Source organism: Malania oleifera, chromosome 7 (assembly GCF_029873635.1).
Source record: "Malania oleifera isolate guangnan ecotype guangnan chromosome 7, ASM2987363v1, whole genome shotgun sequence".
Classification (NCBI taxonomy): Eukaryota; Viridiplantae; Streptophyta; class Magnoliopsida; order Santalales; family Ximeniaceae; genus Malania; species Malania oleifera.
Window position 1 is genome coordinate 53,960,657 of NC_080423.1, and position 72,089 is coordinate 54,032,745.

A 72,089-nucleotide genomic window follows, 5' to 3' on the forward strand; every position below is an offset into this window, starting at 1 on the left:
AAGGTGAGTGCCCTGGTATCAGTAATGGTACTAGAGTAGAGGGAAGCTACTTGTATAAGCGGGTAATCTTCCTTATCTCGGCTAATTGGGTGTGTGAGTGTAAATTAAGAATGTTTTCATAAATGGGTTTATCTATTTAGTGAACCGGTTATTTTCTATACACTAAATGCATGCTGGCCACATACTGACATTAACTTAGTTTTTCCTTTACTGAGTTGTGCCTCACCCCTACTTTACAAACTATCTTTTCAGGGAATCATAGAGATCGGGTCTAGTGGGCTAGAGGAGCCAAGTTAGAGGTGTGAATTTTATGTAGGTAGTGTGTAGATAGAGATTTTATTTTATTTATTTTTAGGGGATGTAATTATGTGAAAATGGATATATTTGTGTATAATAGTTAGAACTCTGGTAATGTAATTTAAGGATTTTATATTTTATTTCCGCTGCATACGTGTGTTTTATATTTGATGAATAAGGTATCAAGTACACTGACGTCACTAAAGTAGCACTCCGGGCCCATGTGGCAGGTCGGGTTTGTTACATAAACAGTAAAATACATGTATATACCAGAGTAATATATATATAGTATCAGACCCTGATGGACCATTACATATTAGATTGTAGAGCACGATAGCGTAGCTATACAGGGGAGAGAGTGCAACCACACATCTCAGTTAGAGTGTGGCATTTTATGGTCGATTGTGGCGTTGGAGAGATTGCAGACTACTTGGTAATCTGATCCAAGTGGAGAGGAGCGATTGCAGTGCTCCCTAGATAGACCCGAGTTGAGGGGCTAATCGTACCTTAGTGGAGTTAACTACTTACCCTAGAGGGCCGACTAAGATTAAGTCCTACCTTTGGGCCGCACAACCCTATCATGAGGGGATTTGAATCATGACATACAGTTATCCATCCAAGGAAATTTTCAGAGTTATTATATATGTATAGGAAACAACAGGATTACTTATAGCTATTAAACGTATATTCAAATTGAAAGTTCAGTAACATATGTATTTTAAGAAACACAGGCGTGAGTTACACTGTATATTATTATTACATGTTATCTTAGATTCAGTTAATTACAATATATGTATATAGTTTGTAGAAACTCATATGCCACACACTAGTAATAGCATATTTTGTCTTACTGAGCATTGTCTCATCCTAGTAATTTAATATTTTCAGGTGATCCAACTAGACGGGCAGATTAGGCTCGTAGATAGAGGAAATATCAGTTCTGCCCTGTTTATAGGGTAAGTAGTTTTTGGGAGAGATGTATTTTTGTATAGATACTAGGGGATCTAGACTTTTAAACTAGAGTGATGTACATAAGTGGTGGAAATTCTGGTATTGTGTTTCTGGTTGTACACTTTATGTTTTCCGCTGCCTGGGTATGAATATGTTTTTGGGTATCAGAGAACAAGATATATATTTACCAGTCAATATTATGTTTATTATTATTATTATTATTATTAAAAATGCCATGAATAATCAGGTCGTTACAAACACATCCAGCATGCAAACACAACATGTAAGCATTTACCATAAATATGCATTCAACATGAATATAACATGAACAACTTATATCAACACTCATGCATTTTCTTTACTTCTCTAATCATGAACTATCATTCATGAAAAACTCATATCAACACTCATGCATTTACTTTACTTCTCCAATCATGAACTATCATATTGCCACACACTTCTTTAGCAAGCATAACATGACTTATCATTTTGCCACATACTTCTCCCCCTTTTGACATCAACAAGAAGGATTAATTGAGAAAAATAACATGCAAATCAACTTAGGACCAAAAATCAGCAATCATCTCTCAAATACATGGTCCAAATTCAGCATGATATTCTCAAGAAAGATCCAGCAAGATGTCCAATAGGATATCCAACAATCAACATGCAAAGTGTATGCAATACAACGATAATCAACATAGATTACCACATATCCAAAATAAAGCAGTAAGATAAAGTAGCAAAAGATAGAAGAGAATTGTCATAAGCTGTAGCAAACACAAATATTATAACCCAACTTTGTTTAGTGAAATAAAAACTAAGCTTCATCACCACCATTAGTGTCAATACCCTCCTCCTCCTCATCATCAGCCTCATCTTCATCACTTATCAAGCTTGTCTCCATAGGAGCCTTCCCTCGTGAAGAAGAAGAGCTGTCCATATTGATTCAATACACCCAAGCCTCTGATCAAAGGAAGTGAAGCTGGACTGGAGTGCACTAAAATTAGTATTCATTTCTCCATGAAATGCACTCAGGTGCGAATCCATATGCTATTGATAATTTACAAAACATGAGGGAGCATCAGTTGCTAGTGATGCATCTTATTGGGGGGTTTTGGAGCTTGTTGTCGATCGGCTTGGAGTCCTGCATTAGCTCTACATGCCCTACCACCCTTAGGCAACCATCCATGTTCCTAATACTTTTTATAACCCATTTGCTTAATGGTAGTGGATGAAATGTAATCATAATGTGTTCATTTGATAAACAGGGTGGATGGGGTGGTGACGCCTAAGTGTTCAAGGATGAGGGTTAAAATTCCTCCATAAGGAAGAATTACCCTTATTGCTTCTTCTCTTAAAATCAACCATTTCAAAATTAGGCTAGGCAAGTCAAGACACTTTCCCTTATATAAACAACACATTATGAAACAATCTAAGTAGTATATATGGTCATGGGACCCTACCCTAGGTACGATATTGTAGGTAATGAGGTTATGCAATATTCAGGCTTCCAGATTGAGTTGTCGGTAAAATGGAGGGTGACTAAAATAAAAGGGTTCTTCGGTAATTATCATCGATAAAAATTCCTCGGGAGTGAAGTCTTGAGCCATAATCCAAGATTGTCCAAGTTGTGGACATTCGAACTATCCTTCTTGGATTCTAAGCCTAATGGCTAGAGTTTGAGGAGTTACAGCAAATGATTTATTCATGACCGTAGTGGAATACAAATTTTCACCCTTTGTCATGTTGGCGTAGAATAGCCTAACTAAGTTGGGTTAACACCTTTAGCTCGATAAGTGATAAATCTTTCCCAACCCAAAGTATTAAACATACGCAAAATATTGACAAAATCTTCTCATAGAAAAGAAACATCTAAAACCTTACTGAGAATGGGCTCAGTAGATCTGATGTGTTTTCGATACATTCTATTTGCTTGGGGAGTAACCAACCACCTTTCGATATCTTGGGTATCATCCTTTCTTGATGTGGAGCTTTTTTTTGAACTTTTCTTGGTCCTTGGCATGGTGCTTGAAGAAAATATTCAGTGGAATCCTCTAAAATGAGAGTAGGATGAAAGATGGAGAGGTATTTTGAAGATTAATAAGAGAAATCTTCATGGTAGATCACTTGGAGGTGAAGGAGAGTGAAATTAGGAATAGCTTCCCAAGAGAGGGGGTGAATTGGCTTTTAAAATTTCTTTTAATTCCTTTTTTGAATTCTTAAACTTATTTTATTTCTTTTAATCAATTCGTAACTGATTTGTTTAATTTGTTAAGCACTCAAGAACTTAGTTTCTTTACTTAATTTTTAACCATACAAACATCCAATCATTCAACCAAACCAATCAACTAAAATTATAAAGTAAACAAACAAGCCAATACACAACACTTATGTAATATAACAACTCAAGATAGTTGTTTGTTTATATTTGCCAAATTTGAACCAAGCCTTGTAGTGAATGAGAATTTATGCTTGTTGATGTAAAGCCCTATATAGCTGAATCAAGTCACTCTTTCCAAATATTTAGAACTCAAATAAACTCTTGGTAAATTTATCTTTGGGATGTTAACCAAGTAACGTACTCTTGTAAGGTTTCTGCAAGATATGGTGTAACTAATGTACTCATTTTCGGTTTCCGCAACCCAAATCAAAATTAAACCTTAAGTTTGTTTGATTTCCAAATATTACGTAGTATATATGATTATCAAATAAACCATCCACGCAATTTAAATATGCTGAAAATAAAAAGTAAGGGAAAGAGAGAATGAGATGGAGATTTTTACTAGGTTCAGCTTATACCCAACCTACATCCTTGCCCTTGGCAATCCACCAAAGGATTCACTAAACCTGTTTCTTTGACGGTTGGAACAAACCTTTACAACGTGCTTGGTTAAGGCTAGAGCCCGCCTTCTCCAAACGATATTCCCTCATTCGGTCACTCCTTTAGGCTAGTGCCCGCCTCTCTAAGCAATATCCCCTTGCTTAGCCGACGATCCAAACAATCCTTGGAATGTCAAAGAACTACAAGAAATACAAGATAAGATCTACGTACAAGTATACTCCTTTAAAAAGCAAGTTAGTACAATTTCAGCACTATATACTTGAATGTAAAATACCAATATGAAATACAATGAAGCTCAAGTGTAGAATTCACTAATATCCTTCTTAGATGAGGATTAGCAGTAGAAATTCAGAGGAGGAAGGATTAGCACTTCAGAATATCTCAGCAAAATAGTTTTTCAATGAGTGAACAAGAGAGCTTTGGAAGAACAAGAGTGTTTTCAGCTTTACAAGCAGATTTTTCAATTCTTGGATGAGTTTTGATTTGCAAAACCATGTATTTATAGGCTTTCAAACTTGTTTCCATGTTGCAAAAGTTTCCTTATAGAGTTTCCCAATTTTTTAGAAAGTTTGGAGTTCAAACGGTTATATTTTAAAATATTAGAATTTAAAAAATTTGCCCGTTGAATAGTGTTCAGACATTTGACAGCAGTGACCCCGCTTCAGTGTTTTGGCCATAACTTTTACTGTATAACTCCAAATTAGGTGTTACTGGTGTCAAAAGAAATCTAAGAGAAATTCCTAGAACTTTAATGTTGACTACTTTTTAAAATAATGAGTTTTGGATAGAGAACAATTTACCTCAATGTGGCTGTATAAAAACTAACAGCATTTGGGAAAACTCTTTTTGGTGCTTTTTATTCCAAAAATGATTCTAACCTTTTTAAAATAATTTTTGACCTTATAAAAATATTTTTTAGGTATTTTAAAAGGTATCTAGGTCTAATAAATTAACCTAAGAGCTTCAAAAGATTTCAAACGATATTTTAAACATTAAAGTACTTACATGAGATTTCTAAGATATTAACATTCTAAGTTCTTGAGTCTTCATGCTTTGTCCTTGGATTGAGTCCATCTTTTCTTCAAGCTTCCATACTCTTTGAGCTTTCTCACTTTGCCTTTCTTTGGCTCTTTTGACTTTAATATGCCTTGGCTTTCGACAACTTATTCATGTCCTCGTATTCTTCAAGGTTTCATATATCATCTTTAAATCCGTACTTTGACTCTTTTAAGCTTCATTTGATCCTTGTGAGCACTTTAACCTTGCTTTCTCATATATGAGCCCTGAAATATCATTACTTACACAATATATTAAATTTCACTTGTTTGTTAGCATCAAAACAAGATAACAAGATTTTAAGCCTTGTAAGGCCAACAATCTCCCCTTTTTTGATGATGACAAACAAGGAGTAAAAATTTGAGTAAGCCTTAAAAAAAGCTCCCCCTTTCAATAAGCTTCATCTTAATAAAATTAATATTAATTTCATCAATCATGCTCATCACTTTCTTTTAGTTTTACAAGCTTTTTTCCAATCAATATCAAATACTTAAATACTTCTTTTGAATAGATATAATGTTCATGTTCAATTATGCTCAATTTTTGCTTCACAACTTCTCCCCCTTTTGACATCAATCAAAAAGAAAAGAAATGATTTAAATTCAAATACAAATCATTTTAAGCATATCAATAACCATGTATTCCAAACATATGTACACACTCAAGTTATTGTTTTTCAATATAGCATGTGTAGTGTGTAGCTCACCACATTTATTCAAGATACCAATTGATATTAATTTGAAGGTTTTTATGATACCAATTTAAAATTTTAAAAAATTAATTCATGATATCAATTGATTAATGATTCATGACACTCCCCTTGAATTCAATACATTCAGTTTTATTATTAATTTTGCTTATATCATCCCATGTAAAATATTGAATCATATCATATATCAAATATCAATATCATGCTAAGATCATCAATGTCACATCATGCTCATAGACATAATCATGCTCATAAATAATTTGACTTTGTAATACCAAGTGAGCTTTTAGATTTGATATCTATTGAAATTTTTAACATGTGAAACCAAAAATACATTATAGATACCAAAGCTTAATATCACATAATGTATAGTTCATGGATACCAATATAACTACTATATCTTTCATAGCTCATAGATAAAAAGCGGTATGTTTATCCATGTGATTCATTTAAAATTATGCATGTTCGAGAATTATCCTTATATAAAAAATTTATGCTTAAGCTCAATAATCTCATTCTCAATTTTCAACATAGTGAGCCATACTTTTCAATATAAATCAAGTGAAGTTAATTAATACACATGTAGCATATCAATACATCACATGTAGGCAAGTAAGCATGTAGCATGTAACATCAAGGCACTTATATAATAAGCTTAGATTTGATATTTTCTTTATATTTTCTTAAGTTAAGCCTTGTAAAGAGTAATCCTATGATTTTGGCCAACAATGCCATTTTCTATTTTATATATGTGTGAAGTCATTATTTCATTTTTGGTACCCATATTTTCTTGGGTCCAGAGGATTTTTCAAGGGAGGTTTCTTTTATTTTCCATACTTGTTTGGTTTTAACATCTTTCCTCTTAAACGGACATTCAAACTTTATATGCCCCTTTTTCTTGCATTGATAGCATATGATGTTTGTGTAAGCATTAGAAGATGTGCAAGTATAGTCTTTGGATTCTTTCAAGAAATATCCCATGTAAGAATTCTTTTTCTTTTTATTTCCAATTCCATTGAAACCAATGCCTTCTTTATTTAAAGACATTCTTTGTAAGTCAATCATCTTATCAAGATTTTCTTCTCCTTTAGTGAAGTTATGAATGATCTTATCTTTATCTTCAATCTGACTCTTGAGATTTTCTATCTCTTTCTTGTTATCAACCTTCTTTTGTGATTTCTCTAACTCTAGAGATAATTTTCTTATTCTATCCTTTAATTCAGAAATATACATATCTTTCTCATATACGGTAGAGGATAGAGATTGAAGGTCTTCTATCATTTGTTCATTCTTGATTTCTAGTTTCTCAATTTTCAAGTTGTTTTCTTTTTCAGTAAGATTTTTGGATTCTATTTCTTTCTTTACTGATTCATACTTATGTTCTAATTGCTTGAGTTTTGAGTCTTTATCTCTTTCAACATTCTTTAGGAATTCTAACTCTTTCATTAAACTTTCATTCTTATTATTCAATGAGGTGTTTTGTTTATTTGCTTTCATCAGCATCTTATGTACTTTAAATAGATCATTTTGAAGTTCATCATAAGATGGCATACCCTCATCACTTGATTCATTACTACAAGAGTTATTTAAAGATTTAGTTGAGGAGTTTTCCTCGTTATCCCATGCCATAAAGCACGTGTAAGCAATCTCTTGATCACTTATTTCATTCTCCGAACTACTTGTACTATCCCAAGTAGTGGCTTTCATAGCCTTCTTGTTTTTCTTTTTAGACCCTTTCTTTAATAGTGGACATTCCGGTTTTAAATGTCCAGGTTTATTGCAGTTATAGCATTTAGGAGTTTTATTCTTTGATTTCTTGGTAACTTCTTCTTCCGATTCATCTGATTCAGATTTTTGATTTCTTCTCTTGAATTTGTTTCTCCTTCTTAGTATCCTTGCTAGCTTTTTAGATATGAAGGCTTCTTTATCTTCATCTATTTCACTACTTGAGTTTTCTTTTAAGGCTTTAAAGGCTATTTTTTCTTGGGCTTTGGTTTTCCCACTCTTTTCATTCATTACCATTTCGTATGTGAGGAGAGAACCTATAAGCTCATCTAAGGATGTATTTTTCAGATTTCTACCTTCCGTGATAGTAGTAGCCTTTGGTTCCCACATGGAGGGAAGACCTCTTAGAATTTTTCTTATCATCTCATAAGTAGTGTACGTTTTTCCTAATGCATTTAGAGAATTGATTATGCGAGTGAACCTAGTAAACATATTTGTAATTGATTCATCCGGGTTCATCTTAAAGGCTTCATACTCGCTTGTGAGCATATCAACCTTATTATCCCTAACATCCGTTGTTCCTTCATATGTAACTTCTAGCCTATCTCATATCTCCTTAACTGATTTACAAGCCATTACTCGATTAAATTCGTTAGCATCCAAGGCACAATATAAAGCATTCATGGCACTAGAGTTTATTTGCAACATTTTATAATCTCTTTCAGTCATGTCTTTCTTTTCCTTTGGTAATTGTTTTCCATCTACTAGTGTGGTAGGAATTAGATTACCATATGTGACAACCTCCCAAGCTTTCCAATCCATGGTTTGAATGTATATTTGAATTCTCTTTTTCCAAAATGTATAGTTTTGTCCACAAAAGATTGGTGGCCTAATTGAAGATTGTCCCTCTCCAAAGGGAGCTACGCCTATGTGAGCCATTACGATCCTTTTATAGCTTCTAGTTAAGAGTTGCTATAACCTCGCTCTGATACCAATTGAAATTAGGAATAGGTTCCCAAGAGGGGGGGTGAATTGACTTTTAAAATTTCTTTTAATTCTTTTTTAGAATTCTTAAACTTATTTTATTTCTTTTAACCAATTCGTGACTGATTTATTTAATTTGTTAAGCACTCAAGAACTTAGTTTCTTTACTTAATTTTTAACCACACAAACATCCAATCATTTAACCAAACCAATCAACTAAAATTATAAAGTAAACAAACAAGCCAATACACAACACTTATGTAATATAACAACTCAAGATGGTTGTTTGTTTATATTTGCCAAATTTGAATCAAGCCCTATAGTGAATGAGAATTTATGCTTGTTGATGTAAGGCCCTGTATAGATGAATCAAGTCACTCTTTCCAAATATTTAGAACTTAAATAAACTCTTGGTAAATTTATCTTTGGGATGTTAACCAAATAACGTACTCCCGTAAGGTTTCCGCAAGATATGGTGTAACCAACGTACTCCCTTTCGGTTTCCGCAACCCAAATCAAAATTAAACCTTAAGTTTGTTTGATTTCCAAATATTACGTAGTATATATGATTATCAAATAAACCATCCACGCAATTTAAATATGCTAAAAATAAAGAGTAAGGGAAAGAGAAAATGAGATGGAGATTTTTACGAGGTTCAGCTTATACCCAGCCTACGTCCTCGCCCTTGGAAATCCACCAAAGGATTCACTAAACCTGTTTCTTTGACAGGTGGAACAAACCTTTACCACCTCCTTGGTTAAGGCTAGAGCCTGCCTTCTCCAAACGATATTCCCTCATTCGGTCACTCCTTTAGGCTAGTGCCCGCCTCTCTAAACAATATTCCCTTACTTAGCCAACGATCTAAACAATCCTTGGAATGTCAAAGAACTACAAGAAATACAAGATAAGATCTGCGAACAAGTATACTTTCTTAAAGAGCAAGTTAGTACAATTTCAGCACTATATACTTGAATGTAAAATATCAATATGAAATACAATAAAGTTCAAGTGTAGAATTCACCAATATCCTTCTTAGATGAGAATTAGCAGTAGAAATTCAGAGGAGGAAGGATTAGCACTTCAGAATATCTCAGCAAAATAGTTTTGCAATGAGTGAACAAGAGAGCTTTGGAGGAACAAGATTGCTTTCAGCTTTACAAGGAGATTTTTCAATTCTTGGATGAGTTTGGATTTGCAAAACCATATATTGATAGGCTTTCAAACTTGTTTCCATGTTGCAAAAGTTTCCTTATAGAGTTTCCCAATTTTTTAGAAAGTTTGGAGCTCAAACGACTATATTTTAAAATATTAGAATTTAAAAAATTTGCCCGTTGAACAGTGTTCAGACATCTGACAACAGTAACCTCGCTTCAGTGTTTTAACCATAAATTTTTCTATATAACTCCAAATTAGGTGTTCTTGGTGTCAAAAGAAATCTAAGAGAAAGTTCTACAATTTAATGTTGACGATGTTTTAAAATAATGAGTTTTTGATAGAGAAAAATTTACCTCAATGCGGTTGTATAACTAACAGCATTTGGGAAAACTCTTTTTGGTGCTTTTTATTCCAAAAATGATTCTAACCATTTTAAAATAATTTTTGACCTTATAAAATTATTTTTTAGGTATTTTAAAAGGTATCTAGGTCTAAGAAATTAACCTAAGAGTTTTAAAATATTTCAAACGATATTTTAAACATTGAAGTACTTACATGAGACTTCTAAGATATTAACATTCTAAGTTCTTGAGTCTTCATGTTTTGTCCTTGGATTGAGTCCATCTTTTCTTCAAGCTTCCAAATTCTTTGAGCTTTCTCACTTTGCCTTTCTTTGGCTCTTTTGACTTTAATATGCCTTGGCTTTCAACAACTTATTCATGTCCTCATATTCTTCAAGGTTTCATATATCATCTTTAAATCCATGCTTTGACTCTTTTAAGCTTCATTTGATCCTTGTGAGCACTTTAACCTTACTTTCTCATATATGAGCCCTGAAATATAATTACTCACACAAATATATTAAATTTCACTTGTTTGTTGGCATTAAAACAAGATAACAAGATTTTAAGCCTTGTAAGGCCAACAGAGAGGACTTCGATAGAGTGGAGAATGAGAGTCAGTAGATTGATGTTTGCTAAAAGTTAGGGTTTTTACAAACATAAAATATATATACCTTCGTAGGTTAGTCGACTGACTTGATACTGTCAGTCGCCTGACCTGTGTATTTGTTAAAATTTCACAAGTCAGTAGCGAGTCAGCTAATTGATCTTGAAGAGTCAGTCGCCTGATGTGCTTGAACTTGAGATATTCGTAAGCCAATGTAAGTTCAGTCGACTAATGGTAAAGAGTTAGTTGTCTGTCCTTCAGAATTTTTGACCTACATGTTCATTTAACTCAACCACTCATTCTTATTGACTTCTCATTCTCAAATCACCTCTCTACAATGCAATAAACCTAATTTTGATCGTATAGAGATGAACCTATCCTCTGAAAGAGGTTTTGTGAAAATATCTGCCCATTGTTCATCTGTGTTTACGAATTCAAGAATAATATCTTCCTTTTGCACATGATATCGAAGAAAATGATGTCTAATGTCAATGTGCTTAGTTCTAGAGTGAGATATAGGGTTTTTGGAAATATTAATGGCATTGGTATTATCATAATAGGTACATCTGAATATTCCAAATTGAAATCCTTGAGCTATTGTTTCATGTACAATGTTTGTGCACAATAACTATCGACTGCTACATATTCAGCCTCAACAGTAGATAATGCCATGGAATTCTGTTTCTTGGAAGACCAAGATACTAGAGATCATCCCAAGAAGTGCCAAGTAACACTTGCACTTTTTCGGTCTATTTTACATCTGACATAATTTGCATCTGAATAGCTAATCATCTCAAAGGTTGTATCTTTAGGATACCATAAACCTAAGTTTATAGTACCTATCAAATACCTCAAGATCCTCTTGACTGCTATTTGGTTAGATTCTTTAGGTGCCGCTTGAAATCGAGCACACATGCAGACACTGAACATAATGTCAGGTCTACTAGCCATCAAATAAAGCAAACTACCTATCATGCTACGATAGTATTTGACATCTACAAGTTTTGCTTGCTCATCTTTATCAAGACTAATAGAAGTGCTCATTGGTGTATCCAATGGCTTACCTCCTTCTATGTCAAACTTCTTAAGTAGGTCCTTTATGTACTTTGATTGATTGATACACATTCCATTTTTTTCTTGCTTGATTTGAAGACCAAGGAAATATGTCAACTCACCCATCCTGCTCATTTCAAACTCATCTTGCATGCATTTAGCGAAGTCTTTGTATAATTCCTCATTTGTAGCACCAAGGATAATGTCATCAACATAGATTTGTATGATGAGCATATCATTGTTTTTAGACTTTATAAATAGGGTGCTATCCATTTTTCCTCTAGAGAAGCCATTTTCTAACAAGAAGCCACTTAATAATTTGTACCAAGCTTTAGGAGCTTGTTTTAATCCATATAGGGCTTTTGTTAGTTTAAACACATGATCAGGAAAATGAAAGTCCTCAAACCTAGGGAATTGTGCTATATATATATATATATATATATATATTTCTTCATTTATGTATCCATTAAAAATGCTCTCTTCACATCCATTTGGTAGAGTTTGAAATTATTGTGAGATGCATAGGCTAGTAGCATTTTAATTGCTTCTATTCTAGCTATGAGAGCAAATGTCTCATCACAGTCTATACCTTCTTCTTGATTGTAACCTTGAGCTACCAGCCTAACCTTATTATAGACTACAATATTGTTCTCGTCCTTCTTATTCCTAAAAACCCATTTGGTGACGATTACCGAATGATTAGAGGTCTAGGAACTAACTTCAAAACCTTATTTCTTTCAACTTGATCTAGTTCCTCTTGCATGACTACTATCCATGAGTCATCATTAATTGCTTCATTTATGTTCTTGGGTTCCTCTTGAGATAGGAACGCACAATGATTGCACAGATTCTTCAATGATGATCTAGTGGACACCCCTCATGACGGTTCACCTATAATTTGGACCTAAGGGTGATTCCTTACAAACTTCCATTCCTTAGGCAATTCAGATTGATCTAGAGAGTTATCATTCGAAGGCGTGCTGGTTTCATTACTCTCATCCTTTATTTCTTGAATTGGTAGGTCTTATAAACTTTTTCTGATTTCTACTTCATCAATGTCAGTAGGTTTAAAAGAAAATGGATTAGCCTCATCAAATGCTACATGAATGGATTCTACAATTGAAAGAGTCCTTTTGTTGTAGACTCTAAAGACTTTGCTATTCACAACATATCCTAGGAAAATTCCTTCATTTAATTTAGCATCAAATTTACCTAGGTCCCATTTATCATTCAAGACAAAGAACTTACATCCAAATACATGGAAGTAAGAGATATTTGGTATTCTACCCTTTCAAAGTTCATATGGGGTCTTATCTAGGCTGCTCCTAAGGGAAACTCTATTCATCATATAACAAGCGGTGTTCATCGCTTCAACCCAAAAATATTTAGGCAAGTGATGCTCATTAAGCATAGTCTTAGCCATTTCTTGAAGCGACCTATTCTTCCTTTTAACAACTCCATTTTGTTGAGGTGTGCGTGGTGCTGAAAAGTTGTGAGAGATTCCATGTTCGTCACAAAAGTGTTCAACATCCTTATTTTTAAATTCTCCACCTTTATCACTCATAATGGGCAAAACACCATACCCTTTTTTTCATTTTGAAGCTTCTTAAAAAGGGTGGTCAACATCTTACACCCTTCATCCTTGGAGGATAAGAATAACACCCAGGTAAACCTAGAGTAGTCAGCAACAATGACAAAAACATATTGCTTCCTTCATAGGCTTTGAGTTTTAGTGGGGCCGAACAAGTCTAAGTGAATTAGTTCTAGTGGCCTGCTAGTGGAGATGTGTTTCTTCTTCTTAAAACTTGTCTTCATTTGCTTCTCAAGTTGGCAAGCGTCACACACCTTGTCCTTTACAAACTTTGTGGTAGGTAGACCCTTGACTATGTTCTTTTTAGCTAATTTGGAGAACAGGTCCATACTAGCATGTCCTAGTCTCCTATGCCATAGCCAACTAGCTTCACGAGTGAAGTTAACTAAATAAGGAATACATGTTAACAAGTAGTACCGAAAAGGAGGAGATGAAGCAAATCCGAGCATCTTGTAGCAACTGTAGTAAGTGTAGCTGAGGAAAGCACCTAGCATGGGACTTAGGGAGATGCTTCCATTGAAGATGTTCACAAGAGTTATGGTTGTGATGCTTTTCATGTTGATGACAATAGTCAGATATACCAGCAGGTTGGATGGTCTTCTTAGACATTTTATTATTCTTTTACATATATGGAATGTTTTTGTTCATTGCAAAATAAAAATTTAATGTACAAAATGAAGATGCTTGTGATAGGTAGCTTGCAATTGTAGTCTCCTCTGGAGAAGATATAGTGGAACCAAAGGGACAATGCTCTTTTTCCCCATTGTAGGATAATCCTGAATTTTGAAACTTAAATAAGAATTACATTGGTCTCATTGTATGTTAGACCGGTCAACTGCTTATAACGTCCAGTCGACCATTTTTAGCCGTTAAAGACAAGAAGAAGACCATTGCAAGAAAAGCTACCAAATCGGTTAATTGCCTTCAAGGGCCGATTGATCGCCTCTGGTCTCTACTTGGAGGTCAACCGCCCTTTAAGGCCATTCAACTGCCTCTGATACAATGTCGGAGTTCAGTCTACTATTTGATCCCATTTTTCCAGCTTTGGTCCTTTAGTGTTATGCCTTATGTTTTCTCATAATTTTACAAACTGAAGTAGAATACAATAGAGAGGAAAAAAATACAAATGAATCAAATTTAGGTCTTCATTATCTTCTCTCAATTCTTCATCTTTTCCTTAACTTCAATGGCTTAAATCCTGTATAGCACATCTTAAGCACAAAGCCATTATTAGTCCAAAATAGTTTGCTATCATCAAAACATGGTTAATAAAAACTTGGGGGTAACATCTTTGTTAGGGCATGGTGTGGTAATAGTCAAAGCTGCTTGCCCCTTTTTCGAGTAGGGGCACCTTGAAGTGATGTGGTAACAATATGACCACGAGTCCTTAGGTTCGTCATCAACTTCTTAGTTGTTACCATATATGTAAAGGATGGTTCTCTAACCTTGGCCACCTATGATGTATTAAATTCAATTGTTTTCATTCTCAATACGCTATTAATATGTATTTATCATTTAAGAAATAATTAATGAAGTTATTTTTTTTAATTTACTAAAATACGTTTTGCTAGAGTGTAATATAGCGAAGATCAAATATTTTCTTGTCCTTTATGAGTGAGGGCTCATTGCCAAAGTGTGATCATGTCCTTTGTAAGTAGTGATTCCTTATCAGAGTGCGACATGGTAGGGATCAAATGTAAGGACATGAGGTTCATAAGTGGTAGTTCAAACATTACAATTGAAGAAAAAGCCCTAATCGCTTGAAAAGATAAAGAAAAAATTCGAAGGGCCAAGATTCAAGACTAAGATAAAAATTCACCATAAGTATGCAATTCAAATTAATTAAGGCATCTAAACCCTCTCAAAATTTCCAAGTGGTCCTAGATTGAGGGACCTAACTGGTAAAAGCCTCAATTGCTAATGGATCAAGCAAAAAATTCATACAACCAACTAGTCCATAATGGGAAAATCAGCATGAATATTCCAATAAAAGTCCCAACCACAATTTGAGAAAAGCTCCTATGGGCATAAGCTCGATGTGGCCATGAGCCCGTTATGACTCTAGCTTGGTATATGGGTATAAATACAATATACTATAAGCCTAGTATATGGGAATGAGCCTGCTATGGCATTGGCTCAATATATGGGTATGGGTCTAGTATGGCATGAACATGGTATGTAAGTAGAAGCCTAGTATATGATGTCAATTATGTGGCATAGCTGTGTATTGGCATAGCCATGTATGGACATAAGCCTAGTGTGGGCATGAATTTGGTATGAGCATGAGCTTGGAATGATAGAAAGACTCTTTAAATTAGGAGTAAGGGACTATTGATAAAGAAGAAAATAATCAAGGATGCCTTTATTGGTGGAAGGGATTAGAGTACGATGAGAGTCAAATTTTACATCAACAAATGATATTACTCCTTTTGGTATGTATAGCCTTGTTTTCAATTAAAATCCTATCCATTTTCCCCCTCCATTGGGTACCTCATGATCAAAATTGGTAGTAATTTAAGGTCAGGGTGGGTACTCGAGCCGAGAGATCAATAAAAATCAATACGTAAAAAGTTAAAGAAATGCAATCAATACCCTATGCACCGTAATGAAGAACCTAATCCATCTTAATTTGATAATTGATTGAAATTTTGGGTAATGATAAAGTATATAAGCTAGCTAGCTAATATGGTGAGTAGATGATGTAAGAGAGAATTGATATACAGTAGAGAGAGAGAAAGAGAGAGGTTGACATATCTAGATATAGTATAATTATCATAATATCATATGGGGAGAAGGAGGAGGGTGTTAATTTGCAAAGGAAGAAAAGTCAAGAGGGGAGGGCTATAAAATTTCTAATCATATATTAATTAATCATATCTAGCTTTCCTTCATGCCCCACAAGTAATTTGGCTTGCAAGAGTCCACTGGGTGATGAAGGATAGTCATCCTTATTTGTGTTGATAATTATTGATGGAAGGAATTGAATTATTTGGGCATGAATGTGGAACTTTTGGGGAGCAAATACAAATGGGCCCCACCAAGCCTAAATTTCAATAAGGGGTAGGATGCCCAACAAAATATTTTTTCTGTTTTTCTCTCCGCCATTAATTTCTTGTCAATGCCTGCACAACGTTACTATTCCCAACGACAACTGTGCATCATGATCTTTGCAAGGGGAAAAATAATAGTCTTATAGTTAGTGTTTTATAAATTTTAAAAAGGTTTAAACTTGTATGACTTTGAATAAAAAATATTACATAAAATTATATTGACTTTTTTTTAAAAAAAAATTTACTTAAATTCAAATGTTAAGTACAAAAAATTCATATACTCAAATATTATCTAACAATTTATTTAGAATGTGAAATTAAATTTATATAATTTTGTATGAAATTTTATATAATTTTGTGCAGTATTTTGTGAATCCACAAAAATTAATCTAAAATAAAAAATAAAAAAAATCTGAACTTCAACGTATTAGGGAGCATGAATTTTAAGCATTGAATTTGAATTTTGATAGATTTAAACAAATTTTAATATAATTTTATACATTATCTTATCTAAAATCCAATACAACTCTAAATCCAAGACTTCTCTAAATATGTGGTAAGCAAGATTAAGTTTGGTTTATATAATGTCTATTATTAAAAATATAATGGAATAAGATGTAAATGTAATACAAATTATATACGATATCATAATTTAGAGAAAAAAAAGGTGATTCATGCAAGAACTCATATCATTCCATTCAACAGGAATAGAATATGAAATAAACATTCTCAAGATAAAATTTTAAAATACTTTAACCCTATATTTGCATAGATCTTGGGTTTGGAAATGTATTGAATTTGGATAATATGTTATATAAAATTGTACTGAAATTTGTTCAAATTCCCCAAATCAAAATCCAAGATTCGAAATCCATGCTCCGAGATGTAACATAACATTATTCCATTTGTTCTCTACTCTGTATTATAGATTAATAAAATTTTTTGATATCAGCTTATTTGTTTAATTAGTAAGTTACTAAATTCATATATTATCACTATTTTTTTTTAGAAATAAATATTTTATAAACTAAACGTAATCTAACAAAATAAAATAGCGAAAAAGAGAAAGTGAAAAAAATATATGCGTCCAAACTCTAATTTTTTTGACATATATAAATATTTATATGATTTATTACTTAAAAGATGTTTACAAAATTAGCGGTTGACCTACGTATCAAGCCTCACACTCCTAAATTTATCATTAAAAAGATATGTTAGAAATTTAAAATTCAAAGTAGCTTAAGATTATCAATGTTTTCAAAATGTCATTATTCAATGATAATTTTTTAATATTAGAGTCTTTATCTATTTTGGTTTCCTAAAATATTGAAAAAAATTATGGTGAAAAATTCTCTCTTTCCCCCCCTTAATTTGGAAAGGTATTTACAAGCGGTTTTCGGAAAGTAATTGAGCATTGAGAAGTATTTAATTGTAGCACTCATAAAAGCTTGAATGGTATATAATTACAATTATAATCTAATATAATACAATGAAAATATAATAATTATTATAATATTGCATTTTTATATTTAAAAATATTATATTATATATTTTACCATTTAATATAATATTTATAACATAATTGAATAAATATTTGTATTGTTAATTATTTTTTTCAAATGATGGTGTTCAAGATCCTTTGAATATTTAACTAATTCACTGGGATAATGGTTCCGCTCCTCTAAATTTCTGCACTTAAATATCAAGATATTATTTCAAATAGAAAATCGTAATCTCCCTAAAACTCGAATCCTAATTATTTAACCAAGAGAATCTTGAATTTACTACTGAACATATGGGCAATTGATAATTTATTATAATATTAAAAATGAAACTTAATATTATTTATTATAATAGTATAATATTATCTTACTAAAATATGTCAGTGATTGTTATAAAAAATATATATGTATATATAAAATTATATTATTATAATATTAAAATAAATATAACAAGATATTATTATATAATCTATTTGGAAAAACATAATAAATGTATTATTATAATTATGCATGAGTATATATTTTAATTATTTAAGTGATAAATAATCTTATATTACAAAATATTAGTATATTAATAAATGTATAAACACCATCATCATCATCATCATAAATTCTTGTAATAGTATTACTAGACAAATCACTACTTATTTTAAAGTTATTAAATGCTATAGTATTTCTAAATAAAAACATTTATAATCATGAGTGATATATTTCTTTTTATTTAATTTATTTTATATATATTTTAAAAAACTATTTAATTTAATTTTATATATAGCCTACATGATTATAAAAAAATTGTTATTAAATAATATTTTAGTGACTAAATTTTGAGACTTTTATATTATAATTCTTAAGTTTAAAAATATTAAAAGACAAATGAGAGCTTTGTGATATATACTTATATAAATAAGTCATAAATTTATTGTATTCTAAGGAAAAATACGAGAGATACGAAAGAATACAAAGGAAATTGTGAAGAGATTTTAGATATTTAAAATTTAAATTATTTTATAAATTACTTATATTTATAAATTTTGATAATTAAATGACAATTGTAAAATTTGCAATTAAATGATAGCTAGTAACTTGGAGGTTTTTTTTTTTTCAGAAAAAAATGAGGGAAAATATTTTTGAAAAATAAATAAACAATTATTTCTAAAGTTTTCAAAAACAAGATAATATTTTTTTAATGTTTTTAAAACAAGAAAAACGAAAAATAAAAACTACTTTATCACAGCCAAACAAATATTTGTGGTTTTCCATGAAGAGTGGTTCTGTGTTTTTGGTGGTAGATTATTTTCCACTGCCTGATGATCTGATCTGACAGGGCGGTGTGGTGAAAAATCAAGGGCTGGGCAGGGCTGGGCATGAACGTATGCTAGTGAGGAGTGGTTCATGAATCCTCCGTCGAGGCGTGTGCTGCTCCACCTCCTTCACTGCTGTTGAATGAATTGGCTTTTCAAGATCCCACTTTCCCTTCATCTGGGTTTTGCTTGTTCCATGAGCTGAACACTTCCTGCTTTCTGGGTTCGCTTTCTTTTTCTCTGCTTTTTCAGATTTTCTTTTGTTCTCCACAACCCAACAACCCAATTCCATAATAATTTGGGTCTCTCTCTCTCTCTCTCTCTCTCTCTTCAGTCACCTCCTTTTACTGAATTTCCTGCTCTGGGTTTAGTTTCCATAACCATAAGTTTCAATTTCCTCCATCCTTTAGCTGCTAATTCAAAAATTTTCTGTTGTATTTGAGCTTTGAAGCAGATGCAGAATGCCAATTTGTTATTCCTTTTTGTTTCATGCTTGGGGATTCCAGTAATTCCTGCTCTGTAAATTAAAATGATTGGGAAATTAGTCAATATTCCGAGCTTGCGTTTTTCACTGACCTCTTATACTAGTATTATAATACGCCTGTGTTTCTCCGTTTGTAAAGGGGCTAAAAAAGGCACCATACTTTTCCATTCCACTGAATTGCTATTATTCTTGATCCTTATTTTCTGTTGCTTTTCGATTTTGATATAGTCTTTTATGGAGTATTCGCTGATGGAGATGGTATGGTTCTCCACTTTTATTTAAAAAAAATAATTTTTCTTCCTTTAAAAAAAATTATTTTTTAATGCTGGACAGTTGTTTATGTACCATATTTCATCATTTATTCTTTTGTGGGTGGGGGGTTGTTCTAGTTCTGACCTCATTTCGCTGCTCTAGTTTATTTGTTCTTTTGATTTTGTTTTTCTCAAAATGTAAATTTGATGTAAAAAATTCTGTTTAATGGGCTCGCTTCACATTTCTTCTTTTATTTTTAGTTTTTGTTTTCATTTTATTATATTCATCGTATCCTTACTGACGATTATAATTTCTGGTGCAATGATTGAAAAATGAGAAAAGAGTTCTCGGTTCTCAATTTATGTCAAGAGCCTCTACCAACGATTGTTATTTCTGGTTGCAAATTGCAATGATTGAAAATGAAAAAAAAAAAAAAAAGTTTCTTGACATATATTTGGAGCATAGCTTGGATATTTTAAATGATTTAGATTAACCTCTTCTAGGGGAGATGAAATATGGAAAGGAACGGATTGGATTTACCATTTCAGTACTCTGGATCCACACAATCAGATGAATCAGCTTTGGATTTGGAAAGGAACTACTGTAATTATGGTAATTTGCCATCATCAAGTCCGTCACCACTGCAAGCGTTTGCCTCAGGCGGTCAGCTTTCTGAGAGCAACGCCGCCTACTTCTCATGGCCTACCTCGAGTCGATTAAATGACTCAGCTGAAGTTAGGGCAAATTACTTCGGGAACCTTCAGAAAGGGGTATTGCCAGAAACGCTTGGACGATTGCCATCGGGGCAGCAAGCAACCACCTTGCTCGAGCTGATGACAATTAGGGCATTTCATAGCAAGATTTTGCGTCGGGTTAGCCTTGGCACAGCAATTGGGTTTCGGATTCGACGGGGTGTGTTAACAGACATACCAGCTATTCTTGTCTTTGTTGCTCGAAAAGTTCATAGGCAATGGCTTAGCCACATCCAGTGTCTTCCGGCTGCTCTTGAGGTGAGGAAAGGTTGTCATTGATTCATCTTTCTTCTGGTTTTTATATGATTATCATTATCAGTACTATCATTTTCAAAATTTTCCCTTTTATTTTCTTTCTAATCCTGGGTGGGGAGGACATATCTTCTGGGATATTTATGTTATGTCTGCAACACTCTCTTAATGAACTTGAATTCTCGACTTTAATTTGAAAATGTGGAAACTTTTTTGAACCTTTGTAAAAATTCAAAATTTTGGAAGAGAATGGTGAAGGGTTTCCAATTTTCTTCAACTCATAACAAAGTGTGGAAATTTTCAAAATCTTGTTCAACATTCTTTTGATATTTTATCAGACACACGTTCTACCTGGGTAGTTGAAATGCCTCTTAAGTCTTTAAATATATTGAGCAGGGACCAGGAGGTGTATGGTGTGATGTGGATGTTGTGGAATTCTCATATTATGGTGCACCTGCACCAACTCCTAAAGAACAATTATACACTGAGCTTGTCGATGGCTTGCGTGGCAGTGATCCTTGCATTGGTTCAGGTTCTCAGGTATATTGGTCCTCTTTAACAGCACTGAGTTAATTTTATCTATGAGGGATCATTTTGGTGTAATTTAAATTGGGAATAAATGTTAAGTAGGGATAAATGTGGATTGTTTCTGCAACATGTTGGGAGGCAGTCATTTTGTTAAGGTGAAGCAGAGTCACTGGAACAACCCAACCTTGGGCTTGACCAAGTAGGCCATGTTGCATATGTGGACTAATCTGGTTATTGGTGCTAGTTATTTGGTATTCTTCTGGAATTCCTACATAGACAGTAAATTCCTTCATTCAGTTAACTTGAATATAAATTAAATGCTGAGCATTTTTTTCAATTTTGGCTATGCTTTTTCTTTAGTAGCAGCCATAGTTTTCAAAGGCTCACGAGGACTATCCATAGAGGCTTGCCTCCTAGAAGGAAAGCGCATTGAAGGACCTTGGTTTAGGCAAAGCTCCAGTGAGGTTTATGCCTTTAGATATGCAGATCCAATTGGGTGCAAGCATAGTTATGTTGGTGCATAGGGGCTGTATTGGCCATTACAAAACCATCTTGGTGGCTTTTGAGACTGTCAGCAAGATCTTGGACTTTCCCCTATTCGCAATTGTATTGACTGGGATGGCCAAATATGGTACTTAGCAGCCATTACAGACTGCTACAGACCACTATCGAGAAGATCACTACGACATTAAACTATACTAAAATGGCTGTGAATACAAAAAATAGGGTTTTTATCCCTTTTTTTGCATTTTTTTTGGCTCCTTTTTTCTATGATAAAATTTAGGAATTCTATTTTAAATAGGTTTATATTAATTAGTAATTTTCTAACAAATCATTTTTAGGTTTATTTATTGTAATATAGATAGATTTATGTTCTTATTTGAAATATGAATTATTTATTTATTTTTATATTTCATTATATTTATGATTTTCTCAGTTTAAGTTGCATTTATAATTAATGAAGCAGTGGAAAGTAGCAAATACATGCTTCTTCTTGCCAATAGCGATTAAAGAAACCAAAATAACTACCTGTAGCATGTAATATATATTGATTAAAATTTACTAAAAATAATTTGAAGTACTTGTATGTTGGGTCATTTAATCATGTTTTATTGGTTACCATGTTCGCTAATGCAAAAAATGAATTCATGGATGTGATGTCCATTCCTCATTGCATAACATCTGTGATGGCTGAGAGTGTTACACTAGGACCATTACCGTTATGCTATCTGCCATCTGTTTTTAGAACCATGAGGCATGGCATACACCTTGGTGATTGCCTTAGCCCAAACACAAGCTTTACACATTGACAAAGTGTAGAGTTTCATTATATTGGTCAAAGTGCTTTTTATTTTTACATTCACCAAATGCTTTCTATTTAGTGTTATAGTTTATTATGCAAAAAATCATTTTTCTTTAAGAAGTTTAGATCTTAGGAATATGAGATTTATTCGCAGGATTAGGGTCATTGAAGTTAAGATGGCTTGAAAAATTTGAAAAGTAGGAAATGCATAGTGTGAGTCATAGGCGTAATCCCAAGAGGGGGGGTGAATTGGATATTTAAAAATTCTAGGTCACTTTTTCCGTAAGTTTAAAACACAACCACTCTGAAGTTTATATGCTTAATCAAATAACCATAAAACTATAAATATTTAAGCATATACACTATTTCTATCTCAGGGTTTCTCAACCAATCACAACAATATATCTCAAGCATACACAATGATTACCACATAATAAATGTAAACATACAAGTGCGGAAATGTAAATGAGAGAAGGAAAAGAGAATGCAAACACGAGATTTTTACGAGGTTCAGCTATTCTTGTCTATGTCCTCGTCTCAAAACAATCCGCTTGAGGATTCCACTGTTAACACTCCTTAACAAGGCGGAGCAACCTTATACACACTCCTTCACTCAGGCGGAGCCTCCCATTATGCCACTCCTTCTAGGCGGAGCAACCTCTCCAAGCGATACCCCACGCTCGGCACGTGGTTTTATACCCGAACCGCAAATATACAAATGAGATAAAAATATTTTGGTGTACAAGAAAATGCTTCTTCAATAAGTTAGTTTGTGCAATGAAAATCTAATACACTCTCACAAGATAAGATTGAATCTCAATGGAGTTTAAGTGTTTCTCTCAAAGATATTTTTGAAATAAATGAGTGTTAATGAGAGTAGTTGATCTTTGGTGTAAAAAATAAATGCACAATAAATGCTTCAAAGATCTATGACCACCAAATGATTTCTCTAAAAATGATTTTCAAAAATTGAGTGTAAGAAGCCAGGGTTTTGCTCTCAAAATAATTTTTGCAATGAAGTGATTAAATGAGCTCTTGAATCTTGCAATAGAAATGCTCAAAGATTCACTAGTAACAAATGGTTTCTCCAAAAATATTTTCCTAGAAAAGTAGGAGAAGCTAGAGATTTGCTCTCACGAAGATTTTTGCAATAAGGAGAGTGAGAGTAAAAATGCTTCTTTGATTTGAGAAGATGAGAAAAATGCCCAACAATGTAATAATATGATATGAGATTAGCAAGTCATTTAAAAGGTTTTAGGCTTAGTATTTATAGGCAAAGACCCCAAGTAGCTGTTATATGACCGTTTGACTTATTTAAAAATGATTTCATTTGAAAACTAGCCGTTTTCTAGCCATTTGCGTCAGTTTTGCGATACGAATTGTCGACGAGTGGCACTTAATCGTCGACGAGTCACCCTGTTTCGTCGACAAGTCACCTGGGCTGAAAACTCGATTAAGCTACTGGAAAAATCTATCGACGACCCAAAGACTATTCGTCGACGAGTCAGCCTCATTCGTCGATGAGTCTATCCCATTCGTCTATGATTGACCTGGGCAAATTTTCATTAAGGCTACTGGATTGATTAGTCGATGAATCCCCTGTTTTTCAGCCTAGTAAGCCTTCAATTTACTTCAAAATCACTTTAAACCTTTCGTGTAAGTTATAACTTTTTAAGCCAAAGGTTTTCCATGAAGAATTGATTTCCTAAGGTCAATCTATGGTCATTATTGAGCTTTCCAATCAGATCATGTAAGACATGCATTCAAACTAAATACAATACAACTGAAAAATGAAAGTCTTCAATCTTTTGCTCTTCAATTTGCCATGTAAAAAGGTGAGTGATGTGAGCTTTAAGATCCTCATGGCTTCTATATTACAATGACCATTTGTGCTTTCTGAATTAGTAAATATGTTCAAAGACTAAACGCACAAATGAGATTCTTACGATTTGTCATTATTAAAACAAGGATCGGACTCAAAAAGTTAACAATCTCTCCCTTTTTGATGATGACAAATACGAGAGCAAAGTAAGGTAAGCCTGACAAGGCTCCCCTTTACAAAATGCATAATTTAAAAATTTACAGTATAGTTCAGACATATCTAAGAAAGAAGACATTGCAATTCAATATGCACTTAGTTTTGACAATGTAACTCAGACATATATTTTTGATACCAATTGTGAGTAACAAAAGGCAGGAGGCTACTACGAAGACCGCTGTTATTTTCTTATTTTATATTGATGCAATGAGTACCCATAGTGTCTACGCAGCCTCTCATTAATTTCAAAAACTACTGCCGCTGCTACCTGTTCTGTGCCCTTATGATTACTTTTTGTTTTGCCTTCTCAAGATCAAGACAGGAGGATACAAGCTATAGATAAGTTAAAATAATTTTGCTCCAAAAACCTTCTCCCTTTTTTGTCATAAGCAAAAGGGCTAAGCTAAGCATGAAGGAATGCCTTTGCTTAAGAAGAAAGGCTCCCCCTTTTTGACAAAAATGGGCATAGATAGCAGTCTTATTGCTGTTTTAAAAAAAAATTGGCAAATTTGTACACAAAACAGTATAAGTGGCCATTTAAGATGAAAACAATGTGTTGAATATAGTCATTACTTTGATACTACATAAGACCTGTTAGAAAATTTTGAATTTAAAGAAGTCTTATGTAATCAGAATTTCAGTCAACTAGTTAGCATGTAAGTCTGTATTTGATCATTCAATTTAACATGGAATACCCTAGTCAACTATCAGTATGCGTTCACAAGGTCTGCATCAGCCATGTAGATGGCGTTCAATTCAAAGTAGCATGCAAGTATCCTAAATTTTTCTACAACATGCATTTTGCATCAACCATGCAGATGGTATCCAATCAGTTTAGTATTGCCAATAACAGTGCATGCTATAATCAAGATATATTAACCATCCATCAATTTAAATTTAAATATTCAGTACAATATGGATAGTAAGCTGCAGTGTTGTTCTCACAAAAACATATAAGCATAAAGCAGATAAGATTGGAGTGAATTTAATTTACACATCCATGAAATTACAAAGGGAGTTGCTTCCCCTCAGTTATGCACTCTACTCATTACCACGGGATAGACCTAATTCCTTCAATGATTATTCAAGTAATTCTAGGCAACTTCCATAGCGTGCAATAAGCCTAATTCAAGTCTAATTTGGATAAATTTGTTCTCTTGAAGTGGTTTCGTGAATATATCGACCTATTGTTCATCAGTGCACACAAACTCAAGTACCACGTCCCCTTTTAGCACGTGATCACAAATGAAATTGGTGTCTTCGTGAGTGTGAAATGGGGTTCCTAGATATGTTTATTGCACTAGTGTTATCACATTTTATGGGAACAGTGTCATGTTGCAATTTGTAGTCCATAAGTTGTTGTTTCATGTAAAGAGTTTGAGCACAACAACTTCTAGCGGCTATACACTCTGCCTCGGTTGTGGATAGTGCAATTGAGTTCTATTTCTTAGAGAACCATGAAGCTAGAGATTGTCCTAAGAAATGACACGTACCACTCGTGCTCTTCCGATCAACTTTGCTACTGGCAAAGTCTGCATAGGAGTAGCTGACAATCTCAAATGAGGTATACTTAGAGTACCATAATCCTAAATCAATGGTCCTGATGAGGTATATAAGTATCCTCTTAATTGCTAGTAGGTGTGACTCTTTTGGTGCAGCTTGAAATCTAGCACACATACATACACTAAACATGATGTCTGGTCTGCTAACAGTCTGGTATAGCTGACTACCAATCATACCTCGGCAGAATTTAACATCTACCAGTATACCTTGCTCATATTTATCTAATTTAGTGGAAGTACTCATAGGTGTCCCTAGAATTTTGCTGTCTTCCATATTGAAATTCTTGAGCAGGTCTTTTACGTATTTTGATTGGCAGATAAATGTTCCATGTTTAGCTTGTTTTATCTAAAATCCTAGAAAGAATGTGAGTTCTCTCCTCATGCTCATTTCAAATTCGTTTTGCATGCATTTGGCAAACTCATTGCACATCTCTTCGTTAGTTGCTCCAAAGACGATATCATCTACATATATTTGAACTAAGAGCATGTTTTCATTTGTAGTTTTTACGAAGAGAGTTGTGTCAATTTTTCCTCTAGTGAATCCCTGATTAAGGAGAAAACCATTATGCCTTTCATACCAAGCTCTAGGAGCTTGCTTTAGACCATATAAGGTTTTTGAAAGTTTAAACACATAATTTGGAGATTTGTGGTTTTCAAAGCTTGGAGGTTGCTCGACATACATTTCCTCATTTATATAGCCATTTAGGAATGCACTTTTAACATCCATTTGATATAATTTAAAGTCCTTAAAAGATACATAAGCTAATAACATGCGAATGACTTCCATTCTAGCCACAGGAGCATGTGTTTCCTCAAGTCTATTCTTTCCTCCTAGTTGTACCCTTGGGCTACTAATCTAGCTTTGTTTCTAACTACAATCCCATTTTCATCTTTTTTGTTCCTATAGACCCATTTGGTTCCAATGATAGTATGATCATTTGGTTTGGGAACCAAGGTCGTCCAGACTTTGTTTCTTTCAAACTGGTTTAGCTCTTCTTGCATAGACATCACCCATGATTCATCCTCTATTGCCTCATTTATATTTTTAGGCTCTTCCTGAGATAAGAATGCCATGTGACCACACATGTTTCTCAATGATGAACGAGTGGCTACTTCATGTGAGGGTTCACCTATGATTTGATCCTTAGGACGATTTCTCACAAATTTCCTATCCTTAGGCAATTCTCGAACCTCACTTTCTATCTGATTATCCTCAATAGATGTTTCTTTAATTTCAGTGCTCTTTTCAGCATTATTTTCAATGGACATGTTTTCTAACCCCTTTCTTATCTTTAGATCATCTTCATCAGCCTTTTTGGAAAAGGGATTGGACTCATTAAATACTACATGGAATGATTCTGCAACAGTTAAGGTTCTTCTGTTAAATACTCTATAGGCTTTACTATCCAAGACATATCCTAGAAATATTCCTTCATTCGATTTTTCATCAAATTTCCCTAGGTTATCCATATCTCTTAGAACAAAATATTTACAGCCAAAGACATGGAAGTAGGAAATATTTGGCCTATGACCATTCCACAATTCATATGGGGTTTTGTTGAGAGTGGGCCTAACTAATACTCTATTCATGACATAGCAAGCTATACTCACAGCTTCGACCCAGAAGTATTTGGGAAGGTTGTGTTCATTTAGCATAGACCTACCCATTTCCTTTAAGGATCCATGCTCTCTCAACTACTCCATTTTGTTGTGGAACCCTAGGTGCAGAAAAGTTGTGAGATATACCATGCAAATCACAAAAGTTCTCCATATCCTTATTTTTAAACTCTCTACCTCTATCTGGAGTGGCCTACTAGTGGAGACGACTTTCTTCTTTTTAAAGCTTGATTTGGTTTGTTTACCGAGTTGACATGCATCACAAATTTTATCTCTTACAGATCATGTCTTAGGTAAGCCTTTAACTAATTCTCCTTTTACTAGTTTTGAAAGCAAGTCCATATTAGCATGTCCTAATCTCCTATGCCAAAGCAAACTAGCCTCATTAATTGTAGAAAAACGTTTTACGTCTTGTGAGGCTAAGTTGTCAAAGTTAATTGTGTAAACATTTTCATGACGATCAGCAGTAAAAAGTATTTTATGATCTGATGAATTTTCAACAATGCATTAATCATTTTCAAAAGAAACCCTATACCCTTTATCACATAATTGACTGATACTTAACAAATTATGCTTTAGACCTTCCACAAGCAAAACATTATCAATGATGAGAGAAGGTTCCTTACCGACCTTCCTGACTCCTATGATTTTTCCTTTGGCATTATCTTCAAAGGTGACGTATTTTTCCATCTTTTGGCGTAATGGATGCAAACTTAGCTTTATCACCCGTCATGTGCATCGAGCATCCACTGTCCATGTACCATTTATCCTCAGAGGAGGACGTCTAGAAGCATACATGCAAGGAAGACATAAGTGACTACTTTTGGTACCCAAATTTTCTTGGGTCCTTTGGGGTTAGTACCTAATTCTCCCTTAACTCTCCAAACCATCTTAAATTTAGTGCCCTTATTTTTGAAAGGACAATCAAATTTAATGTGGTCTATCTTCTTTCATTTAAAACATGTGGTATGCATATAGGAATCTTTAGAGGGAATATAAGATTTTGATTCCCTTATGAAATAGCCCATGTTTTGTTTCATATTTTCTTTTCCATTAAAACCAAGTCTTTCATTGTCTAAAGATTCTCTTTGAGCACCAAAGAGTTTTTCAAAATTGTTTTTTCCTTCTGTGAATTTGTAAATAATTTTAGAGTCATCTTCTAGTTTTCTTTCCAGCTCTACAATTTTCAAATCCTTTTCTTTTATCAAAGTAGCACAAGACTCTTTTAGATTTTCTAAAAACTTCGACAATTCTTTATTTTTATTTTTCAAATCAGTGTTCTTTTTAGAAATTTTCTCAAGCACCTTAAGAACTCTAAGATACTCCTGTTTCAATTCTTCATATGATGGCATGCTGTCATTATCAAAATCATCACTAGAATAATATGAAGATAAAGAACAAGATGTTTGTACCTCATGATCGCTGTGTACCATTAGGCACAAGTTAGCAACTTCATTGTCGCTGGAATCGTTGTCGGAACTGCTGGAACTATGTTTGTCCCAAGAGGTAGCTTTCACGGCCTTCTTTTTCTTTTTGGAGTCCTTATTGAGTAATGGGCACTCCGGCTTGATGTGGCCAACTTCTTTGCAATTGTAGCACGTCGGAGGGTCTGACTTTTATTTTCTCTTGCTCGACTCTCCTCTTTCTATTTGCGAGCCCCGATACTTTCTAGCTGATCTCCCGTTCTTTTTAAAGAACTTGCTGAACTTTTTGGTCAGCAATGTTATGTCCTCGTCGGAGTCCTGATTACTATCCTCACAGGAGCTACTTGCTGAAGCTTTGAGAGCTGTAATTTTCTTTGTTCTGCTTTACTTGTTTAACCTCTCGTTGATCGCCATTTTGTATGTGATGAGGAATCCAATGAGCTCGTCTAGCATCATCGCTTTCAAATCTCTCCCTTCAGCTATGACTGTTGCTTTTGGCTTCCAAATTGGAGGCAATCCTCGGAGTACCTTCCTGATCATTTCAGAAGTAGGATATGTTTTTCCAAGAGTATGTAAAGAGTTAGTAATGTGTGTGAATCTAGTGTACATGGATTGTATGGATTCACTAGAAGTCATTCTGAAAGCCTCATATTCACTAGTAAGCATATCTATACGACTATCCTTCACATCCTTAGTTCCCTCATATGTTATTTTTTGTTTATCCCAAATCTCTTTAGCAGTTTTACATGCCATGATTCTATTAAATTCATTTGCATTCATGGCACTAGCGTTTACTTGAACTAATTTCATATCATCATCAGTAAAATCATCGTCAGCCTTAGGAACACTCTTTCCTTCAACAGTTGTTACAGGTACATAATTTCTCTTGGAGACAACTCTCCACACTTTTCAATCTAAGTTTTGAAGAAAAATTCTCATCCTCTGTTTCCAAAAGGGTGTAGTTAATACCACAAAAGATTGGAGGGCGTGTGGACGATTGTCCCTCACCAAAAGGGGATACACCAAGATGAGTCATGCGATTTTAACAAAAACGTTTAAGTCTTTTGCGACAAGGCTCTGATACCAATTGTGAGTTATGGTCCCAAGAGGGGGGATGAATTGGATATTTAAAAATTCTAGGTCACTTTTTCCCTAAGTTTAAAACACAACCACTCTCAAGTTTATACTTAATCAAATGACCACAAAACTATAAATATTTAAGCATAAACAATATTTCTATCTCAGGGTTTCTCAACCAATCACAACAATATACCTCAAGCATACACAATGATTACCACATAATAAATGTAAACATACAAGTGCGGAAATGTAAATGAGAGAAGGAAAAGAGAATGCAAACATGAGATTTTTACGAGGTTCAGCTATCCCCGCCTACGTCCTCGCCTCAAGAAAACTCGCTTGAGGATTCCACTATAAACACTCCTTAACAAGGCGGAGCCACCTTATACACACTCCTTCACTCGGGCGGAGAGCTTCCCGTTACACCACTCCCTCTAGGCGGAGCAACCTCTCCAAGCGATATCCCACGCTTGGCACAATTCTATACCCGAACCGCAAAAATACAAATGAGATAAAAATATTTTGGTGTACAAGAAAATGCTTCTTCAATAAGCTAACTTGTACAATGAAAATCTAACACTCTCACAAGATAAGATTGAAGGCTCAATGGAGTTTAAGTGTTTCTCTCAAAGATATTTTTGAAATAAATGAGAGTTAATGAGAGTAGTTGATCTTTGGTGTAAAAAATAAATGCACAATAAATGCTTCAAAGATCTAAGACCACCAAACGATTTCTCCAAAAATGATTTTCAAAAATTGAGTGTAGGAGAAGCCAGGGTTTTGCTCTCAAAATAATTTTTGCAATGAAGAAATTAAATGAGCTCTTGAATCTTGCAATAAAAATGCTCAAAGATTCACTAGCAACAAATGGTTTCTCCAAAAATATTTTCCAAAAAAAGTAGGAGAGATTTGCTCTCACGAAGATTTTTGCAATGAAGAGAGAGAGTAAAAATGCTTCTTTGATTTGAGAAGATGAGAAAAATGCCCAACAATGTAATAATATGATATGAGATTAGCAAAAATCATTTTAAAGGTTTTGAGCTTAGTATTTATAGGAAAAAACCCCAAGTAGCTATTATATGACAATTTGGCTTGTTTAAAAATGATTTCATTTGAAAACTAGCCGTTTGCGTCAGTTCTGCCATACGAATCGTCGACGAGTGGTACTTAATCGTCGATGTGTGACCTGCAATCGTTGACGAGTCACTCGGGCTGAAAACTCGATTAAGCTACTGGAAAAATTCGTCGACGACCCAAAGACCATTCGTTGACGAGTCTATCCCATTCGTCGACGATTGACTTGAGCAGATTTTCATTAAGGCTACTAGATTGATTAGTCGACAAATCCCCTGTTTTTTAGCCTAGTAAGCCTTCAATTTACTTCAAAATAACTTTAAATCTTTTGTGTAAATTATAACTTTTTAAGCCAAAGGTTTTCCGTGAAAAATTGATTTCCTAGGGTTAATCTATGGTTGTTATTGAGCTTTCCAATCAGATCATGTAAGGCATGCATTTACAATTCAAACTAAATACAATAAAACTGAAAAATGAAAGTCTTCAATCTTTTGCTCTTCAATTTGCCATGTAAAAAGGTAAATGATGTGAGCTTTAAGATCCTAATGGCTTCCATATTGCAATGACCATTTGTGCTTTCTGAATTAGTAAATATGTTCAAAGACTAAACGCACAAATGAGATTCTTACAATTTGTCATTATCAAAATAGGGATCGAACTCAAAATGTCAACACATAGGACCGGACGACATTGAAGTTTGGAAATATCTAGAAGATATAGGAATTATACGATTAACTAATCTATTTAACACTATTATAAAACCAAGAAAATGCCAAATGAATGGAGAAAAAACATATTAATATAAACATACAAAAACAAAGGGGATATTCAAAATAACTATCACCATATTAAACTTATGAGTCATACGATGAAGGTGTGCGAAAGAGTAATTGATGAAAGAATAAGAATAGAAATGAAGGTCTTAAAGAATCAATTTGGTTTTATGCCTGAGAAATCAACAACAGAAGTTATCTATTTACTAAGGAGATTAATGGAGAACTTTAGGAAAAAAAAGCGGGACTTGCATATGGTTTTTATTAACCTCGAGAAAGCATATGAAAAAATATCTAGGAAAGTTCTTTGGTGGGTTTTAGAAAAGAAGGAAGTATGTAGTAGATATAATGATGTTATTTAGGATATATATGATAGAGTAATGATTAACATTAGGACTATGGGAGGAGAGTATAGAGAATTTCCAGCCACAATAGGCGTGCATCAAGGTTCCACTTAAGCCCTTATTTGTTCGCTTTAGTAATTGATGAGCTTACAAAGGAATATCCAAGACTCTCCCATGGTATATGTAGTTTGCAGATGATATTGTTTTTTATTATTGAAAATAAGAGTGAGGTAGAATCTAAAGTAGAACGTTAGAGAACAGTGTTAGTCTGAAGGCTTTAGGATAAGTAGAAACAAGATAGAATGTATGAAATGCAATTTCAGCCATGTAAGGAATAATATTGAAGTTAAGATTGAACTTGATGATTAAAAACTCAATAACACTAATAGATTTTGATATCTTGGATCTATTATGCAAGAAAGGGGAGAAATTGATGAGGATGTAGTACATAGAAGTAAAGCAGACTAGGCAAAATGGAGGAGTGCTTTTGGTGTGATGTGCAATCACAAAATACCACTAAAATTAAAATTACAGTTTTATAGGAGGACTATAACACCAACTATTCTATTTGCATTAGAATGTTGTACAGCTAAGAAACAATATGTTCAAAAAAAGTAAAAGTGGCTAAAATTTGCATGATAGGGTGGATGAGTGGTGTAACATTAAAGGATAAATTAAGGAACAAATATGTCTGCAGTAAGTTAGGCATAGCAATAGAAGATAAGAGAGCGATGACTTAAATGGTTTGGGCACCTAAGACATAGACCAAGTAATGCACCAGCAAGGGGAGTGCAAATTACTATGACACTAGAAGAGGGAGCAGGGGCAGACCGAAGATGACTTGGAATGGGATGGTGAAAAAAGATTTAATAGCTCTTGGGTAGCTGAAAAAAATGCCCTGGATTGAGTGGATTGGTGGAAAAGGATTCATATGGTCGTCCCTACTTAGTAGGACTTAAGACTCGTTATTGTTGTTGTTGTTGTTTGTTGTACATTTTGACCTTAGGAATAAATATTATGGACTTTTTCTGATGCTTAATTCCATTAAAAATCTTCCAGTGCATGTAAAGACACTAAGAAAGTCATGAAAGAATTTTTACAGGTAAATTAATATTTGATCTGCAGCCTTAAAAATACTTGAAATTTGTGCCAATAAATTGTTTGTCATGCCTACAATGGTTCACAGAAGTCATTAAAAAGTCTATCAAGAATTAAAATTAATTTTTGTTTGAGACTTTTAGATCTTGGGAAATAAATATTATGGACTTTCTCTGATTATTGATTCTATAACAAATCTTCCAGTATATGTAAAGACACTAAGAACATGATGAATGGACTTTTGCATGTAAACTAATATTTGATTTGTAGGCTTAAAATTATTTGAAATTTCTGCTAATAAATTGTTTGTCAAACCTACAATGGTTCATAGAAGTCCTCAAAAGTCTATCAAGAATTAATTTTATCATAAAAACTTAGTGAGAACTTTAATAACATATAATGCTTAAGCTTTGCTAAATTTTTTAATATCACTAGTGGCATTTTTTTTTCACTCCTTGATCTTATTATTTAATTGAATTCCAAAAGTTATGATGTCCCTGGTTTACCTATTGGTCTTAAAACTCTCCCGATGAGAATATGTTAGCCATAGTGTTAAACTTCCATGGCAGAGAATTTAGTTTAATTTCCAGATTTACATGGCCTATCTTCAAATTTTATTGTTGTTGGTGAATTGGACAAGATATTTTTTTCTAATGAAAACCAGTTTTTAAAACCTGAATATAAATAAGTATGCTCAATGTCATTCCTCTTAGAAGAAAATGGACACCAATAATAGAGGGGACACATGTCTTGATTGTAGATATTACTGTCAAATCTGTTATTATGACTGGTAATCTCAATTCATTGACCCAGCTGGATCGTATGGTTTCTTGGGTCTCTAAGTGGGATATCTTTATGGCTTGTGTTGTTCTAGTTCGTTACCAGATGCGCAGCAGAAACACACAATCGCACACAAACGAATCAACAACCACCAATGCAATCACTCAATGATGAAATATACTCAAGAAGAAAACACTCAGTAATGAGAAGAATGAAAACACAATCACAAAACATTAGATTTACGTGGTTTGGCAATTGGCCTACGTCTATTGGAGCAGCAACTTCACTTCCACAATGAAGAATGTCAAAGCTTACAATAGGGTTACAAAACATTGAATATATGCAAACCCTAAACGTACAGGAACCTTAGATCCTATCTAATCAATCCCTGTAGCAATCTCCTTACTTTACGTAGTTTTCTCTCGTGCATGTGCTTCCGCTCATAATATGAGTCACATCCCCAACAATCTCCACCTTAGTGAATATTCACCACTTAGGAAATCTGAAAGCATAACTGTTGCTCCACCCGGGACAATAGATTGGTTCCGTCTCCCGTCTAGTACTTGGAGATGTTGATCTTGAACTTGTCCGTTGCGACCGGCTTCGTCAGCATATTAGCTGCATTGTTAGGCGTATGAACCTTATGAGAAGTTCCATTGAAGCAATCAATTCCCTGACCCTGTGATACCGCACATCAATGTGCTTTGTCCTTGCATGGTATACCTAATTTTTCGCCAAGTAGATGACACTCTGACTATCACATTGCAGCCGAACTCCACCTTGTTGGACATCTAGCTCTCTGACCAACCTTGTTAGCCACAACGCTTCCTTGGTAGCCTCAACCATTGCCATGTACTCCAACTTAGTAGTAAACAAAGCCACGAGCGATTGCAACATAGACCTCCAACAAATAGGTCCTCCCACAAGGGTAAATACGTATCTTGTGGTAGACCTCCTATCATCTAGGTCTCTTGTGTAATCAGCATCCACGTACTCTACTACTGACGAATCACTATGTTGAGCACTAAACATTATGTCATATCTAGTCGTACCCCTCAAGTACCTGAGAATTCATTTCACAACATCCCAATGTTGTCGACCTGGATTCGAGAAGAACTTGCTCACCATGCTGACAGCATGTGCCAGATTCGGCCTCGTGCACACCATGACATATATCAGAAACCCCACACTCGCCAAAGGTGTGCTTACCGACTTAGCATTAGTCATGCTAAACCTCTCCAACACCTTCTCTACATAGTTGTTCTAAGATAACCATAGTTCTCCCTGCAGCTTGGTCCCTGCGAATCTCCATGTCAAGTATCCTCTTGACTGCACCCAAGTCTTTCATGTCGAACTCCTTTCCCAACAAAGTCTTCAACCGATTCACCTCGGTCATGTCTTTAGCAGCGCTGCAATCAGCATATCGTCAACATGCAGTAACAGAAATACAAGAGATCCGTCCCCGAGTTTCCTCACATAGACGCAGTAATCATACTTACACCTCCTGTAGCCGATATGGGTCATATAAGCGTCAAACTTCTTGTACCACTGCCTCAGAGTTGCTTTAGTCCTTATAGTGACTTCTTCAATTTGCAGACTAAGTGCTCCTGTTTAGGTTGGCTAAACCCTTCTCTGGCTATGTCATGTAAACCAGCTCCTCTAGATCACCACCATTGAGGAATGTCGTCTTTACGTCCATCTGCTCGAGATGCATATCATGTTGCGCCACCAGTCCTAACACTACCCTGATGGAAGTGTGCCTGACCACAAGGGAGAAGATTTCATCATAATCTACTCCCTTCCTTTACAAGTATCCCTTTGCTACCAAGCGAGCCTTGTACTTCTCTTTGTCCCTTTCTGAAACTATTTCCTTCTTCTTGTATACCCACTTGCATCCAATCGCTCGCTTCCTAGCTGGAAGCTCCATCAAGTCCCACGTTTGGTTTTTATGCAATGATTTCATCTCCACTATAGCACCTATCCGTCTACTCTTCTCCTGGTTATGTACGTCCTCTTAAAAGGTAGTAGGATCCCCGCTGCTGATGATAAGTGCATAAGACATTAGATCGTCAAAACCGTACCTGGGGGGTGGCTTGACAATGCGTCTGGGTCTTTCTACAACTATGCTACGGCGGCCGTGGCCGCTGGTCATTCGAGTTATATCTTCTTGTGTCATCTCCACCCTGAGTTTCTGACTCCACCTGCACCGCTAGCTGATCTCTCAGGCTAGGACTCCATGCATATTTGCCTTGAATCTCTAACTTCACCTGAATCGCATGCTCGTTGCTGCTGCGATTTTTTGGCACCTGTTTCTCTGTTTCTTTTCAAGCACGCCGCAACATGGTTTTCTCTTCAAAAGCCACGTCCCTACTGATCACCACCTTGTTTGCCATTAGATCCCACAACTTGAACTCTTTCACGCCTTTCTGATATCCCAGAAAGATGCACTGTCTAAACTTCGCCTCAAGATTTTAGATCTCTCCTCACCAGGAATGTGCGCATAGGCTGGACACCCAAATACTCTAAATCCAGAGTACCCTACCTCATTAACTATCCACACCTCCTCAGTAACTTTCCCATTCTGTGATTCCCTTGATGATCTGTTTACCAAGAAACAAGTCATACTAACCGACTCGGCCCAGAAATTTATGGCGAGCCCAGCATGCAACTTGAGGCACCGAGCCCTTTCAGCTAGGGTTCGGCTCATCCTCTTCGCCACACCATTTTGCTGCGGTGTCCGGCGTACAGTAAAATGCCTCCTTATGCCATGCTACTTGCAGAACTCTCTAAAACCCGAGTTTGTGTACTCAATTCCATTGTCTGTCCTAAGGAACTTGATCTTTCTCTCGGTTTGGTTTTCCACCTCAGCTTTCCACAGTTTAAACTTGGCAAACGTCTCCGACTTGTGATGCATGAAGTGAACCTAGACCTTTCATGAGTAGTCGTCGATAAAACTCATGAAATACACATGTCCCCCTTGTGATGTCACTCTTACTGGTTCCTAAACATCTGAATGAATGTAGTCTAGGGACCAGTACTCCCTCCGTCTTGTGCGTGGCTGTCATGAATTGAACCCGATTCTGCTTCCCAAGCACACAGTACTTGCAGAACTCCAGCTTACATGATTTTACCCCCTTTAGAAGATTTCTCTTGTGAAGTTCCTTCATTCCATGCTCACTCATATGCCCTAAATGCATATGCCACAAAATAGTACTTTCAGACTCAGACTCTACGGCTGCAGCTCCACTTACAACCGTGGTACCCAGCAGTGTATATATAGTACCTGACACTCTCTTCCCCTTTATCACAGTCAAAACTCCTTTGCTCACCTTCATTACCCCACTTTCGGACTTGTAACTGAACCTGTTACAATCCAAGGTGCCTAACGAAATCAGATTCTTCCTCAAGTCGTATGTGCCTCACATCACGCAACATCCTCACCACACTATTGTACATCCTGATTTTGATATTCCTCATTTCGATTACTTTGCTTGTAGCATCGTTCCCCATCAGAACAGAACTAGAACTAACCAATCCGTACGTAGTGAACCAGTCCTTGTTGGGTGTCATATGATAATAAGGACACATTGAGTCCATGATCCAAAAATCTGCAAACTCATCTGACCCCGATGAAACCGAGAGCATATCACCGTCACTGCTCCCAAAGTCCCCTTCTTCTACTACATTCGCCGTTGTTGACGAACCTTCTTTGCTTTCAGCAACTTGCTCCTTTCTGGACACTCAAATTTTATGTGCCTTCTTTTACCGCACTTAAAACACTGCATGTCCTTCTTCTTCCTGGACTTGGACCGAACCCTATGGTTGCTCGATTTATCCCGGAAACCGCTCCTCCCACGATCTTGATTTCTCTTTGCCATGAGCCCTTCAGCATGTGAACCCTCATCGCTTGCCTTCTTCCTTTGGTGGATCCCCAGCAATGCACTTGTGATGTTCTCCAACTCTAGGGTTTCTTTTCCCCAAGTCATCGTCATAACCAGGTTTTTGTATGTAGGAGATGTCGGTAGGGAATTTAGTAGCATCAATGCTTTATCCCTCTTCCTCGAACTTCACATTAACGCACTTCAGATCACTAATGATCTAATTGGAAGTGTTGATGTATTGAGTCAGGTCTGAACCCTCCGCCATCTTAAGCCAATAAAGCTTTTGCTTAAGTTACAACTTGTTTGTAAGCGACTTGGACATGTACCGGCTTTCAAGCTTCAACCAAATTGTAGCCGGCGATTCCTCATCCATGACGTTGTACATCATGTCATCGGCCAAACAATGCCAAATAGTGGATACAACCTTCGCTTCAAGCTCCTTCCAACTTACATCGTTTATGTCGTTCGACTTCTTTCCGTATAACACCTTCACCATCCTTTGCTGCACTAGCAAGTCTTTCACTCTCTGTTGCCAAAGCCTAAAATTACTAGTTCTATCAAACTTGTTCACATCGAACTTCATCGAAGAGACCCCAGCCATTGTTGAACCAATTGCTCTGATGCCACTTGTTGTTCTAGTACGTCACCAAATGCGTAGCGGAAGCACACAATCACATACAAACAAATCAACAACCAACAATGCAATCACTCAATGATGAAATATACTTAAGAAGCAAACACTCAGTAATGAGAAGAATGAAAACACAATCACAAAACACAAGATTTACGTGGTTCGGCAATTTGCCTACGTCCACGGGAGCAACAACTTCGTTTCCACTATGAAGAATGTCAAAGCTTACAATAGGGTTACAAAACATTGAATATATGCGAACCCTAAATGTACTGGAACCTTAGATCCTATCTAATCAATCCCTGTAGCAATCCCTAGAGGAAATTCCTCCGATTAGCCCAATCTATTGACCTCCGATTTGAAAATACGTAACTTGCGCCCATTGAAACCGTCGACGGTTTGGAGCAGAAAGAAACACCTCTACATTCTGCCTAAAACTGTCGACGGTTCGAGCCCAAACTGTCGACGGTTATCCTCCTGCCTACAGCCTCCTCTCATGCTCTTGCTCCTTGCTTTATGTAGCTTTCTCCGGTGCATGTGCTTTTGCTCAAAATATGAGCCACAACCCCAACAACTTGTATTCATACATAGCATCATTATTCATTGCATTTTCCTAAAAATTATGTAATGCAGGAAGTCACACTTGATGAACCAAAGCCAACTATTTGATTTTTCATTATATTGCTTGCTCTAATGCCATTTAAGTAGAGATGATATCATGGGAAGTTCATCAATGAAATTCTGAAAAAGGTTTTTGTGTAGAACAATTCTGGTAGCTAACATAGTTCATGTATTTTAAGCAGCCAAGGTTAGCTCAGCCCAAGCCCAGGCTTTATAGGTCAGAGGTTAGAGCAAATCTGAACTCAATTAAAAGGTAAAGACTTGTATGCCAGCAAAGGACGAGATTAGGGATAGGCTGCTAGGCCTTTTGCTGGCCTAATATCCAAGCAGCTGTATTTTCTTCTGAACTGGGGGATGACGTCCCAGTCTTGGGTTACAAGCTTAGGACTTTTTTTTTTTTTTTTCTTTTGTTACCAGCAAAGAGATTGTATTAAGAATAGGCATCAAGGGGATGTGATGTGAACCCGTGAGATTGGAATCCCTTGAACCCACAAACAAATTGAAAGTTTACCCAAAAATGCCAAGAATCAAGTCAATATGATTTAGACCCTTTGAAATCTTGTTTCTAGAACCTAGATTTGGTGAGAACGCCACAAAAGTTTGGCCTTTGATAAGTTCTTAGTTCATTCAAGAACAAGTAGAGAGAACTAAAAATTCTCTATGAAGAATACTTCATTCACGTTCAACTTGTGGAGAATGTGGCTACAAGTCTATTTATAAACCCCTCCATGAAAACCTAGGGCCAACTAAGGCCTACAGAAATTAAAAGACATGGGATGAACATCTCAAGCGCAAAACACCCTAAACTACATGCCTATAACTAATAAAAGAAGCACACCTAATAAATTAAATAGGTCCAAACGCCTACAACCATAGAAACATAAAATAGGCCCACATGCCTATACTTATTGAAATAAAAGGTCTACACTAAACCACTAGGCTATGCCGCCCCGCCCCCTTTGTAGCTTGTATCACATGGATTAAAGCTGGTTCTTCTTCTTTCAAGCCCATCTTGAATGTTAGGGTCTTGCTTGATAAATTTGCAAACTCGGTCCAAGTGGATTGCACCAATCCTTGCATTGCTTCCTTGATATTCTTAGCTCTTGACCTTGTGATTGGCCTATCTGGAATTTGCAAGGGATCTTTAAGACTTGGTCCACCATGGTGCACATCATTCCCCCTCTCCTCAAAAGGATTTAACCTCGAATCGTCACCTACATCAAAGGGAGAAAGATCAGAAACATTAAAAGTAGCAGAGATATTATACTCACCTGGAAGATCCACTTTATAAGCATTATCATTAATTTTCTCAAGGATTTGGAAATGTTCATCTCCTCGAGGATGCAATTTAGTCCTTCTATGGGTTGGGAATTTTATTGTGCATGTGAACCCAAACCCAATCTCCTAGTTCAAAGGTGGCTTGCCTTCGCCCTTTATTGGCTTGGGAAGCAAACTTTTCATTCTTTTGCGCAATTTGAAGTCGTACCCTCTATGTCTCTAGAGCGCGAACAAGAGCATAAAGTTCTTTGTCATAAGTGGGGTAATTCAGGGCCGCCCCACTTAGCTTCTCACTAAAGAAAGCTATGGGCCGCCTATCCTACATCAAAATGGCTCCAATTCCTATTCCTGAGGCATCACATTCAATCTCAAAAGTTTTGTTAAAGTCCGATAATGCTAACAGAGGTGCAGAGCATAACATTTCTTTAATAGTAGCAAATGCATTCGCTTGATCAATCCCCCAATGAAATCCAACAATCTTTTTAATTATTTCAGTGAGTGGTGCAGCAATGGTGCTAAAATCCTTAACAAAACGCCTATAAAAGCTAGCTAAACCATGAAAGCTTCTTACCTTAGTGATGCCTTTAGGTGTTGGTCACTCCTTTGATGGCCTTGAGATTCTCTTCATCCACCTCAATACCTTTTGTACTAACAACATAACTAGGAAAAACAACTTTTTTCCATCCAAAAGGTACATTTCTTAAAATTAGCATACAACTTTTCACATCGAACACACATCTCAAATGATCAATATGTTCATCCAAGTTCTTGCTATACGCTGGGATATCATCAAAGTACACGACTACAAATTTGCCTATGAACGCAAGTAATACATGGTTCATTAATCTCATGAAAGTACTAGGCGCATTTGTAAGTCCAAATGGCATAACCAACCTTTCATAAAGTCCATATTTAGTCTTAAAGCAGTTTTCCATTCATCTCCCTTGTTCATTCTAATTTGATGGTATCCACTTTTAGGACCTATTTTACTGAAAATACATAAGCCATGCCATTCATCAAGCATATCATCTAATCTAGGAATGGGATGATGATATTTTACTGTAATATTGTTGACCGCTCTGCAATCAACGCACATCCTCCAAGTCCCATCCTTCTTTGGCACTAGTAGTACTGGTACTGCACATGGGCTCATGCTCTCTCTCACGTGCCCCTTGCTCATCAAATCTTCTACTTGCCTTTGAAACTCCTTTGTCTCCTTCGGATTACTCCTATAGGTTCGTTAGTTTAAAATAACGGCTCCAGGTAGAAATCAATTTGATGCTCAATGCCTCTAATGGGCAGCAACCCACTCGGAATCTCCTCCGGAAATACATCTTCCAACTCTTGCAACAAAGAAACAGCCAAACTAGGAAGAGATTGGTTAGTTTCATCAAGATTAAGATAAGATTCTTTGTATACATCATAGGCTGGTATGCTAAGAAGGCCCTCTTAACCTCACTCTCCTTTGCATAAAAACTCATCTTTGTCTTTTCTTTTCTCTCTGTAGGTGCTCTTTCTTTTTTCTCTCATAGTTCCACTCTCTTTTCTTTATTCTCAGCCACCTCTTTATTTTCTTTTTCACCTTATTTTTCTTGAAGTTTCGGTCTCACCCTCATTTTTCTTTTCTCTCATTTTTCTTTCTTTTGTTTGGGCCTCGCCCTTTCTTTTTTGCTCAATCTCACTTTTCAGCTTTAGTTGGTCCTCATAGACCTGTTTTGGGGTTAAAGGAGCAAGCTTGATTGTTTTTCCATCCTTTACAAAGTTGTACCTATACCTAAACCCATCATGAATCACCCTCCTATCATACTGCCACGGCCTCCCCAACAAAATATGGCCAACATGCATAGGAACTACATCACAAAGCACCTCATCACTATAACTCCCAATGGTAAAAGCTACCAAAACCTGCTTATTGACCTTGACCTCCCCACATTCATTCAACCATTGCAATTTACAAGGTCTAGGATGTTTCAGTAAAGGTAAGCTCAACTTCTCAACTAGGGGGGTGCTAGCTACATTAATGCAACTTCCCCCGTCTATAATCACACCACACACCTTGTTGTTTACATAACATCTAGTATGAAATATGTTCTTTCTCTGCTGCTCCATTTCATCTACCTTAATTGCGTATTGAGAACACACCTGGCAACAAGAGATTCACCTTCTACGGGATATTCCACTCCATCATCATCACTAGCATTGACCAACTCGGGCATCTCATCACTATTGCCCTCACTCTTAGTCATCACCTCCCCATTGTCACGCATAACCATCACCCGCTTGTTTGGACATTGAGACGCGATGTGTCCTGAACCCAAACATTTAAAGCATTTAATATCTTGATTCCTTGAAGGTTGGAAATCTACCTTGGGTTTGTTCTTTCTAGTTCCCTCATCTTTTCCTTTAGGTTGTTCGGCCTTCCCCTCTTACTACAGCTCAATCATTTCTATCCCACTTTGGTTTCCAAGGAGTGCTAGAAATTGAAGTATACCTTGCTGCCCCCTTTCTATTTAACTACCTCTCCACCTTTATAGCCATGTGCACCACGTCTTCTACCTCCACATAATGTTGCAACTCAACTACATTGCCTATGTCCCTATTCAAACCACTTAAAAATCTGGCCATTGTGGCCTCCCGATCCTCTTCTACATTAGCTCGAATCATAGCCACCTCCATCTCCTTATGGTAATCCTCTACACTCCTAGACCCTTGTGTAAGGTTTTGTAATTTTTGGTAGAGGTCTCTATAGTAGTGGCTAGGAACAAATCTCCGCCTCATTAGAGCTTTCAACTCACCCCATGTTTCTACAAGTCTCTTATGATTCCTCCTCCTATTGGTCACTAATTGATCCCATCAAATATTTGCATAATTAGTGAACTCAATCACCGCCAGCTTCACCTTATTTTCCTCTGAATATTTGTGACAAGCAAAATCAACTCTATTTTCTTCTCCCACTCTAAATAGACTTTAGGGTCAGTCCTACCTTGGAAAGATGGTATTTTCATTTTGATGCTCCCAAGGTTTCTATCTACCCCATCTCGGCCCCTTGGATTTCTCCTAGGTCCTCTTCCACGCCTACCTCCTCTAGGGTCTGCCCATTCCACCTATTCCAACTTCAGATGCTATGTCGTCCTCATCCTCTTCTTCCTTCTCATACTCATTTTCAACGCTAGGCTCACTTCTACTCCTATCTTGCCCACCTTGCAGATTTCTAATCACTACTTCATGCTGATCCATCCTATCCCTCACCTCCCCCAACACCAAATTCAACCGTTCAAACTGTTGTTGCATGGCCTGCAACACAAAGAATGAGTTATCCGCCTCCTCCTTAGGTGTTGAGTCACTCTTATGAGACATTTTTAATGCATTGCAAAACAAGAATGTTATGGTAAAACCTCACACACTCCTTTACGTGTTTACCCTTAAATATTGTCACTCCACTTGTGTTTCACTCTTTTGGCCTTCCAATACTATTCTCACCCACTCTTGCCTTTTACCTCAACTGTTTTCCCCTTCAAGTTCTTTAAGAACTAGTTGAACTAAATCAAGACACAACCTTGTATTATTCCAACCAACAATAGATTCAAGAAACAAGAAAGGAATAAAATGACACGGTCTCATGGAATTGTACGTTTACAAATTCAAATTCAAATTCAAATAACGCAACAGGAAGATCCTAGGCTATCAGATAGTTGATTTAATTTGTACGGCGAGAAAGAACAATTAGGAAACAAGATACTAAAGATGATATATTCGACCCCTTTGAAGATAAAGATCAATCAACACCAAATCACTTCAATTTTCAATTTGCAATGTATATCAAGCAGCCATTTCCAAAATTTCTCTCTTCCTTTTCCCTTTTTGTTTTTTTTTAATAACTATACAGCAACCTTTGAATATGCTGTTTTTAAAAAAAAAAAAAAAAAAATTGAAATTTCCAACAAAGATTGCAATTTCAGCAACAAAAATTGCAATTTCCGAAAAAGATTGATTTGATTTCAACAAAGGAATCAAAGCAAAGAGTACAAATCTGGGAATTTCTGGAAATCAAAGCAAAGATTCGTGTAATCAATTAAAGAATTCACAAATCTGAATTCTTGAATCAATGACATGAGTAGTCAATTGTGAAAATCACAAATCTGTATTCAAACACATGAGATTAGCAAGAAGGAAGAAAGATAAATCAAACCTGATTTGGAGCCTGAGCTCTGAAACCAAATGATGTGAACCCGTGAGATCGGAATCCCTTGAACCCACAAACAAATTGAAAATTTGCCCAAGAACGCCAAGAATCAAGTCAAGATGATCTAGACCAGTTGAAATCTTGTTTCAAGATCCTAGATTTGGTGAGAACGCCACAAAGGTTTGGCCTTTGATAAGTTCCTAGTTCATTCAAGAACAAGTAGAGAAAAATGAAAATTCTCTATGAAGAAAACTTCACATTCATGTTCAACTTGTGGAAAATGTGGCTACAAGTCTATTTATAAACCTCTCCATGAAAACCTAGGGCCAACTAAGGCCTACAGCAATTAAAAGACATGGGCTGAACATCTCAAGCCCAAAACACCCTAAACTACACGCCTATAACTAATAAAAGAAGCCCACCTAATAAATTAAATAGACCCAAATGCCTACAACCATAGAAACATAAAATAGGCCCACACGCCTATACTTACTGAAATAAAAGGTCTACACTAAACCACTAGGCTATGCCCCCCCCCCCTCTCTCTGTAGCTTGTATCACATGGATTAAAGCTGGTTCTTCTTCTTTCAAGCCCATCTTGAATGTGGGGTCTTACTTGATAAATTTGCAAACTCGGCCCAAGTGGATTGCACCAATCCTTGCATTGCTTCCTTGAACTTCTCAGCTCTTGACCTTATGATTGGCCCATCTAGAACTTGCAAGGGATCTTTAAGACTCGGTCCACCATGGTGCCCATCAAGATGCCACCCAAGTACAAAGGAAACAACAAGAGAGAAGCATCCATTACTAAAAAGTATCAAGAAAATCATTAAAAAGGGGTCCCTTCTAACCAGCCCAGAATGCCAGCTAGAGATCATAGCAATCCAACAATCCATGACAACCTGAATAGGAGAATTAATTCCTTCGAAGGCTGTTCTATTCCTCTCTCCACATCGCCCAAAAAATAGCAAGGGGAATGAGGGAGAAAGATTTTCTTTCTTCTTTATTTGATCTGAACCCTTTCCAAGCCCACTGTTCACCTTCCACTGTAGCTGCTGACCCTCTTCTGTTTTGCACTGGAGATGGCTAAGTTTCACAATTTCTTGGTCCTTGAACAATGCAGAAGGACGTGATCAATCAATTCCTCCTGCTCCATGCATAAAAAGTATCTATTGACAAGAAAGAAACCTTTTTTCTGAAGATTGCCCATGGTAAAGATCCTTCCAAGAGTAGCTTCCCATGTGTAAAAAGCAACCTTAGAAGGGGCAGCCATTTTCCAAATAGGCTTCCAAGGGAAGTTTATGCTGCTCTCATTTGGGGAGCTAAGGTGTTTGTAGAAAGAGGGACTGTAGACTTTCAACTAAATGAGTGCTTGGCTTTGCCTAGTCATTGTACCCACTTAAATTAGTAAATACAAGATGCCATTTCCCCCTCAACAGCAATAATATGTAACAAGTATGGAGTATGTAATTTTAAAACAATATGCTTTTATTAACTCAAGGCAAGCTGGCCTGGTTTGGGCTATAGGCTCCCACGATTTTAATGCTGGAACTATAATCATGCTCAGTTTGAGGCTTGTAATCTGGTGAACATGCTGCAATTACATCATAATGAGTATTGAAGATGTTAAAACAAAATTGCTGATTGTGAAAAATATTTTACCATATGAGATAGAAACAAAAAGCATTCTAATTGAAGGAAGTTTCAGGATAATAAATCAAGAGATACCTTCTTGGCTTCTTGCACTAGTTTTCAAGTATGTTAAAAATTAGGTATTGTTTGATTATTTTTCATTTAAAGATCAACAACTACACTTTACTGAAAATTTGGATAATTCTCTCTCTCTCTCTCTCTCCCTCCCCATGAATAACACATGAACCTTCAAACCTTAAAACCTGCTAATAGGTGCCCACTTGTTGACTTCTTCCCTAAGGTTTGGGAAGTCTAGCTTATCATTTTTAAGTTTAATGACTTTGCTTTGGTTTAACTTACTTGACAAAAGCATTGGATTGAGCTCAGTGGGCTGGTAACTGCCTTGACCAGTTTAATATGCCGCTCTCTTTATACTTGTGTTTATGCCTTTCTATTCTTTTATGCTAGGTATCAAATTAATCCCATGTTTTTCGTTTGAAAAAAAAAATTAATCTGGTTGTTAAATCTGAATTGCAGTAACAAAAATATACCCATTGAACGACACTCCTTGATGCCATTTCTATCATCTTTATTAACTCTGAGATGCATTCCAGTGTCCATTGGAGGTTGCAGACTTGCAGTGACATTGGTACAATTGTTTATTCACACTGTCAATTTTCTTGTGGCATTGGAAGTTAGAAGAGAATAAGTGGTCTATTTGACTTAAAGCATGAAAATTTCATCATTTCAGCATGATCTGTTTCAGAACCTCGTTCATGCCGGATTATTGCTCTCTCCAATACCCCCTCAACACCACCCTGTGCATGCGCTCGCTCAAAAAGGAAATATATAAAATTCTGAGTATGCATCTTGGAATCAGGTGCGCCCAGCAACTTCCGTGGATTTAACGTGAACAACTTGGCCTAAAAGTTTAAGCTTAATTTGCTGGCAGTGGACCATTTTCAAAAGCATATAAACCAGTCACTTACGTATTCCACAACCATTGTACAATGAAATGTTACAATCAAAAGATTAGATATTACTTGGAAGTAGGGGTGTACACGGTTCGGTTTTACCCAAAACCTTACACCGAACCAAAACAAATTGGTTCTTATAATTAAAAACCGTTACCAAACCGTGAACCGACTGTTTGGTTTAAATAAAAATAATAATTACTCTGGTTCGGTTTTCGGTTTCTAACCGAACTGAACCTCAGTCTATATTAATAATAGTCAAAGCCCATTACAAATCAACTGGGCCTACACTGGAAAGGAGCTATAATGAAGAGGGCCACGGGAGTCAGATGTGGGCTAGCCACAATAATACTACCCCTAAGCCCATCAGCTAGTAGCTGGGTTGGTATTGAAGGGAAGGGGAGAACCTCTTGAGATTTTGCCCGGCACTGGCAGGAAGGAAGGGGGAAGGAATGAAATTGAAGGAAATGCGGAAAAGGGTAATTCCCAGTCAAACAATAAATTTCACAAAATTTACTCTTAAACGCTCGTAAGCATAAAAAATAAAGCTCACCATCAATGCTCCAATCTGCTACTAGAACAATTTGGTAGCCCTTTTCATGCATTCATTTCCATGAGTTTTCAGAGAATTCCAAAATCCAAATAGGGATTGGAAGAGAAACTAGGACGAACGGAGAATGAGCACGCCACGCGCATGAACATCTCCGCTTCTGCTTCTCCTCCTCCGGTGGCAACTTCATGCTTCCAAACGCCAAAGAATATGAAGCTGCAGTGAACCGAACAGAAGCTGTGAAGGCTGAGGAGGTGGTGATTGACGTCAAGAAGGAACCTGCAAAGGTGCTTCGCAGCGGAGCTTAGCTTCCTGCTAAGGATATACATGTATATATACATATACATATATATATATATATATGTATATATATATATATATTTTAGTACAGTATTAATATATTTTTTTATAAGATATTTCGGTTTTTCAGTTTTTCTGTTGGGTTTTGGGTTGGAAACCGAAACCGAACTGAAAACCAAAAGACCAAACCAAAACTTGTTTCAGTCCGGTTTCGGGTCAGTTTTCAGTTTTTCGGTAAATACACCCCTACTTGAAAGAATTGTAAAGGCTCAGCTAAGTCTGAGAATTGGCATTCTGCTCAAAATCATTGCTTGAAGATTTTAGAGTGATTAGTGTGATATATGGGATGTGTGATTTACTTGGCAAATGAAAATGTTTGGAAAAGTTCAATGGATGCTTTGGAGGCGGAAGGATTCGAATTTGCTGCAGCAAGATTAGTTAGGAGTTGTAAAATTTATAAGGAACAGATAGATGTGAATTTTTGTTGAATATTCTTAGTGGAGAAGTTTGGCTAATAATTGATATTTTTAAAATTAGAAATTTTTTATAATGGTTAAAACATTTATTCCTGGGACTAAGGCATTTTTTTTGTTCGTGCTTTTTGATTTTTTAAATTTTATTTTATGTTTTGTTTTTTGGTCATTGCTGCATGGTGTTAAGGATTGGGAATGAACTTGTAATCAGGCCATTTTTCAGAATGGCATTCCGCTGTCCAGGGAACCTACTTATGGTCTCCTGCTAAAAAGCACTATATCGGTAGGCGTTTTCTCCTCTCACTTCCTTTTTTCTCATCACTTTAGCATCAGATACAGCCTTTGATGCTCTGCGAACTTCTTATAATTACCCAACACTGGTAAGCATGGTTTATATCATGGTAGCGGGTAGCGTAACGTAACGGTTACGGGTGTAGAGGGAAGCGGGAGTAGTGGTTACATAATGGGAAGTGGGTGTAGCGGCCATGGATTTTTTTCAAGTGCACACAACCTTATGCATATTACTATATTTGCATGTTTTAAACTTTTAACCCTTCTTAAAAAAAGTTTTAGCGTATTTTGGATCCTTTAGTTCAACTAAGTTGTTTGGCGAAGACCAGAAATTTACATGTGTGTGTACTTATATTTTTTCATTATTCTTATGTGTGATAAATTAATTAATATAACAAAATACATTATACACTCTATTAATCTATTAAACACATAAGGCATACGAATAAGACTAATATACAATAACTAGAAAAGAAAAGAATGTTGAAATTGAAAAATATAGAACATAAATATCAAGTTGCTCAAGTGAAAGTCTATATTTAAATCTATCATAGTATAATAGTGATGGCATCCCTTGGGGGTTAGGTATGTTGTTTGATTCTTACTGCTGTCCCCTCACCCCTAAAAGTCCTCATCCAATCAAATAAATATTAACATAACATAAAGAGAGAAGGAATTCTGTAAGTCATATAAATTATTAATAGCATATCTGTTGATCCTGACAAATATGCCTTGTACAAATGTATATATATATATATGTACCTATGTGTGTATACATGTATGCATGCATGCATGGCTGTGTATATCTTCATGAGCGAAGAATTATGTCAAGAGAAAGATAAAAAAATACAAAGAGGAGTATAAGGCATCCTTTGAAAACTGAAAATACCAAAAGAAAGAAAGGAACAACAAAAACCGAAAAAACACCAAATAGATAGTGTGTCAAATGCTCTCCAATCTCTGCATAAACTCCTACAAAATTCCATTTGAAGAACAACAGAATGAAGTGGGGAAGACCAACTTACATCATAAAAAGCTAGGAGAAGCAGTAGAGCTCTTAAAAATTCTAGCATTGTGCTGCAACCAAATGCATCAAATGTCAGCCAGTAGCACATTTCCAAGGAGCCTCCCCCAACATGGCCTTGCCGAATCCCCTCAAATGATTAATGGACTATATATTGATAAGTCATTGTTGTAAGATCCTTTTTAATGGAGTACGTACATGTTGATAATGTTATCTAAAAAAATGTAAAATGACAACAGGTGAACCTTCTCTACTGGAATAAGCCTCGAGGAAAGCTGTGTCTTCTATTTCCCCATTTGGCCCTAGTTCAAGTAACCACATGAATGATCCAGTCAATGGAGTAATGTCTTATTTAAAATAAAGGTCTATTCTTGCAGTGTCTTGCATGATGTCCTGGTCAATAATTTATTTGTTATTGGTGTTGAGTAGTCCTTTTTTAAAAGATTAATACCATTTAGTGTTATGCATGTTTGAGATATGTATCCATGGTAGCAGTGAGCTTGATTCATAGTTGCTATATCCCATTCTACCACTTATTATATTCAAGGCTGTGAAATCAACTTCATCCTTCTAAGATCAAGAGTTGGTCCATTGGGTGATCTTATGCAGTGTGGGTCAAAAAACCTTCTTTAAATTACATATTTTAATGGGAATGCGATGGGAAGTGTAACATCAAGAGTGGAAAGTGAACAATATTGCATCAAAGCAATGACCACATAACAGGGATCCTTGTGAATTGTGTTGACCACGTTAATCCCTGCATTGGGCTTAAATGGCAATATACAGATTCTTGTTCAGTTTCCAGCAGTCAGCACACTTTGTGTAATGAATTTAACTGCAATCATTCTATTGTGGATTAATTTTATCCTCCTTTGATTTTTCGTACAGTACCGTGATGCAAAATGCCATGCCCTATGCTTTTATGGGCTTCCAAGATTCATTAATTTTATATGCAAAATGTCATTTCTGATGCTTTTGTGGAATTCCAAGATCTATGAGCTTCATCGTTTTCTTCTTCTTCCTAGGAGGCTTTCAAAATAATTCAAATCTTTCTGGATGAGTTGCTTGATTTTTGGTTGATTATTCATGCCCCAACCACTTCTGTTAGCTGAATTCAATTCTATTCAACTCTGTGTAAATTAACATTATGTACAACATCCCAATCTTATAATACAATCACCTATTCTAATAAGGAAATAATCCCCCTACAAAATAATATATAATCTCCTACATTTACCCACTTTCCTAATTTACCCATTATACACAAAGGTACTTGGGATTTTAACACTCCCCCTCAAGTTGGATCATAGATATTAATCATCTCCAACTTGCTAATGAGATCATTAAAGTTCTGTCGTGCCAACCCTTTCTTAGAGATATCTGCAGTTTGTTCCTTGGTAGGTATATAGGTCATACAGATAGTTCCTTCTTCAACTTTGTCTTTGATAAAATGTCGGTCCACTTCTACATGTTTAGTCCTATCATGTTGAACTGGATTGAGAGAGATACTGATGGCTGCTTTGTTGTCACAATAGAGTTTGATAGGAAATTTCACTGGGACCTGTAGTTCATCCAAGAGTTTTCGTAACCATAGTCCTTCATATAATCCTTGAGCAACTACTCTGAACTCAGCTTCGGCACTATTACGAGCCACTACATTCTGTTTTTTGCTTCTCCAAGTTACTAGATTTCCCCAGACAATGTGCAATAACTGGTGGTGGACCTTCTATCTTCCACTGATCCTGCCCAATCTGCATCTGTAAAGATTTCTACTTCCTTACTTTCACATTTCTTGAGGAAGAGTCCTTTGCCCGGGGAGCCCTTGAGATATCGAAGGATCTTGTATACAACATCTAAATGAGCTTCTTTTGGTGAATGCATGTGTTGACTTACCACACTAACTGCAAATGCAATGTCTGGTCTGGTATGTGATAAGTAGATTAGCTTACCAACCAATCTCTGATACCTCTCCTTTTCAACAGATATTCCACAGTATTCAATCCTCTTTACTGCTTCAATCAGTGTTTCACTAGGTTTGCATCCTAGCATGCCATTTTCAATTAGGAGATCAGTGATATACTTTCGCTGAGAGACACTAATACCCTGTTACATTCTAGCAACTTCCATGCCCAAGAAGTACCGCATTTGTCCCAAGTCTTTATCTTCAAATTCAGTAGCTAGAACTTTCTTCAATCTTTCCATCTCTATTGTATCATCCCCAGTTAAAATTATATCGTCAACATATACTATTAGAATTGTTCTCTTACCTCTTTCAAACTGTTGGAAGAACAGGGTGTGATCAAATTGCCCTTGTCGATATCCTTGGTTCTTTATTACTTTTGTAAATCTGTCGAACCATGCCCTGGGAGATTGCTCGAGTCCATACAAGGACTTCTTGAGTTTATACACTTTGTTTTCTTCACCTTTCTTGCTAAAGCCTGGTGGTATTGTCATGTAGACTTCTTCTTCTAACTCACCATTTAGAAATGCATTCTTAATGTCAAGTTGTTGTAGTGACCAATTTAAGTTGGCTGCCAAGGATAAGAGAACCCCAACTGTATTCAAGTTTGCCATCGGTGCAAATGTCTCTGTATAGTCAATGCCATAAGTTTGTGTGAATCCTTTTGCAACAAGTCGGGCTTTATATCGTTCAACTGTCCCATTAGATTTATATTTCACTGTGAACCCATTTACAACCAACTGGTTTCTTCCCTTTCGGAAAATTCATTACATCCCAAGTCCCATTTTTCTCCAGAGCCCACATTTCCTCCATGACAGCCTCCCTCCATTTAGGTATTTCCAGAGCTTCCTGAATATTCTTTGGAATTCTCATCCTGTCAAGGTTAGAGGCAAAAACACGATATCCTGTAGACAAGCTTTTATAAGACATATATTAAGACCAGGGATATTGAGTACATGACCTGGTTTGTTTTCTGATTGCAATAGGTAAATTGACGTCATCAGGTACAAGATTATCAGAAGAGAGCTCATGAGACTCATGGTTGTTCGGAGCCATCACCGGTTCCAACACTCTTGGTGTCTCAAGTATGAGATTCTCCCTGTTCTTTGTGTTTGGCTTTCTTGAGTAACCAGCATGTCTGTGTTGTTTTGCTTTCCTGCATCTCCCCCTGAGGTTAAGTGCTCTTTTGTGTTTGACAGGTCAGAAAGTGATGCAACGGGAGACTCAGTGGATGGGTCAGGGAATGAAGTAATAGTAGATGGCACAAAGTCAGTGGTAATAGGAGACTCAATAGATGGCACAGAGTTAGTGGTAAAGAAGTCAAAGAACCGATCTTCACTCCATTGCTCCCCCTGAAGAGAGGGCTTTGGGAAATAAGGAATGGTTTCAAAGAATGTGATATCAAGGCTAACAAACATTCTCTTTGAGATAGGGTCATAGCATTTGTAGCCTTTCTGGGTAGGGGAGTTTCCAATGAAGACACATTTAACGGCACGAGGATCCAATTTATCGCGATGGTGAGCATGAACATGAACAAAAGCCGTACAGCCAAAGATTTTCAGCGGAATACTGGAGGGGAGTTAAGAGGTAGGAAAATGTTCTTGGAATTTCTAGAGAGTGACAAAGTAGAGTACTCGACTCGACATTCGATTAATGAGATGTGTAGCTGTTAAGATGACATCTCCCCAAAAATAGTTTCTCATGTTTGTAGTGAACATCAATGCTCGAGCTACTTCAAGTATATGTTTGTTTTTTCTTTCAGCAATCCCATTTTGTTGAGGGGTATCCACACAAGAACTCTGATGAACAATCCCATTTTCTTGAAGATAAGTTCCTAGAACATCATTAAAATATTCCGTACCATTATCAGTATGTAAAATTTGAATGTGAGTATGGAATTGTGTTTGAATCATGGAATGAAAATTGACAAAAATGGAACGAACTTCATTTTTATTTTTCAACAAGTAAACCCAACAAAGACGAGTATGGTCATCAATAAAAGTAACAAACCATTTTGTATGGGTGCGATTGAGGGATCTTGAGGGTTCCCACAAATCACTGTGAAACATAGTAAATGGACGAGATGGTTTGTATATGGACGTTGGGAAAGAAGCACGCCGATGTTTTGCAAGCTCACACACTTCACATTGAAACTCAGAAGACATTTTATTTGAACAGATAGACGGAAACAAACGTTTTAAACAATTGAAAATTTGGGTGACCCATCCTAGAATGCCATAACAAAAGTTCACTATCTCTCGAAATAGATGCAGAATCACAAATTACAGTATTACATTGTTAACTCAAGCTTGCCTCCTCAAAGTAGTAAAGTCCCTCATACGCTTTAGCAGTGCCAATCGTCTTCCCCTATGATCGTCCTGAAAGACACAATGAGATGAAACAAATTCAGCAAAGCAATTGGAGTCTTTTGTTAACTGGTTGATGGATAACAAGTTGTAAGATAACTTGGGAACATGTAGGACAAATTTTAAGGTTAAGGAGTCAGATATGCGAATACTTCCTTTACCGGCAACTGGTGATAGTGAACCATCTGCAATTTTGACTCTCACGTTTCCAGCATATGGTGAATAGGATGAAAACAATTGATAAGAACCAGTCATATGATCTGATGCACCCAAGTCAATTATCCATGGTGATTTGTGACAGGATATAGTATTTAAGGCTGATAAATAGTTACCTTGGTGGGCTAGAGAACTAGTGGAAGACTGACCCTATGTTTGAATGGAGGTAATCATTTTATATAGCTGATCCAACTGCTTAGGGCTGAATGCACTACTTGGACTGACATTATTGGTTTTTTTGCCTTGTAATTTTTCAGTTGAACTATCAATGGTAGCCTGATACCCACGATTTTTTTGATATTGCCTCAACTTCCAATCTGCAGGCTTTCCATAAATCTCCCAGCAGGTTTCTTTTGAATGACTTGGCTTTCGACAGTGCTCACACCATAATTTGCCTTTTTGTGGTTTTTGTCTGTATCCTCCCGGGCCTTTTGAAATTAGAGCCGAGACATCCGACCCACCTGGAGTTAGGGCTGGTTTTTCAGACCCAACACGATTCGGCTGTGGCTTTAGCATCACGCGTCTTCGGCTCTCCTCCCTCCTTACTTCGGCGAACACCTCTAGGGTTGATGGTAGAGGTCGTCGGCCAAGAATTCGTCCCCGTACGTCATCTAGATCTCGGTTGAGGCCGGCCAAGAATTCGAAGACCTGTTCGTTTTCGAGTCGTTTTTTGTATCGTGCGCGGTCGCCGGAGCATTCCCATTCTTCTTCGATGCTTAGGTCGAGCTCCTGCCAGAGATGAGTCATCTCCCTGAAATACTCAGTAACGCCTCGCTCGCCTTGCCTCATTTGCCAAGACCAGGTCTTGATGTAAAAAATCTGCGAGTAACTTTCGACGTCGAAATATGTCTCACGAATGGCGTCCCAGACGTCCTTTGCCATTGGTAAGAACAAGTAGATTTTCCCAATTGAAGGCTGCATCGAGTTGACGAGCCAAGCGGTGACCATGGAGTTTTCGGACCTCCATTTTTGTAAGGCTACAACTTTGGTGGAGTCTGGTTTCCTCCGTTTGCCGGTAAGATAACCTAGCCTCCCTTTTCCTTCAATTACCAATTTTATGGATTGAGCCCACTCGCGGAAATTTTTTCCGTTTAATTTTTCCACTGCGAGTGGAAAGGTTGTGTTGTCTAGCCCATTCGAACCCCCAACGGATGTGGTCTCTGAGTCGCCGTAGATATTTTTAGTAGGGGTTGACCCTCTGCTGTTGACGGTGCCAATGGTGGTGATGCTGGCCATAGTTAGCTAAGGTTGAGAAACCCTAGCTCTAATATCATGTTAGCTGAATTCAATTCTATTCAACTTTGTGTAAATTAACATTATGTACATCCCAATCTTATAATACAATCATCTATTCTAATAAGGAAATAATCACCCTATAAAATAATATATAATCTCCTACATTTACCCACTTTCCTAATTTACCCATTATACACAAAGGTACTCGGAATTTTAACAACTTCCCTTGATCACATGAATAACTATGTTCCTTTTTTTTTTTTGGTTATTTTACTGATGCATTCATTTATTTTCCTTAATAATCTTGAACTTCAGCACCATATCTTGCTTAGCAGATTGCACTTACTATCTTGCTGGCATGCATGTGCTGATCAGCAATTCTTCCAGCATGTAACGAGCTTTCTTTCGTTCCCCAATTTATTGAGTTCAAGGTTCCAACTGATGTTTTTTCCCCTCTTCTACTGGCATCATTATCATTTGGGTTGCAACTGGGATTTTTTCTCTGGAGAATCTTGGCCCATTATATGAATTCATGATCTTAGAAATTGTTTTTCTTAATGTATAGTTGTATACACAATAAGATAGGCCTTCAACTCGTTATTTTAATTATGTTGTTCCAAGCCTAAGGCTAGCTTACTTTCAGCTTTACCTTTTCGCACATCAGAAGTACGCTAAATTGCTCATTGCGCAGGATGAGTTTATTTTCCATTTTAACAGGATGTTGCTCTCTTCTCCATGATTGCACAAATAGTGTAATACTCCTTGTGGCATGTAGATTAGAAGTTTTGTGATTGTATGCCACACAACACAAGTTCTAAATATCTTGAACTCATTTTTTGTATTCAAGTTCCTTTTTCTTAACAAGACTTTGACTTATTGATAGTTTCCATCCTTTTATTGCCAAGTATTATGTAGAGCACCTGAAAATCATTAACACTAGTTTTTTCCCCTCTTATGATGCTTAGCTTTTCTATCGTGTCAATCTGCTGTTTGTCTAGAAATGCTTGGCATAGTATTAGTTCATAGTTGAATCATGCACTGTAGACGCTTATTCATTCCCAATCTTTTCTTGTGGAAGTACTGATTATCTTCTGGGATAGCATGCTGCTTTTCGTTTTTAGATATTTTATCATAATTTTTAACTGTCTTCCTTTTAGTGCTTTTTCCCGAGGAGAGTGGTATTTATTCTCTTGTGCCTTTGTTTACCCTCATAAATCTGTGTATGCTGTCAGTTGCATATTTCCTCATTTTTGTTTTCTTGCTTGCTTAGGTTGCTAGCCAAGAGACATACGGCACCTTGGGTGCCATTGTAAAGAGTCGAACAGGAAATCGACAGGTTGGTTTCCTCACAAATCGGCATGTAGCGGTTGATTTAGACTATCCAAACCAGAAAATGTTTCATCCTTTGCCGCCCAGCCTGGGACCTGGGGTATATCTGGGTGCTGTGGAGCGAGCAACATCATTCATCACGGATGATCTTTGGTATGGCATATTTGCTGGAACAAATCCAGGTAACAGTTCTAAATTGTGCTCACTAAATGCACCTCTATTCACAAACTATAAGCATTTCTCATATATTCATATTGTTTAGCATATTCTAGATTCCTATGTCAATTTTTTATTCCCTAGTTATGCCTAATAATGTTAAGCATGGAGCAGGTAAAATCTGTTTTAGCGCATAGAATTTTGATGCAAGTCAAATTTGTAATCAACTAGAAAATCGTGTTTGTGAAAATATATATATATATATACACACACACACATAAAAGACAGCGCATTGTAATCAACTGGAAAAGCGCATTTTTGAAAAGAAAAAGAAAAAAAACATAAAGAATGCACACAGATCCACTAGAATATCAAGAGTGGTCCCATCCTCTCTCTGTGGTTAAGCAATAATCTCTGTGGTGGAATCAGGATAACCCTATATCAATAGTAAGAAATGTTTTTGCTTAGATATTCTCAGTCAGGCCTATTGATGGAGATTCTGATTCTGTTGCATTAGGCCTCAAATATTACCTGATTGAGCCATTTAGGGAGGCGACCTTGTGTCTTTCTTGCAATCCCAAGTATGATTCATGTTCTATCCTTCTTTTCTTTGGTTCAAAATTAGCATGCATAGCTCGGTTAACTTGTAAACTTGTCCCCCCTTGTTTTGAGTAGTTTTGCATAGTAATTGAGTTATGTTTGTCTTTTGAGTTTTGACATTATAGAATTAGTAATTGCTAGTTTAATTTTTGCTAGTGGGCTTCTCATTGCATTCTGACCTGGTTAACCTGTAAACTTGCTGAGGGTTTTTTGCCTAATAATTGAGTTATGTTTGTCTTTTGATATTAAAGATTTAGCAATTGCTATTTTACATTTTTGTAAATGGGCTTCTCATTGTGTTCTGACCCCCTCATATGCCCATTGCGGTTTGGGGACCCTGCAGAAACATTTGTTCGAGCAGATGGGGCCTTCATCCCTTTCTCTGAAGACTTTAACATAGCAAATGTAACTACATCTGTAAAAGGTATAGGTGAGATTGGTGATGTCAATATTATAGACTTGCAGTCTCCGATTAGCAGCCTCATCGGACGGCAAGTGGTGAAAGTAGGAAGAAGCTCAGGCCTGACTACTGGGACCATAATGGCCTATGCTCTAGAATACAACGATGAGAAAGGGATTTGTTTCTTTACAGATTTCCTTGTTGTTGGTGAAAATCAGCAGACATTTGATCTTGAAGGTGATAGTGGGAGCCTCATTCTTTTAATGGGTGAGAATGGAGAGAAGCCAAGGCCAGTTGGGATCATTTGGGGTGGGACAGCTAATCGTGGAAGGTTGAAACTAAAGGTTGGTCAACCTCCTGAGAATTGGACTAGTGGAGTAGATCTTGGACGGCTTCTTGACCTTCTTGAACTTGATCTCATCACGACCAGTGAAGGGCTTCAAGGTTTGTGCTTCTAAACCAAGTGATCATCTTTGGTTCATTATACACTGTTGCAGTGAGTACTAGTGTCCATTTTCGTCGAGTGCCCTTTGTATCCCAAGCTTATCATTTTTCCCAAAAGCAAAGTTTCATAGTAGGTCATTTATTTTCTTCTGCAGCAACATTGGCGGTGTGCGGTGGTGTGGCGCACTGATTGTGAACCAGACAACCTATGAGAATGGAATTGTTGGGATAAATTTAGAGAAAAAAAAAAAAAAAAAGTGGCCATTGACAGAAGTTCACAAAATTCTACCCATCAGGTCCTCCTATTGAATAAAAATAAATATTATAGTCAAATATTCAAGTTCTTTAATATAATTTCTTTTTTCATTTCTATTTTCAAAAAAATCAAAGTTGTCAAAATCATTGCAACGGTTAAAATTGAGCTGAAGCTGGTGGGTGGAAGTTTGGGATATTAGGACCAAGTGACCAACATAGGTCATTATCCAGGGTTTATACGAGTGGCCAAATAATAAAAAAAAGAATTCTAAATTTTCATCCAGAGTCTTTAATATTGCAGCTAGTACATTTTTCCTTCTATAATCACACTTGTGATGCTTTCTCCTTCGCTTTATCCATAATAATAGTGGCAGTGCAAGAGCAGCGAAATGCTTTGGCAGCAGGCATTGATTCGACAGTTGGAGAGTCATCTCCGCCAGAACGAATGCCCCAAAAGGATAAACCCAAAGAGAATTTTGAGCCTCTTGGTTTGAATATCCAGCAAATTCCCGTCGAAGATGAGCCTGTCCAAGGAGTCGGAGTGCCACCACCTTTTCTGCAAACCAAGTTTCAGATAGATGAAGTTGAAGTAGCTCCCAGTGTAGAACACCAGTTTATTCCAAACTTTGATGGTAGATCTACAAGGCATCCCAACAACCAGCATGAATACCCAGGCGTAAGAAACCTTTCAGCATTAAGGAGTAGCTCCGATGAAGAGATTTCAGTTTCCTTGCAGTTAGGGGAGCCTGAACCAAAGAAAAGGCGGCAATCTGATTCACCATTAAGCATGGAAGAACCAAAGTGAAGTTGAATAGAGGAGCTGGTTTTTTCCGCTTGCAGAATTTCTTTTGGAGAACTGATTTACAATGAGCACTGCTCCTGAATTGCAAGTGTTCTCGAAGCTTGGGCTCACACCTCCGAGTGGCTCAATTAATTTTTTCCCAAGTTTTGGGTATTACAGCTATAGGGTAGATATTGGAGTCATATATTGTTTAATAGGTAAAATGTTCAGATGGTAAGGACCTTTTTTCTCCCTCAGATTTGTATTTTGTATCATTCTGGTCAAGTTATTGTACCATAAAACAACACTCTTGAAGTTGGGAGCACCAACTGCTATTGCAAGTTGAAATATGTGAAAAGGTTACTTAGTTGAGCCAGTCTGGTTCTTGTCGAAACTTTCTTTTTGCTGGTGAGAAAATCCCTGGTGTCATAATGTGGTATCTTTTTCAGGGCAAGGAATAGTTTATCTTTTTGTGGTCGGACTCTTCTTTTCAAAACATTCTAAAGATACTGGGTCAAGGATTTTGCATGGTTCAGCTCAAAGGGGATCTTATGCATTTATCTTTATTTTCTTATATTTATTTTCTTCATGATTTTGCCATTTGAGAAAAAAAAAAATTTGGAAGAAGGCAAGTGGTAATATATTAGCAGGGGAAGGACAATCACAAAGCGTTGCTAGCTTGTCAAGGAACTAAACTTTTTAGTATCAGTCGTCTTCCCAATATATCAAACAAATGGAATATAACAAAAATCTTCTTCAGTTTTGATATCATATGAGCATTTTTCAAATAAGTGACTTTTCTAGCTTATACTAGCTTGTTAGTCTTAAGGATTGATTATATGGCAGTACGAAAAGACAAGAATTTCTTCTTCTCAAGTAAGAAGATTGAAGCCTGGAGTAATAAGGGTGTTCTAGGGAACAACAAAGCAAAAGGAAAATGATTTCTATTTCTTTGCTTCATGCAGCTATGACAAAAAAACGCAAGGCAATGCCAAAACTACTTTTTCTTCTTGATCAATGCCAATGTCCATTATAATGATTCGTTATACGTAGGAAATCCTCAAAGCACTTGAGGGATGTTGTCTGGCTGAACTCGGGTGAAACAACGTGGTTGATGTTAATGTTTTTAGGAAAGTTGAAATATTGCCAATAAGGTAGATAGGATTTTGTTCATATTTTTATTTGGAAAGCTTTAACATTACTTTGCTACTTGTTATTTAGGAGTGGGATATTCTACATAAGGTAAGTAGAATTGTATTTATTTTTATTTAGAAAGATTTAACTTAATTTGTTCATTCCTATTATAGAGAAATAGGGATCTTATAATTTAGGAAAGTAATATTTCAAGTCTATTTGAAAACTCTTCCCTAATTTAGCACAAAATTTTAAATTAATTTATAAATTTTTATTTAACTTTATCAAATTGGTTTGGGCTTGGGTTTAACCTGGTTTTGGTTTTCAATCTACTTTGAAATCAAGTTGAACTAGAGCCAGTTCGAGCCAATAATTTGAATTTTGTGTTGATCTTGAGTTTTGATTTTTTTTTTTCTTGAATCGAGTTAAGTCCAGCCCCAAGCCTATCTCCTTTTTTTTTTTTTGAGTCAAGGTTGAACATGTTGAAATTTGGTTTGGCTCGACTCTTGCAAAGGAAAGGTAGAGAAACCACAATTAATTATTTTTTTAGCCAATTATTATTCATTCTTATAGATTTAATTGAGGAATTTTCGTAGTTTAATCAAATTGGCCCAAACAAAAGTAGGCATGTCAACACTTGTCGGAGGACTACTTATGTAATGACCTGCTTATCTAATCATTTAATAAAACATAATAAATGAAATAGTCAATGTGAACCCATGGGTAGCGGGACACCTATCATACACAGCGGAACTTAGACAGCAGTAAATGTAAATTATCAACCTCATTACCATAAAATATATATAATACTAGAGTTAACTGTAATCCCAAAGCACAGTATTTATATACAGTATGTAAAAATACCCAAAAATACACTTATGTCTAGGGACTTACAATATGAATTTTTCGTCCCTAGATCAGAACTTACCCTCCTAACGGGGTAGTTCCACTCTATCTCAATGGTGGCCTCGATTCATCAGTCTTTTTGGGTTCCCTGAAAATCATTTAATGTTCGGGGGTGAGACACTTCTTAGTAAGGGAAAATAAACTAAATACAGTTGTGTGATAACATGAATACTTAATGATAATATAGATATACAGTACAATCTTCATACAAAAAAATATTTATCATTTAATAACTGTAAAAATGTATACTTTCATATTTCTAATACATCATACTAATCATAATTGTCTAGTATAGTTAATAATACTGAAAACATACCCAGGATGAATAGTTAACTGATGTCAAGTATTAACCCCCATGACAGGTTGTGCAGCCCGAAGGCGGGACTCGACAATGGTTGGCCGACCACTGTCAAGTCAAAAATGTCTGTAAGTATGATGGGCTTGCCACACCCTGGTTCGGACTGCCAGGTGGACGTCTACACTCTACACTGAAAGCCACATTGACTATCCATCTCCCACCCCCTCGTGGGGTGGTTAGCACCAATCTGATCATAGATATCTGATTTATAAGTTACGATACCGTGCTCCTGAAATAAACTAAACTAACATCTGAGTTCTGATAACATATAATACATGATAATATAACGTTTAACATAAATGGATTGATAGTATTTTCTATAATTTTATAAATACAGTCTCGTGCTGAATATTTCATAAATACGGCCTCACGCCGGATATTTAATAAATACGGTCTTGCGTCGAACATTTCATAAATACGGTCTCGTGCCGAAATCATACATAAAACACGGCCTCGCGCCTATCAATCATGGCCTTGCGCCGAATATCTCATACATATCATTTTGAATAATAAATCATTATCATGTACTATAAAATCATAATGTACTGCATTCTTTCATAACCTCTGAAAAACATACTTCCTTCATAACATTGTCATATCATAATCTTCTCAAGTAAAATAATATTCATGCCACACATTTGTTGTATAAAACTATACTTTATATTCTAAAATCATAATTTCTAGCATCTTATACATATATATACATTTCAACATAATAACAGTATTTCCCAAATGTGCATTTCTTTCGTAATATACTGATATAATACATGCTTTACTGAAAATTTATTTAATAATAAATAATAGTAATTTGTATGGAAAATAACTGCTTCAGTTTATTTCCTTACTTGACACTGAAAGAAACCCCCTAAAATTTTCGGTCCTGCACTCGCAGGGTTCCCCGTTCAACTCCCTAAAAATAATAACTCGCATAACTAAACTTCGGTATTTTCACGTGAATATCATTTCCTATGACTACAGTAAGACCAAATTTGGCATAAAAAGTCTTACCTTAACTCAGGGATGAATTTCGACTAGCTTCTACCAATGATCCGCTCCAGCAGATTTGGAGAGAACTACCCAGGAGCATTGTGGTGGCCTCGGATTGTCGATCTGACGAACGACGGAGTCGAAATCGAAGAGAGAGGAGAGAGAAATCGAAGGGAGAGAGAGAGTATGCGATTTTTCTTAATTTACTGCGTTTAAATCCGAATTTTTGCTATTTATAGGGTCGGATTCATCTACGAGACACGTCACCTCGTCGACGAGTCCTATAGAAAGTTCGTCAATGAATTTGCACCTTCATCGATGAATTTCAGACTTCCCAAAAATCCTCTCTCGGTATCTTCTCGTCGATGAAACTTGTCTTCGTTGACGAGGCCCTCTTGTACCCTCGTCAACGAATCCCCTGTGTTTGTTGACGAGGACTTGATAAACTTCCTCAGTTATTACTCTCAAACTGCCTCCTTCTATTTCTGTTTCTATTTCCCTCCCTTTTTATTTTTTAAATACCATTATTATTCGAGTCATTACAACTTATATCGGGGTTAATCTCTCAGTCGTATCGACATTGATGGTGAACTCAAGATGAGAAATTATAAATAAGATTGAGATATGGGTTAAAACAAGTATGAACAGAGTCGTCGTTAACCTACATTGTCTCAGGTAAGGTTAGAACACCTAATTAATTACTACCAATCTTTCAATCAACTAGCTATTCCTAGGGTCTAAAGAATTGGAAAACAATGGTCTGCGTGCTAGAGCTAAGTTTGGGAGTACGTTTATGTGAGGAAAATGTACTTGTGATCCCTACACACTCATTTTACAAATGATACCACAACAATATCGGAGTTCAAACTTAAATTATACATGACCATTGATTATTTATTTTAAGTTTAGATTATGGTCCTTTAAATATCGTTCCATCCTATGACCATAAGGTATCCCATTAAGCTTATAGGGCTTGCCCCACCTTGAGAATCTTGAAATAACATTATCAGGCCACTTCTAGGTTCTATCGTTAGATTAATTAATTAAAGGTTTTCTTCAGGTTTCATTAGGTTTTATTCATTTATAAATTCAAAAGGAATCCAAGCACATCATGTGTCAATATATTCCAACCTTACAAAATGCAAGAATTAAGCTCAAAAGCTACAAAAAAGAACCCACTTTTATTTTCAAGAAAATATTTTAATTTTTTTTAGAAATTTTATTTTTAATGAAAAAAAAATAATAAAATAAAATAATAAATCATTAAAATATTTCCAAAATAAAGATCGAATTTTACTAATCCTTATGTTTTTTTTTGAATTTGTGTATATTTAAAACTATTTAAAATGAATTTAAAAGAAAAAAGAAAAATAAATATTTAAATAATAGAAAAAGGAATATGAGTCAACCACTTTAGATGAATCGGTTGACTGGTCTAGCCTTTTTAAAAGGCCATGTGGTAAAATCAAACTCCTTTTCACCATTTGTCTTCCTTGCATGAGCAAGGGTTTGCCTGAACCCTAATTGCTGTAGCATCCCAACACTATCATTCTAGCGTCCCTCTAACCTTCCCTTGGCTGAAAGCTTGTTCTCGTTCAGTTCCTCCATCTCATGCGATGGTTGTGCATGTTGTTTTCTTGTTGGAACCTCTTTGCAACTCTACTTCTCATGCCTTGTTCTTTTGTTCACCGAGATGGGTGGGTTGACATGTTTTTTCGGCCACCGTGAGAGCCCTCTGGTTATTTTGGCTATCAAACCATTTCTTAATAGTAAATTCTCCTTGCTCTTTGCAAGCAAGGCCAAAGACACATACTTTCTCTTAGAAATCTCTCTTTTGCACTTCTATTCTACTTATTCTCTCTTTTCTTACTTTTTATTGCTTACCTTGCTTAATTGGTGAAACCAAAACTCACACAAAACAACAAAATAAATGAATCAACATAGTAGGAGAGGCAAGCCATAAAATAGAGATCCAAGTTCACAACATACCTTCATATCCTATTTACATATTTTCTCCATGGAAGACAAATATAATCAGGGCTTATGATTTGCATGCTCAAGTACTAATCATTCTAGAGGAGCTTAAAGAATATAAGGGAAAAGATCATACCTTTTGGTTACTTATTTCAAGAAATTGAATAAGAATACCAATTATAAGCTTATGAAGATCAAGATATCTCTAAGAAAACCAATAACTTTTGTTCCAACTTGGACTTGCATGGCTTCCTTCTTCCTCTCTCTCTCTCTCTCTCTCTCTCTCTCTCTCTCTCTCTCTCTCTCTCTCTCTCTCTCTCTCTTTCTCTCTCCCCTCCCCCCTGTAATTGAACATATTCTAAAATACCCTTACGACATGTTTGGGATTTAGAAAATATTGGGAAAAGGAAAGGGAAATAAGCAGGATTCCACTTTTTCATGTTTGGATATCAAGGAAAGTGAAAATAAAAAATAAAAAATAAACCAAATCCATGAACAAAATTTTAATTTTATACAGTAAAAGTGAATGAAAGCAAGCTCAACCCATTCCTAAGTATAAATATCTAAGGTAGTGATAATCCCCTATTTGATAAGATAAAGACAATTAAACCTTAAAAATATAAAATTATAAGCCATAACCCAGTCCAAAATTGAGTTGCAAGGGCTTAGAGAAAAATAGAGAAATCATAATTAATTGTTTCCTAGCCTTTTATTGTTTATTAATTTTCAATTAATTAAGAAATTTCAAGGTTCTATCAAATCAAACTTGGGCAAAGTTGGGTGTCAACAACTACTCTTCTTTATATGTTTGTTATTGTAAGATGTTCGACGACCCTCTTTCTTAGATTATATAGGGATAAGTGTTGGCCCTAGAGTCGAGTCTAGAGGGGGGGAGTGAATAGATTCTTTGGCGTATATCCACTTTTCTTTAGAAAATATGAAATCTTGTGTTAGCTTTGGTGTATTCCCAAGAGGAGGGTTGAATTGGGTATTTAAAAATTAATCCCCTAGGTTCAACTAATCTAGCAAGCAATATTTCACAAACCTAGGGTGCAGAAAGTAAATTATGGAAAATAAAATCAACGCCAGATATGTTATTGGGGTTCGGCCAACTATGCCTACGTCCCCGCCTTGGCCACACCAGCATAAGGATTCTATTACTGCTCACTTAATGGGTGGAGCGGCACTGGTTACAATCAGGTCAATTCAAGGGGTTGACCTCAACCAACACGCCTTACTAGGATGACACACCTAACTTTCCTAACTGGGTCTAAGCCAGTCGGGGACTATTCCATAGGGCTAGTCTCCCTCTTTAGGCCCACGCCTGGAATACAATCAATGTGTATAAAATTTGTACACAGAAATGCTTATTACACAAGAGAATATGTACCAGTACGCACAATATAATCAATGCACCTCAATGATGTAAGAACTATAAGCTAAGTGCTCTACGTGTGCAATCAACACTTAATATAGTGATTATCTCAAGTTAAGCACATAAGTGTTTATACAAGCTAATCTTTGAAACTAGGCAATGATAAACTCTCAATCTTAGTTTAGGGTTTCAAAGATTCAAACTAATAGAAATCTAGAACATGTCCAAAATAATTTTCTCAATAACAATGCACAATGAGATATTTAAATCCGAGTTTGTAAAATATTTTTGCACACAAAAAATTATAGGCTAAGGTAAATGGCAGTGACAATGCAAGAACCACAAGCCACTAAGTCTTCCCACACAAGATTTATCAAATAAAATTGATGGAAGAACTTAAAGCTTTACTCTCAACAAAAATCAACCAATCAATATAGCAAATGAGAGTATGAGCAAATTAGAATGATGCACAAGCACACTAAATATAAACACAACACTTGAATGATCAAGAAAAATGAAGTTTTGAAGTGTATGAGAATTTTATAGACTAAAGAAGGATTTTTGAATTTGAGAGAGTTTGACCCTAATCAATTTTGCTAATCCTTACTAATTATGACAAATGAATAGGTATTTATAATAGGTAAGGAGAAATTTTTGACCGTTGGGGACTCAATGGGAATAATTAAATTTATTTTAAAAGCTATTAAGAAAATTAACCCAGTTTACCCCATTTAATTTTCAGTAAAAATTAATTTTACCTGAGAGATTTGGGTGGCTGAACTGAGGTCAACTTAAGATTTTCACAAAGATCATTTCATTTAAGCACATGCCACAGTGAATTCAACACAGATCTAAGCCTCAAAAGTCTGTGAGCATAATATGATAGACATTTTAATTTTAGATGCTCCCCCTATCAATTTGAATTCTAGTTTAGATGCAATAAGCTACTTATACTAGATAAAGAATTATTTCATTAATCCTGGTAGTATAAGCCATCAATTCAAATCTTTAAAATCAACTATACTGAGTATTTGTCAATTACATTTGTCACTTGATTAGTATAGTTGTCCCTATAGACCATAGATGCATCAGAGAGTATATTAAGGCATACAATAATGTTCATGATCCAAGAACATTCCATATCAAATCATAGAACCTTAAGTACATGATATAATATTCAGCGATTTTCAGAAGAGCCTCAATATTTCAATAGATGAAAGTGATGCATATGGATCATTTATGCGCTTCCTATAGGGATGGATCTGTGCCTTTCTAAACAGTTGATGATTATGTCAGGATGAAATTTAACTATCTATTTGGTTTCACTGATTCTTTCAAAAATATTTTAATATTAATTTTATCGTAATCATCTTTAACACAAGGTTTTATTTTGGGAAAATTCTTGTTGAAATTTCGGTAGCATATACTCATTTAACGCATAATGAATAGTAAGAATTCAATGCTTTTCATATGAAAGCATATGGGTATAAAAGATAAAAATCATGAGAGCATTTAATGTATATATATATATATATATATATATATATATATATTCATGAAGAGAAATGCTCCCCTTGAGTTATACACTTATTCAATTTATGCCTTTTCTTAATCATCTACTTTCTTTAGCCAAGGTTATTAAAATTTTCAATGAGTTTAGACTTGGCATGAATGCTTTAGGCTTAAAGGACCAAAAGGTCACAATGAATATTTCTTTCAAAGTCGTAAGCCTCCAATGCCTCTTTTATTATGAATTTCAATACGTGTGAGAGGTACAAAGTCCAAATGGCTTTTCATTTTAAAAATACACATGCATAGGTCTACTTGAATTTTATGCATTCATCTAAATTAAGACCTAATGCAACCAACTTAGCCATTCTTATTATCTCTAAGCATATGAAGCCCTTATGGATTTGATTTAATGTGTGAGAGCTTATGAAGTGAGAAAGAGTAAATCCTCTTGACAATCAAATTGTCATTTAGTTCAGAAGAGTATTTAGAATGAGTGGACATTTTATAAAATATTTTTGTGCTTAATAATAATGTCCATGTATGTGCAAAGAGCGTCTAGGAGAGTATGAATTTTTGAATACAACTTATTGGACAGTGGTATGTATCCTTTAGATATAATTATAATTATGAAGCAAGAATACTGGTCGGTGAGTAGAAGGGACCTTATCGAATATGAATGTGGTTTGGTAAGGATTTTCTAAGGATGGGATGGTGAACCAAAATTAGAGGAGTTACAATTTAAACTTAAAGGAAACAATCCCCTAGTTGATGCCTCTAATTTGATTATGAAGCATGTATTTATATAAGCACCAGTAGAATAAGAACTTATTATCAGTGCTTACACCTAAAATGATGACCATGTTTTGATTAATGAGATTAGGGTTAACCATATATAGAATATGATGGATCCCTAAAGCTCATCTATGTGCAATGGACAACATTTGATTAACTTAAGATGTTTTATTTGTAAGCATGAGTTAAGCATTTAGAATTATTTATCAAGTAAGAAAGCCTTGTCTATTTGGAAGTGGATTTCATTCAAGTATGCTATACCTGATGTTTTCATATTTTATCCAATTCTTGTGATATAAATGAATTGAGAGAGAGAGGGAGCATATAGATGGAGTGCGAGAGAGGAGAGAGATAGAGAGAGAGAAAAACAGAAAGAGTTGTGAGAGAGAAATAAAGAGATAGAGGGAGATGGAGAGAGAGAGAGAGAGAGAGAGAGGAATCTATACTAGACAAGATAGCCTTATGCGAGCATATTGCTCCCGATCCCTCCTCTCAGCTCTCTCTCTCTTCTCTCTCTCCCTCTCTCTCTCTCTCTCTCTCTCGCTCTCCCTCTTTCCATCGCGCTCTCGCTTCGCTCTCGCTTGTCTCCTCTCTCTGCCGCGGGCCCCGAGCGCGCGATCTCTTTTCTCGCCGCGCGCGCGAGCGCGCGCGCCGGTCCCCCTCGTCCCCCTCGTCCCCTCCCTCGCTCTCCGTCTCGCGCTGCTCTTTCCGCTCGCGCGCGCGAGCGGCGAGCTCTTCGCTCGCTCTCTCCCATCACTCGCCTCCTCTTCTCGCTCCTCTCCGCCATCGCTGCGCTTATCGCTCACTGTCCTCAGCTCGCTCTGGCCCGCGCTCTCTCCCCGCCCTCCCGCCTCGTTCGCTCCCCCCCCCTCTCTCTCTCGCTCGCCCCCCCCCCCCCTCTCCCCGCGCTTTCGCGCTCCCGCGCCGGGCCTTTCTCCCCGCCCCTCTCTCGCGCCGCGCTCTCTCGCCTCGCGCGTTCGTATTGCGCGCGCGCGCGCTCTCTCGCTCGCGCGAGCGCCCGCTCGAGGAAGTGAGAGATGGGAAGAAAGAGAGAGAGCTCATATTTTTGATCCTTCGATGTCGGCCCTTCCTATCATTGTGAAGTAGAATTCACCAAGTGTTGGATTGTTCATCCACCAATAGGGAACGTGAGTTGGGTTTAGACCATCGTGAGATATGTTTGTTTTACCCTATTGATGACAGTGTTGCAATAGTAATTCAACCTAGTACGAGAGGAACCGTTAATTCGCACAATTGGTCATTGCGCTTGGTTGAAAAGCTGATGGCGTGAAGCTATTGTGCATTGGATTATGACTGCATGGCCATGTGTGGATGTGCTGTTGGCATTGTTGACATCCAGATTTGTTATTGTTAGGCCATGTGGTTAACTAAATGGGAGATGTGGCCATGCCTGTGTCTTCATGGTGTTGCCTAAATGATGTGCCTTGATAATGAGCAATATGTGCATGGTAGCCCCATGTCAACTCGGTTGGACGCTTTTATATGCATGGTAGCACCATGCCAAATCGTTTTGATGCATGGTAGTTCCATGCAAATTTGGTTGGATGCTTTTATGTGCCCCATGCCAACTTGGATGGATGCTTCTTGATATGTCCATTTTCCACATTCACAAAGAAAAATCATTGTTTTTGTTTATTTTCTTAGCCCAACTACACCCATTGGTTGCAGGTTTATGTAATTATGCTATTACATTCGGCTTACGATGGTCATTGATGCCTATATTTTATCACTGGGTGTTGATTTGCTTGTGTTTAAGCCAAAGTGATAACAAAGTTACATAAATATGCCATTGCATGTATCTTTTTTCTATGATAGGCCTACTTATTGATGTTACCTCTTCATGTATTCATTTGTCCATTTTATTTGTAATCCTTACCATACCATGTTGAGTGCATGCTTGTGCAATTATGCTATTGCACTAGGCTTAGGATTGCCATCAATGCCTATATATTGTCATTGGGCATTGATTTGCTTGTGTTTAAGCCAAAGCAATGGTGGATTTGCACTTGTATGCCATTCAATATCTATTTTCTTTCATAGCCTTTTCTTTTTAAAATCAGTAAATGTAAATTTTATAGATCAAAATGATTACAAAAACTTTCATGTTTTTTTTTTTTTTCCTATTTCCTTTGTTAGCTTTACTTGTTAAGTGCATTGTTTATGCAATTATGCTATTGTACCAAGCTTATGATGGCCATCAATGCTTATATCTTGTCACTAAGTGTTAATGTGCTTGTGTTTGAGCTAAAGTAATAACAAATTTGCATTTATATGTCATTAAATATCTTTATTTTCTTTTGTAGTCCTACTCATTGATGTGCCTTTCATTTATTGGTTTTCTTGTTTTCTTTGTTAACCCTTTACCAACCATGCTATTGCATCGAGCTTATAATGGCCATGAATGCTTATATCTTGTCACTGGGTGTTGATTTCCTTTTATATCTCTACCACACCCAATTTAGTGGATGTTTATACAATTATGCTATTTTATTGGTTTTATGATTGCCATTGATGCCTATGTTGTTGACATTGGATGTTGATTGCTTTCATTTAAAGCTAATATAATATCTTATTTGTGTTTACGTACATTCCCTATACTTCCATTCTTGAAGCATGTTCTCTGAGGAATTGTTGGTTATGTTGCTGTCGCGCTTAGCAGTGCTTCTACAATCCTACTCAATGTGTGTATATTTTCGCAAGGCTTTTTGCCTAGTGAATTATATAGAATTTTTTTGGGCTTGTGGTTAAGTGCATGCGATGGTGTGTGAGTGACCATTGGTTTGTTTGGGTTGGTTAGCTCTTTGCTTATGCTGAGAACTGTACTCATGCTTTTCTTTTCATTGTTGCTTCAAGTGAATTGCTTCCTTGGGAAAAATATTGATTCCTATGTTACCTACCTAAGTTGAAGGAATTATCG

General features: G+C 36.2%; 1 protein-coding gene across 1 annotated transcript; it reads left to right on the forward strand.

The window, feature by feature from the left end:
* The first annotated feature begins 19,092 nt into the window (after positions 1-19,092).
* On the forward strand, positions 19,093-60,489 carry LOC131160184 (protein NARROW LEAF 1-like). The gene is made up of 6 exons (XM_058115585.1): positions 19,093-19,394; positions 20,411-20,917; positions 21,308-21,451; positions 57,419-57,659; positions 58,577-59,077; positions 59,701-60,489. Exons 2-6 carry the CDS (start codon positions 20,423-20,425, stop codon positions 60,135-60,137), a joined length of 1,818 nt encoding a protein of 605 aa, XP_057971568.1. The 5' UTR covers positions 19,093-19,394; positions 20,411-20,422; the 3' UTR covers positions 60,138-60,489.
* The last annotated feature ends 11,600 nt before the right edge of the window (positions 60,490-72,089 follow it).

Coding starts and splice junctions, on each gene's coding strand:
- LOC131160184 (XM_058115585.1), top strand. CDS start 20,423: ATGGAAAGGAACGGATTGGATTTACCATTTCAGTACTCTGGATCCACA. Junction 57,660..58,576: donor ATTTGCTGGAACAAATCCAG/GTAACAGTTCTA, acceptor GGGACCCTGCAG/AAACATTTGTTCGAGCAGAT. Junction 59,078..59,700: donor GACCAGTGAAGGGCTTCAAG/GTTTGTGCTTCT, acceptor CCATAATAATAG/TGGCAGTGCAAGAGCAGCGA.